At 42.6% G+C, this 60,948-nt stretch overlaps 4 protein-coding genes across 5 annotated transcripts in view; 3 read left to right on the plus strand and 1 right to left on the minus strand.

The window, feature by feature from the left end:
* LOC306782147 (sulfotransferase 2B1-like) overlaps positions 1–6,047 on the plus strand; it is an 8,860-nt gene extending 2,813 nt beyond the window's left edge. Inside the window, exons 2-6 of the mRNA XM_079275347.1 lie at positions 1,397–1,605; positions 2,178–2,304; positions 2,486–2,580; positions 3,218–3,398; positions 3,615–6,047. Coding sequence (XP_079131473.1) covers positions 1,397–1,605; positions 2,178–2,304; positions 2,486–2,580; positions 3,218–3,398; positions 3,615–3,730 — 728 coding nt within the window. The 3' untranslated portion in view covers positions 3,731–6,047. The remainder of the gene's footprint in view (positions 1–1,396; positions 1,606–2,177; positions 2,305–2,485; positions 2,581–3,217; positions 3,399–3,614) is intronic.
* An 18,492-nt stretch (positions 6,048–24,539) lies between these two features.
* ncam3 (neural cell adhesion molecule 3) lies at positions 24,540–30,423 on the plus strand (the record flags this gene model as incomplete). The annotated part of the gene is made up of 16 exons (XM_079276219.1): positions 24,540–24,603; positions 25,114–25,185; positions 25,334–25,531; positions 25,720–25,857; positions 26,091–26,231; positions 26,514–26,631; positions 26,892–27,046; positions 27,230–27,363; positions 27,679–27,814; positions 27,943–28,110; positions 28,243–28,362; positions 28,794–28,921; positions 29,023–29,191; positions 29,399–29,591; positions 29,685–29,819; positions 30,297–30,423. 16 exons carry the CDS (start codon positions 24,540–24,542, stop codon positions 30,298–30,300), a joined length of 2,073 nt encoding a protein of 690 aa, XP_079132345.1. The 3' UTR covers positions 30,301–30,423.
* A 2,610-nt stretch (positions 30,424–33,033) lies between these two features.
* Positions 33,034–54,441, plus strand: mroh1 (maestro heat-like repeat family member 1). Of its 2 annotated transcripts, XM_079274822.1 has the most exons (45): positions 33,034–33,162; positions 33,665–33,770; positions 33,984–34,129; positions 34,900–35,031; positions 35,134–35,296; positions 36,050–36,148; positions 36,793–36,944; positions 37,665–37,805; positions 38,040–38,132; positions 39,333–39,411; positions 39,697–39,810; positions 40,011–40,084; positions 40,231–40,353; positions 40,754–40,861; positions 41,003–41,147; positions 41,320–41,360; positions 41,752–41,893; positions 42,083–42,135; positions 42,375–42,482; positions 42,971–43,090; positions 43,230–43,352; positions 43,449–43,595; positions 44,809–44,835; positions 46,124–46,246; positions 46,337–46,416; positions 46,536–46,677; positions 46,828–46,923; positions 47,141–47,245; positions 47,524–47,659; positions 47,831–47,943; positions 48,210–48,362; positions 48,489–48,545; positions 48,777–48,874; positions 49,058–49,223; positions 49,344–49,513; positions 49,615–49,752; positions 50,097–50,211; positions 50,344–50,490; positions 50,581–50,647; positions 50,800–50,921; positions 51,148–51,297; positions 51,420–51,554; positions 51,877–51,979; positions 52,101–52,166; positions 52,277–54,441. In XM_079274822.1, the coding sequence occupies exons 2-45, from the start codon at positions 33,749–33,751 to the stop codon at positions 52,351–52,353; spliced, it is 4,911 nt and encodes a 1,636-aa protein (XP_079130948.1). In that variant the 5' UTR covers positions 33,034–33,162; positions 33,665–33,748; the 3' UTR covers positions 52,354–54,441. The 2 variants fall into 2 exon arrangements, with proteins under 2 accessions (XP_079130948.1, XP_079130949.1); XM_079274823.1 differs by lacking the exon at positions 44,809–44,835.
* Positions 54,442–56,667: 2,226 nt separating this feature from the next.
* LOC306782023 (cholecystokinin-like) lies at positions 56,668–60,446 on the minus strand. The gene is made up of 4 exons (XM_079275169.1): positions 60,381–60,446; positions 58,041–58,120; positions 57,502–57,691; positions 56,668–56,941 (listed from the first exon to the last, which is right to left on the minus strand). Exons 1-4 carry the CDS (start codon positions 60,394–60,396, stop codon positions 56,802–56,804), a joined length of 426 nt encoding a protein of 141 aa, XP_079131295.1. The 5' UTR covers positions 60,397–60,446; the 3' UTR covers positions 56,668–56,801.
* Positions 60,447–60,948: the final 502 nt, after the last annotated feature.

The raw sequence follows: 60,948 nt of genomic DNA on the forward strand, positions 1-60,948 counted from the left end.
ATACGACTTTCAATTCAGAGTTGCCTTTAATGATGCACAAGAAGAAAAGGGCCTTGCCAGCGAGACACTTGGGAGCAACGTGTAGGCTACCAGAGTCTCCTGCTGAATCTGCTTGAAGTCCTTGATCTGAGCAGTTTTATGTCCATCTGTACATCCGTTACTGCTGCATTGTCATGGTCTCTGGGGGCACTCCATGGAGAGCTTAGAGTATGCCCAAAATCTCTCTGTGGAAGACACCAGTGTTTGTTGTGACTTAACCCAAATCACAAACGTATACAGAAAATGATACAGATTCAATAGTCTGTCTCCCTCAAATGTACAATCTGTTTGCCTCATTGCATGTAATGATTCATTTTTATGTAAAGCAAAGTGTGTTATCTATTAAATTATAGGTTCATATTTTATCAAAGTTATTGCTTCACAGAGACATTAGCAGGACACCACTGCAGCCAAACTGTTGCACTTTCACAGGATTCTGGCTGACACAGCACATAAGAAATGGTCACACAGTGTCAACTCGGACCCTTCGTTCCAAACCAATCATTTCCCAGCATGTGTGAACGGTGGTGAGAGTGAATGAAGGCAGTCACTACACAACCAAATTGATTTAAGCTCCGCCATGTGGTTTTATTTAACCATAATATGTCTTGCTTGCACGTGAAAGTCATTGGTGAGCCATGCTGACATTGTTTCCTATTGGCTTGAAGATTTTTTTGAAGAATTTTAACCGTGGTTGAGATTGTGTGCTTGTTATTAGGGTAAGACATGCACATAGTTTAGTGTGCTTAGAAAGGAATGTGCTCTTTTGCTCATTCATTGATTTACTTGCCATACCTCCTTATTCCCATTCAGGCTCACAGGGACCAAGGCTTTAGGAGGAGGTCATCAATGTCCATCACGAATAAATATCCATAAATCTGTTTCGAAATCACAGTAAGAGTAAGGACACTCCTTGCGACCACAGAACTTTCTCCAGTATCAATGTAATTGATAGTTGTCTGTACATCCATGTATACAATAGTAACTGCTAATTGCTAATTCGGCATACTTTAAATTATTCCAATTTGCCAAAATTTCAACTACTATCTGCTAAAAAAAACAGGGCTCAAGTGGGAGGTGTCCTGATTTTTGACCATGTATTGTTGCTTTCATCAGCATATTGGTGTATTTCACTTCTAGTAGAAGTAAGTGTGGAACAAACTCTTGGGTCCTCGGAGCACAAGTACCATTCAAGATGGATTTCAGCTGCGCCTAATTAAGCCTCTTCCCGGCACCGTTCCCTGAACCACTCCCCCACTCTGTCCCCTCTGCAGCTGAGCCTGAACACGCCCCGCCACCACAAAGTACTTGCAGCATTCTTGTTATGTTTAATCTGCTGTTTAATTGTTTTTTCCAGGTACTGCCTGGATGCAGGAGATCCTCCCGCTGGTTCTGAATGGGGGGGACCTGACGCCGATCCAAACCGTTCCGAACTGGGACAGGGTCCCCTGGCTGGAGGAGAAAAGATTAGCATTGGTTGTGGATAAGTTGAAGTCTCCGCGGGGGCTGGTCACACATTTTCCTTACCACCTCATGCCCCCCTCCTTCCACTCCTCCAAATCCAAGGTAAGAGGGTGGAGGCTTTGTGTGACATTCCTGTGTGATCTCTTCGATGCAATCTGTGCATCGTTGTACCTGATGTTGGGGATTTACCCTCGGGCAAAAAGCCCACCGTATAATCTGACTCCAAAAGACTACACCTTCAGAAGGACCCCGCGCAGATCGTTTTGATTGGAATTACATTCGATGAACAGAAGACGGTAGACGATCTATAAGTATAAGGCAAGTTTATTTGTATAGCACATTTCAACAACAAGGTGATTCAAAGTGCTTCACATAAAACCATTAAAAGCATCAAAACATAAGGCAAAAGAAAAGGAGATTTAAAAACAATATAGTTTAAACCACCTGTGTGTCAGAGCGTCTTCTTTGTACGGGAAGCGAGTGAGTGCCTCACCCGGAGATTCAAACCTTTGCTCTATGACACACGCAACACTATTGCAAATGAGCACACACACATAATACGTACACGTTTAATGCCTGTAAATACCGTTAGCATATTTCTACACTGAGAAACAGGGTTAATACAAATAACACCTGTTGTGTTATTGAATTAGTCTCTCGTGTCTTTGCCGTAGGTGATCTATGTCATGAGGAACCCTAAGGACGTCGTGGTGTCTTCATACTACTTCCATAAGATGGCCGAATTCCTCGAACCTCCAGGAACATTTGATGAATTCATGGAGAAATTCCTGAAGGGCAAAGGTCAGAGGTCTCATAACACATAGAAGAGTTTAATTTGATAAATGTTTGAATTCCAGCAGAGTGGTTAAGCATTCTGGTGTATTACCACGTGGACAGATTTTAGCTGTTGAAAGTCCTCTTTGTCTGTCGTGTCCACTAAAGTAGAGCAGTGTGTTTACGCACTGTGCCCTATTGTCTGCAGTGATGTTTGGAAAATGGACGGACCACGTGAAGAGCTGGAGAGGCGCAGATCTGGGACACAGAATAATGTACATCACATATGAAGAAATGGTTCAGGTAAACTGAATATAATCAACATATAATAAAAAAAAACCTGTATGTTTATATTTAAGCTATATTGCAATTGCATTACAATTGTTACTCGTATTTTGACTGATGGAAGGCAGCCTCTTTTGCACAGTAACACACTACTGTTACACTGTTCACTGTTATAAGACACACATCGCATTGTTTCAGTGGCTTCATAGAAAGAAGTTCAACAAAATGTCGAGACACTGAGCAGTGAAAGGAGCACATCTGTAACACAGCTGCATCAGTCTGTGTCTACACAGGAGGCGTTCAGGCACAGCATATAGTGTAGGTCTCCCGCATTTTTATTTCTGTAGTTATGCACGGACAACAGAGGAAAATAAACTTCCGCGGCCGGTGTCGATAACAATATTGATTCAAATCTAAATGATTGTTGACGACTGGAAAAAAACCTGCTTAAAAGCCTCCCGTGTAGACGAAGCATAATTAAAGCTACAGCAATGAGATGCTTCTTAAATATGACCAGTCAAACTTCATCATCATCGGGGGCTTCACAACGAGCCCTCATTGTAGAGATCATGCAGAAGATTCTTCATTAGAGACTGTGCATTATAAGATGAAAGCAAACACCCGTTGCTTTTACATAAATGTGCCGCTCTTTTAGGACCTCCCTGCAGCTATCAGGCGTATTTCAGACTTCCTGGGCCGTAAACTGAGTGAAGAAGCCATTCAGAAGATAGCAGAACATTGCTCCTTCAGGAGCATGAAGAACAACAACATGTCCAACTTCAGCCTGGTCCCTAAGAAATACATGAACTCCGACATATCTCCATTCCTGAGAAAAGGTGAGGCTCAGATTGGATTATTAGGAGTAAGGAGTGAGATTAAATCGGATATGTTAGTGGATTTCCAGTCTCAGCAAAAACTGTCTGACTGCATTTTTTGTTGATTTTCTTTCACATCAGGGATTCACTGCGTTCACGTGACTGTCTTGGTCTGTGTGTGTGTGTGTGTGTGTGTGTGTGTGTGTGTGTGTGTGTGTGTGTGTGTGTTTGTATTAGGTGTTGCGGGAGACTGGAAAAACCATTTCAGCCCAGAGCAACTGGCCAGATTGACATCGGTCATTCGCAAAGAGCTGGAGGGCGAGAGCTTCTCTCTGCCGTGGATCCTGGATTGATCATCAGCCATAGCAGAGACAGAGAGGGAAAGAGCTGTAGAAATATTAATCAAGGCAAGTAGGACAATGGTGCTAACTACAACTAAATTTGGTTTTAATGTTACGCATATGACAAAAAGCCCTTTATTGATTTAAAAAACACTAAACATGATTAAGACTAGAAAAGTGAACTCATTAGAGTGCAGATCTATGTACACACCCACTGCTGTAGAGCTTGATTGAATGAATACAAACCACAATTGTCTTACTTGTTCACTGTGACATCTATAAAGAGAGACTTCGCAATTATAATTTGGAACTTAGAAATGCAAGGCAGTCATTCTTCTCTGACATCATAACCAAAAACAAGAACAATACACGCGCCTTATTTGCTTCCGTCGACAGGCTAACAAACCCTCCAGTGTCGGTAGCTGCTGAACTCCAATCCACCTGGGCATGCAATCAATTTGCCACCTTTTTTACTGACAATTCAGAAAATTAGACAAGCAGTCAGTGCCTCTACATAAACCACAGGATATGTGTTGTCCCGATCTGACATCCATTCAAATATCATGACACAATTTCATTCAATCAACCTTAGAAGCCTAGAAGACATCATACAACATCTGAAGTCATCCTCCTGCTGCTTGGATATTCTACCAACACACTTTTTCAAAAATATTTCAAACTGCATGAGCACTGATCTTTTACAAATTGTAAACACATCCCTTCTCTCAGGTGTCTTCCCACAAGCCCTAAAAACTGCAGTTATTAAACCACTCCTAAAGAAGGTTAGTTTAGACTCCGCAATGATGAAAAATTATAGGCCAATATCAAACCTCCCATTTTTAAGTAAAATAATTGAAAAAGCGGTTTTCCAACAGCTGACCGACTTCTTGGCCGTAAATAACTGCTTTGATGTTTTCCAGTCAGGCTTTCGACAGCACCACAGCACTGAAACTGCTCTTGTTAAGGTCTTCAACGACATCCACTTGAACATAGCCAATGGCAGAAGTTCAGTCTTAGTGTTACTAGATCTCAGTGCTGCATTCGACACGGTCGACCATGCCATACTCCTAGAAAGACTAAACATCTGGGTGGGACTCTCTGGCACAGCACTTAACTGGTTTGAATCCTACTTGAAGGGCCGAGAATACTTTGTGTCTGTAGCTGATTACACATCAGAGCTGACTAAAATGACATGTGGTGTTCCCCAAGGTTCAATACTGGGGCCTCTTCTGTTCAACATCTACATGCTTCCACTAGCTCAGATTATGGAAAACAACAAAGTGTGTTATCATAATTATGCAGACGACACACAAATCTACATCACTATGTCACCAGGGGACTATAATCCCATACAAGGGCTGGATAACTGCATTGAACAAATCAACAACTGGATGTGCCAGAATTTTCTTCAATTAAACAAAGATAAAACAGAAGTAATTGTTTTTCTTACCAAGGACGAACAATTGACAATCACCGCTCAGCTTCAGTCACTGATGTTAAAACCCACAAACCAAGCCAGAAATCTAGGTGTAGTTATGGATTCAGACCTCAACCTGAACAGCCATATCAAGACAATTACAAAATCAGCCTACTATCACCTGAAGAATATATCAAGGATTAGAGGACTTATGTCTCAACAGGATTTGGAAAAACTTGTCCACGCATTTATCTTCAGCAGACTGGACTACTGTAACGGTGTGTTTACAGGTCTCTGTAAAAAGTCCGTCAGAAAGCTGCAGCTGATTCAGAACGCTGCAGCTCGAGTCCTCACTAAGACCAGGAGGGTGGACCACATCACTCCAGTTCTGAGGTCTTTGCACTGGCTTCCTGTCCAACAAAGAATTGACTTTAAAATCCTGCTGTTGGTTTACAAAGCACTGAATGGTTTAGGGCCAAAATACATCTCTGATCTGCTACTACCTTATGAACCATCCCGACCCCTCAGGTCGTCTGGGACCGGTCTACTTTCTGTTCCCAGAGTCAGAACTAAACATGGAGAAGCAGCGTTCAGTTTTTCTGCTCCACATATCTGGAACAAAGTCCCAGAAAGCTGCAGGTCTACTGAGACCCTCAGCTCATTTAAATCAAGATTGAAGACCTTTCTGTTTGCTGCTGCCTTTAATTGAACCACGTTCAATTAATATATTAATCAATTTCCTGCATTTCTGCATTTTACGACTGCATTTTATTTCTTACACTGTTTTTTAATTGTTTTTGAAATCTCATTTTCTTTTGCCTTGTGTTTTGATGCTTTTAATGGTTTTATGTGAAGCACTTTGAATTACCTTGTTGTTGAAATGTGCTATACAAATAAACTTGCCTTGCCTTGCCTTGCCTTGCCTTGCCTTGCCTTGCCTTACTTCGGCATGCAAAACCGGAGAGGTAAAATTCCTAATGCTCAGCCGTTGGGGAATCTTGTGTCTTTTAGGGCCCAGCCCTTTGTTCTATTTTTGTTTTTAGAGGTTTGTTTTTTCTTAAAGATCTGGAGATATCTGATTAACAGTGGCTCAAGCCTGATCCCTCTAAAAGCCCATTTAATATGTGGTGAAATTGTATGATACTGCTATAATGTGCCTTCCTGATAGTAAGTGTTGTTTCTATATGAACTGTGCTCCACCCCTTTTTCTGTGTTGTGCCAGTGTAGCTTCCATCTGTATTCAGGTTTCAGGGTTTAAGGCCTTAGGGATTGGGCCAAAGGCTGCAGTTCCCAGGTGGTGGAGCTTCTACCACCAGGGAGTTGCACAAGTGTGTTGCATACAATGATTGGAATGGGATTGGTTGTTTTTCCTGCCTGTCCAGTTGAATCCTGCATGCTCTAATGTAGGTCTGTTAGACCGAAAGCTCAAATGCATTCTACACATAGATCTGAATATGACATGTCCTTCATCAGTTTGGACTTTGTGATACTACGAGCACCTTACTACTAACAGACTGGTGGAGCGGTGGCCATCCAGTTAAACTTACACTAGAAACTACAGAACTAACTTTACTGAACCTCATTAATCACGCACCCAACATCACTCCTATGTAATAATATTCTTTAATAGATACTATGTTCATATACTATCTATTTTATTATATTTTATATAAATTCTATGTTATTTCTATATTTTAACTTTTGCATCATTTAATGTTTAGATTATTGTAGATTTTCATTTGAACGTGTATTGTATGAGAATTGTTCTACCCAATGGATGTGCAAAAGACTTTTAAGTAATAATCATAAGCCTGCTGGGAAAAGCAAGTCTTACTAAAATCTCTGAAAATGCAGCTTTAATTACAGGAACGATTTCCAATGTCTTCTTGCTCACAGTATCTCAAATTACATTTGGTTTGGTTCTTTTTTAGTCTACAAACTTTTATTTTCTTGTATATTTTATCATCAATTTGATATCTATATATGAAGAAAGTAAAAAATAAGTTTATTTCACGCCAGGAGATCATGTCTAAAATCTAAAATCACTATTACCGATATATAAAATCGAACAGAGCAAGCCATTTGTCTTTTAAAATAACTTCATGTGGGGTTCACCTTAATATGTCTTGGCCATGATCCCGCTAACTGTCAACAAGTCTTCACTTTTGCAATAAAATCATTTTCAAATCAATATTTTGTGTGAAATATTCCACCAGACGCATTGCATCATTCAGAAACGGCCAAGAAGTGTCTCTGCTAGAAACGGCCGGAAACGTACTAGCCATGTGCCAGTACATGCTATTAGCCGCATACTGCTCTCATTACCCTGCATAACAAAGTCCGTATCGCCACGCTCTAGTCAAGATTATACATTACAAAGTCCTTTTACATTCAGTGAAAGATAAAAGCATCAGACGAGCCTTGTTATCATAGTATCAGGCTTGTGTTTGTGTGTGTTTATCTTGAAGCTCTTTCATGTTCATCAATACTACAATTATGACCATTCATAATGTAAAAACTGTACGATTGGTTCAGGGTTTCTGTCTTGTCTTTTGCAAAAAAAAAGAAAAATACCTGAAGATCGATGTTCAAACGTGTCTCCACGTGAGACATTGTTTTTCAGACTTCCACATGGATATAAGACACAGAAACACCCACACATTTGGAAAGTTGGCAGGATTGATAAAAAGTAATTATGAAATGTGAAATATAAAAAAATAGGGTAATAATTCCACTGACGGTAAAGTCAAACAAATGTTGCAGCAGATCACTTAGTTACTTTTAAACAGATCGGATTCAACCAATAGATGGCAGCCACACATCACTGTTTCTGTTCACTTGTGGTAGAAAATCCCTCACAAAATACAAATACATTCACTCATGACCAAATCGGGACAAAGACGTGGGCTGACAGATTCATAGACACACACACACAAGTCATAATGACAGTAAAACTTTATTGATAGAGTCTGTGTTCATTCTCAGGAATCTGATATTCTGTTTAGTGGTGCTGCTGTTAGAAACTTAGGCTGTTGATGTTTTTATTGACACATTTCAATTTTAAACTGTCTTGTTGGAGATCTGAAACCCTTCAAGAAGACAATATTAAAGGATCAGCTAAACAGCCTTCCAGGTATTCCTTACGCTGTGGAATTATTATGAGGCCGGACACTGGCAAATTTGTAAATGATTGCATCTCCCAATCTTGATAGTTGTGCTCCTTGTAACCTGCATTAAGTAGATGTCAAATTTGTCATTGACATTGACAATAAATTGATATTACAATGTTTGAATACTGATAAAAACTTTTACTCAGTTTGACCACCCTAATTCATTTCTGAACTTCTAATTCCTGCTGACTTAAATACTTTGCGTGATTTTATCTACTTATACCTTCAGCTCTATCCAGTTATTTTATTTAAAAACCGGTCCAGTAAAATTCTCTAAAATACATTTACTCAATTTAACAAATTTCTCTATAAGATATATGAATTTATACACACTGCAACTCTCACATTTGTTACAAATTCCATGTCCATGCGTCGTCAGAAAACATTTGTTTTCACATCTCATCAATCGCAATCAGGAGCTCTACTGCCGACACTACTGCCCCAGTGATGTAGTATATCATTAATTACATGAACTTAATGCATGCTACTCAGTCATTGTGTTTGTCCCTAATTTTAGCACCGAATTGGTTAATACTGTAGAATCGCTCTGAGTGTGTGTTTGTGTGTCCCTCCCATCTATCCATCTCTCCCTCCCCTGAGTTCTGACACTACCTCAATTACATGGTGGCCTTTTGTGCCTTGGGCAGGGTGTGTGTGTGTGTTTCAGTGTATCTGTTGAGGCAGACGGTGTGGTGCCTGCTCCAGGACACCCACCTCGCCGCCGCCTTGTGCCCACTGGTCCTGCCCTGGGCTGCCCACAGGATGCTGGCCTGCTTTGAAGCCCTCTTGTCATCAACGCACTGTAGACATACACACTCGCACAAGAAAGCCAATAACTCCTCAGAAGATCCTGTAATCTTTGTAAAGTCTGTAACACTCAGTCAGCCAAGTCTTCTTAAATGCTCACATTTATCCGATGAAGCCTCAGTCAAGGACGGACAAACATTTTTGATCAGTTGCATTGTTTGGAATAGGCTGCTTAGGTCCAACGGTTATGAAATTCACTCTGCGGTCTTCTGCCACATGGAGAGGGATCCAAGCAATGTACCTGTAACCTTTTTTTTATTATCAATCAGCCTAACCATTGAATTTAAAAAAAAGGACATGCAAGTGAACAAAGGAGGTTGCCAGTTCCAATAACCAAACCAGCTGCGTGAAAGTCAGCTCCAAACTGGCAGGACTCCTTGGTTAGTCAATTGTCCAGGGTTAAGTGCTTGAAACATCATCTGTTTTTGTATGTTCTTCCCCTCGGTAAAAGGACTACTTTGACGTTTTGGGGAAAATGCTTATTAACGTTGAGCAGAGAGTTCAATGAGATGGTTGTCTGTGCAGCAAATACGAAGCTAAAGCCAGCAGCTGCTTAGCTAGCTTAGATTATTTTAGCACAAAGACTCAGGACTGGAACTGGAATCAGTTTGCCTGGCCTGGCTTTGTCCAAAAGTAACAACATCTTTATCATCTCAAAATTTAGTATGACATCTTGCATAATCTATACAGAAAGTGCAATGGTACAGGTATGTTCTGGAGTATTTCTTGGCCAGGAGCAGTATAACTTCCAGATTCTCCGCTAGTTGCCCCGCAACTGCTCCCAGCCAGTTGTTCGACACATTTATCCTTCCTAAAATGGGGAATTCCCTTTAACACCTTTGTACGGACGAAACAGACAAGATATAACGTGTTTAGTAGTGTCAGTGACAGAGCAAGGCTAGCAGTTTCCCCGTATCCCCGTCTTTGCATAGCTAAATCTCCCATGCTTGATGTACTTGTCATATATATATACAGCCCTCAGCCCTCCCCAGGGTCCTATAGCCTGATGTAGACATCTGCAGATGGGACCAGTGACAACATACAGCGACACATCTAAACATCCTCCTCCTTTTTGTATGATACAAGAAAGTCATTAAGAACACTGATGCACCATCACCCTTGTATGCTTTCTTGTTGTATAAAGTACATCTGTGTTTCTTCATAATAATTCAACTATTTAGATATCCCGACACACAGTGTTGAAGGACTTATATTATGCAGAAGTGCTCTCCTTATTTTTTGTGATTATTGACAAATGAATGCTCCAGAACATTCACTTTTACTACAATATGAATGTTGTTTTAATAATAATAATAATTTTGCTTTACTATTGCTTTGTCCTTAATTCAATTTGTTTATGAAATATCTTGTACGTCTGTGTGACATCAGTCCAGATAATGTGTCTCTCTGTCCTTTAGATCGAACACACAAGTTTTTCTCTGGTGAACCACTGGTTCTCCCTGTTTGCACTCACGTCAACTGACTCAGAGCTATTTAGCTGTTTTAGACACAGACAAGATTTAGTTTTTATTTTTATTTGATTCAACCTTTATTTTTCCAGGAATATTTCCCATTGAGATTCAAAATTTCGTTTTTGAGGGACTCCTTGCCAAGATGGCAGTCTAAAAAGTTTCATATAAAAGAACAAACAGTGGGCTTAAAACAGCAAAAAAAAAAAGGAAGAAGAAATTTCACATAAACAAAAACAAACAACAGACTTATCCTGTTTTTACAATCTTCCATACATACTGTCTGGCTCCATACCATCCCTCCCTCCGCTGTCTACATACCCATCATCCTCTCTTCCGTTCACTATGAATGCACCAAGGATACTGACACAACACATATGTTTCCCCCGGACAGGGGACGTATACTGGGATAATTTCAGCCATGTAAGCAGGTAGGTAACATTTGCATGATATGTGAAAAACTTCCCACACAGACACACGCACACTCTTCAGTCACGCCCCACCCAGGGTGTCTGCAGTTCCGGGCCGTGGGGCAATTAGCAGTAATGGCAGGAAACTAGTTAGTGTTATCTGCTGCCATGGCGGCCTCCACTGGCACTGATAGACTCTGAGCCGGTCACGTAGAGACACAGACAGTCAGGCAGAGAGACTGGGAGGGAGGAGGAGTGGGACGGGTCAAAGAGCCAAAGGGTCAAAGAGCCAAAGCCCCCCAAGACAAATGTCTTGAGAGGACATCCATATTATTCATCTTAAATAAAATAAACAAGAGACTTTAGGGAACCAGGAAATATGGTGTTTAGTCCCATATTGTCTGTTGTGAGTATAAAACTTAAAGGTTTCTTTTTTTTTGTTTCTTTCTTTCTGTTGTCATTTATTGATCAGAGATTCTCAAAAAACAAATACAAAACTATAACATACACACTTATAATAAATCAATCAGCAATATATAAACCAGCAAAAATGATTCCTTGCATTAACATGTCTTTTATATATTTTGAGTAACAAGATGACATAAGGTCTTGTCTATGTGCCACTGCCTCGTCTGGGCTGCGGCTCCTGGCTGCAGCTACAATGTCTCTATTGTTTCAGCAGCCCGTCTCTCTTCCTGTATGCATGACACTATACACACATGCATTGGGTGTCTGGGTGGGTGTATTTTTGAGAGGGGGCAACGGGGATTCCGATATGAGTAGCACTGCAGAGCGTAAGAGGATGTGATCAGGGAGGCCCAAACTAAATAAACAGCAGAAATCCCTGAATGACGCTCAGACACAACAACAGTCACGTAGGTTTGACCAGCTTCAGGTCACATCGGCAGACTGGAAGGCGCACGTGGCTTTTATGGTCCGCTGTGATTGTATTTACGCAGCATTTATATCAACATCCGGCAGGATTGTTGTTACACAGCAAGTCGAGTATTTCAAAGACTGATTAAAAAATAGTCATACTATGGGATTGTCTTGGAGCTCAGAATGGAGCTGATGCTAAATGACTTTATATGTCAAACTGGTTATTAATGTATTTTCAATGTGCCTGTGAGCGAACACTGAAATGCCTAAATGTCAAAGTGGAGCTTCTAGTCGTGCGACGATGCAGTTGAAAACAGATGCAGTTGAAAATAATACCTACAGCCTTAGTTTTACAAGCTAACACCTGCATTGTCCGTAAAAAAGCTCAATATGTGGCTTCAACAGGTTCAGTTACTCAAATAAAGTGGGTATATTTCTTTTTAGTATAAAATGTTCTCTTTTATCTTGAATATATCGCTCTACAAGGGAACACAAAAACAGACAGGCAATTTTGTATTTAAAAGGTAATAAGATTGGAAGATGCCTACTTGATTTTTATAACTCAGACTGTTGAAGCCTCATATTAAAGGTGTTAAATACAAGATTGGGAGCATTTAGTTTGACCCTCAATGGCTCTCAAGATGGCGACGCTGAAGCCAGTGGCTCACAGCTAACGGTGGTAACAGTACAAACTACAGCAAACGTGCTGGCAGAGCTAACAGTGTGTACCTGAGTGGGAAGCTGAGGGTGAGTGCTAGGCTCCAACGATGATGACACATTCTGTTTTGGTCAAATAGAGCTGAGCTGTTTGATTTCGTGCGATACGGTAGCCTCAGTTTGTATGCCACTCCTCACACCAACCACGACCTACTGAACCGCTACGAAAGTATTTTATTGTGAGTTTGTGTGTGTGTGTGTGTGTGTGTGTGTGTGTGTGTGTGTGAGTGTGTGTGTGTGAGAGAGAATGTACTGTATGTGTTTATGTATGAAACATTCCCTTTTCCCTTCATCAACTCTCCAAGGCAACAGCGCAACAAAAGAAAAGGTCTCAGTCAACACTAGAAGCTTAGATAAGGCCCGCTAACAAATAACTTGCACTAATGTAGCATGGACAGGCTACGTGCCAGTATACCCAACACCGTGTCACTGAACCGTCACCCCGTCCACTTCTTAAATATAAATGTACAAATATCTGTTGTTGTTCTTTACGTTGCGTCGACTTAAATGCTTCCACTTTCCAACCAAAAATCCTGAACGCACCAGTTCCCTACTCGATAAAAGTTCATTCATAAAATGTATTTTGTTCCCTCATTCTCTCAACATCATCAGGCAACTGACTGAAAAGCACAGCAGGCCGTCGTAATGATGTCTGCTAAATGAGACGCTGCATGTGTTTGGAAGAAAACATCCTTAACGGAAACTCTAGTAAAATATCAGCTGCTGGCAAACCGCTCGCAGCCGGCTGCGGTGTTTGACATGAATTCATTCAGCATGGATGGCATGCAAAATAAATTCGATTCGAATAAACAGGGCTCCAGTCTAGTAAATATTGGTTGTATTACCGTACTTAGCTGGGATAGGGTCAACAGCTTCCCCTTCAGTTCAAAATGTCAATGGAAACGTTCCCCATTGTATAAGATGTATGTCATTTATGTAATCCTTTCGTAACTTACTGATTATAAATGGAAAACAAATCTAATTCGGGTCGAATTTCATCTGAGCAGCAAGTAAGAAGAGAATGTTCGGGCCAAACCAGAAACTCATTTGACATGTCGCTTTGTTTGTCTACAAAAAAGACATTTGATTATTCGAAGCACATTTTAAGATGCTTGGTTTCCAGACAAGCTGACTGCACACCAGCCTACCATCTGTCTTCCTTCTATTGTTGTTGCTGATTGTATTTTGAATTGTAGTGACTTACAGTAACAATGACAGAGGCTGACTTCAGATGACAGATTGATGATGGATTGAATGTGTGTGAGTGAGTACTTCATCATTGCTTCACTAAATTTAGCACATTTTCCTTCAACTTGTCAACAGATCTAAATTGCCGTCACACATTACACGATTAAATAATGACTTGAACTTAGTGGAAAACAGCTTTAGATTTAAGCACCAAACATTTATGTCGAACCCAGATTCTCAAACTTTGTCCCGTATCCTATTGCTGTGTGTCCATAAATGCCTCAGTACCATTTCGATCAGTTGTTCCTCTTGATGTAAAATGAAGTAATTCCTATCGTGCGCTCTGTAGTGCTCAGATCTCACACTCTGATTGTTGTTGCGAGGCTATAATTTAATCGGAGCGATGGAACATCTGCAGCTGGATCCGCCAGAGATGTTCAGATGAAAGATCTGATGGCGACATCAGGATTGTTTAGACTGCCCAACTGTTTGACGAGGGACATGGCTGAAAAATCCCTTTTTTGCCACTCTCGCCTCCTCATATCCTCCTCTTCTTTCTGTGGGCATATGGGTGCTGTGCCCCTGACTTTTGGCTTGCACAGCCATAGTTTATCTTATTGAAGTTCATCCTGCCTGTGCACTGCGGTTGGGCCCTGACAAAAAATTCCCAGATGCTAACCGAGCAGACGAACAGATGTTAGAGGCATATGTCTATCACCTGCCTGTGGCCTCTGCTGATGCACGATGAGTTTCCTGTATGGCACAAGAGGCCAGGAAGAGAGGAGCACAGAGCAGGAAGTAGACCGGGTAACTCCCATTATTAGCTGAAGACGGTGCAGAGGTCTGGCTAAACGCTGGACCGGTCCGGTCCAGAATAGACCCAACACAGTAAAAACACACTATGCACGCACACACGGTGTACAGGAGGAGAACACACCGTGTTTGTTTGTTAGTTATTTATGTGACAACAATGGTTGGCGTAAACAGAGGTTTAGATGACCTCAGGGGGTCTCTTTCACTGTCTTCTCTGTGTATAAATATACGCTGGATAAATATAGCCAGACGCTGCACTGCTGTCACGTTCGCATGGTAACAATGGAGAATCGAGAGGAGAAGTGAAGTTTTTCTTTTGTTTAGAGTCGTCCGGTCTGACGCTATTTTAGTAACTGATTATGTTACAGACGTGAGCACAAACCATGGCTCTACGTGCGAGGAATAAGCAGTACTTGGATTAGTGTGATGTTAATTACAACTGCACTGTTGCAGGATTGTTTTTGCAAACTAAAATATTACATGTTCGTCCTCTTAAGTAAATGCTTCATAATTGTTTTATACATAGTAAAGGTAAGATGATATGTGCTAACCAGTTGTCATATAATGACTAAATACTCAGTATATGTTAACAGAGCAGAGTGATAAATAGAGGGCTGCAACAAAGTGGGACTAAAGTAATCATGAAAATGATTCTGACTCCTTAAACGTTTATTGAAATCAGTGTAAAGTTATGTGTCCATTCATTTATCTTGAAACAGAGACACGATGAATACAAACGCAGTTATATGAGTTACTGTAAAGGGAAATGTGAGACCTAATATCATTTTGAGTTTGTCCAAAACAACTGCCCAACGAACGTGAGAGTGGAAAGAAGATTTTCACAGTCGAGTCAATCTAATGTTTTGAGTTTCACCTTATTGAGTTTGACTTTTAACTGATCAAATCAGTATTTTTTTAATTTTTACAGCTTTACAGATGATCATGACTTGACCTTGGAGATTGCTCTAATCTTCTCCAATAATCGCCCTGAACAAGCTTTCAAAGGCAACACTGCAGCATAGAGCAACTTTGAAAGTTGCTGCTCACTTTTAATGAGTCCGATTGAACCTTTTAATTCGAAAGTTACGAACGTAACTACGGTTCTATGAATCCTGGATGACCGCCAGAGGCAGTGCTTAACACTGGATATCTTCCGTCGCGCGCATGCGCAGGTCGAATATTTATATCAACAAAGTCACGTGTGACCTCGGATGACCACCGTCGTCTATAAGTTCCGGTGTCATCCTGAGCTCAGTCCTATGGAATCTTCTCGCGAGTTCACGGGATTCCGAGTGACCAAGAACTCTGGCGGTCATCCAGGATTCATAGAACCGTAGTTACGTTCGTAACTTTCGTTCTATTTCATCCTTACTGACCGCCAGAGGCAGTGCTTAACACTGGATGACTTATACCAAAAGAGTCACGAGGAAGCACAGTAACTACCCCTTATAGCTCCGGCAGAGAAAATTGGCCAAGAACCCTCCCCAGTGGGTGAGGGTCGGCAACGTTAACTCTGTAGTGTTTGGTGAATGTGCTCGGTGATGCCCCTGAGGCCGCCGCACATATATCCCCCACAGGCACACCACTCAGGCTTGCCCTCGGTGTGGAGACACTCTTGGTAGTGACCCTTCACCCCGGATGGCCGAGCGCAGCCGCTCGCCTTGTATGTATCGGCAATGGCCTCCACTATCCAGTGGGACAGGTGCTGTTTTTCCTTTTTTTTCAAAAAGGAGCACAGCCCCTCTTAGGCTCACCATAACTGACTATGCAGGCGGTGGCTTCCATATAAGCTCTGAGGGCCCACACTGGGCACAGCAGCCTTGACCTCTCCTCTCCCGATGGGGGAGGGGGGGGTCAACTTTGACAGCTGGATAGGCCGGTTTATATGTGAACGTATCCACCCCCTTGGGAGAAACACCATTGAGCTGAATTGACAGCAAGGAGAAACCCGTCTTGCTGATAGCCATCTAGGCTCCGCCTGTGCCAGGGGTTCAAAAGGACAAGCATAAGCTGTCCAGTACCACGGGTAGGTCCCCTGCAGGGGAGACCGGCCCTTATCCAGGAGGGACTGTAGACACTCAGTACAGCAGGCACGGGGCGCTGTACTGGGACCTTGTTCTGAGCCGCACACTAGTCGGAGAACAGCTTCCACCTGTTTCTTGTACTGCAGGCAGGTAGACCGCGTACTGGCATTCAGAATAGTCCGTCAGACTGGTTCTATGCAGCCACTCAGCATCCGGTCGGGCCCTCCCGTGACCCCTAATTGAAGGCGGCAGGGATTGGAATGCCAAATCTGACCCTCTAGTTGCGACAGGAGATCCCTCCTGTCGGGGAAGAACTCTGACAAGCCTATAGCCAAAGCAGAGGGACTGGTGGAAAGGCATAAAGAAGATCCTCTGGCCACGTGTGAGCCAGGGCATCTTGACCCAGAAGGCTGGTCCTCTCCGTCAGGGAAACCCAGTGGGGGCAGTGGGTCGACACGTCTGGATGCAGCCGCCACTCTCCCGGTGGAGGCTTGTAACGGAACAGGAAAACCACAACCTTGTTCCATTCTCCTGGTGGGTACATTGCCCACAGGCTGGTCAGGCGAGGGGCCTCCCAAGTCAGAAGGCCACGGTGATCCCCGTAGCAACTTCTGCAGATCTGGTGCCCCATCGATAGTTCATGGGAAATCACAGCAGAGGTGCTGTCCACCGGACAAGCGCCTGCTTTCCCTTCAAACATGGAAGGAAGTGCTCGAGCGCTAGCTCTAGAACCTGGACCTGCGGTCTTTCAGCAGACAACTGCCCCCAGGCTGTCCTGTTCTGTCACCCTGCACCCCGCCTTGAGAGGCAGGTATCTGTTGTGACAATCTCCTGGTGGAATGGAACCGAGCCCCTGGGGCTCGGTTCCTGGGGCGCTGTTCGCCAGATATGCACTCCCTCCATGGGGATAGTGAATAGATGAATAGACACTGTTTCGATAATATTATTGCCCTGTATCTGTGCCACTTGGCATCCAAGTGAAGGCTGTTCAGCCATCCGCACTGGGGCGACAGACAGGCCCTCATAGGGCCACACTAATGAAGGTTATGCTCTGAGAAGGGCTCAGGTAGCTCCTCTCCATGTTCACCTTGAGGCCCACCGGGCCACGTGAGAGAAGGCGAGCAGTGTCCTGTGGCGCCTGAAGCCGGGACGGCGCCTAGGTCAGCCAGTCTAAGTACGGCAGTATGTTCACGCCCTGCGATTGCAGGGGGAAAGGACAGCAGTAACACACTGTGGACACCCATGGGGAGATGGGAGAGTCCGAATGGAAGCACCCAGGACTGAAAGTTGTGGTGATGCACCATGGGAACAGGCGTCGATAGACGTGAACCACCCTCCCTTGGAAATCCACTGATGGGAGAAAGAACCCCGACAGCCGGCCTGGAGACATCTCCTGGCACCCCTGCCGGGGGGGACGGGGACGTAAGTAGGGTTGTATAGGTAGCGGTCCGGCCTCTCAGCAGGACGCCGAGGCCTGTTGTGGCTACTAGGGTAAGCTGGAGGCTGAGAAAACGGCCTTGTGGGCCAAAAATGGGACCCCTAGGTCTGGGGGTGCAGGCATGTCCCTGCAAAGACCAGAGAACTGCTGCCTGGTCTGGCTAGCTCTAACAGTCCGCTGAAGCGCCTGTACAGCAGCTGACTCGAACAGCTCACCAGGCTCCACTGGGACAGTATGGAGGGTCCTCCTACATGTCTCAGATAGGGGTGACTGCGCCAGCCAAACCTGGCGGCGAGTCTGAAACAGGGTGGACATCATACATCCACGTTCCCTCGATATGAGCGCAAACGCCTGCCATGAAGCATCACTGAGCAGAAGCGTCGAAGTAGCCCGCTGCAGAGAATCTGCGAGGGAAAGCATGAGGTGGGAGAGGGAGTTGCCGATACGGTGCACAGCGCTGCTGTGTCCTAAGCCCTGGATAGCAGGTCATCTTTGACCCGACATTGGGTGGAGGGCACCTGGCATCGGGCCTCAGAGTCTCCTCAGGGGAAACTGATGGACGCCATAGTCGTCTAACTGGCTGGCATACGTGCAAGGCCAGATTTGCCACCTCCTGCATGGTCTGATGTAAGGCGCCCTGGTGTCTCCACCATGCACGTAACTCCCTCAGATATTCCTCGGAGGGAGGAACAGAAAAGGTGGTGAGGGCGGGAAGGTGCCTGAAGACGGCGCTCACAGGTGGATGTTCCAGCTGCTGTGTATGCCCGGCGTGCAAGCGCCATACAAATGACCAGGGTAGGTTGGTCTGGATTCAGCTGCCCTGACAGGGGGAGGTAGACCTCCCGCATCAGGTGTTCCACTTCGGCCAGCCTAGCAGACCTTACTGCTCAAGGCGTGATGCCGCAGGTCCTGCCTGGGTTCTCCCTGCTAGGGCAAGAGGTCAGGGAGAGTTTAACATGGCCGCGATTCTGGTGGAACCCTTGTCCCACTAGTTTATGCGGAATTCCCAATCAGTCCGAGCGGGAGCGCTCTGCTGAATGTTGAGAGAACAGGCAGGGGGCAGTCAGTGGCGAGTGATCCTTCGGACACTCTTCCCTTGGCCAGCCGCTGCGGATATTGGTGACCCACCAGTTAGCCTGAGCGAGAGCACTCTGCAACTGTGGAAACAGGTCAGGCAAAGTCCTTATAGTGAGAGGGGCGAGGACACTCTCTAAGCTCACTCTCTTCACTAAGATAGTTGCTGCAGATATTAGTGTCCCCCCAGTTAGCTTGAGCGAGAGCACTCTGCTACCGTAAAAAACGGACAAAACAGAACACAGTCCGTACAGTGAGAGGGGAGCGAGGACACTCTTCACTAAGATAGTTGCTGCCGATATTGGTGTCCCACCAGTTAGCTTGAGCGAGAGCACTCTGCCACTGTGGAAACAGGTCAGGCAAAGTCCTTATAGTGAGAGGGGCGAGGACACTCTTCACTAAACTAGTTGCTGCAGATATTGGTGTCCCACCAGTTAGCTTGAGCGAGAGCACTCTGCCATTGTGGAAACAGGCCAGGCAAGTCCTTATAGTGAGAGGGGAGCGAGGACACTCTTCACTAAGCTAGTTGCTGCAGATATTGGTGTCCCACCAGTTAGCTCGAGCGAGAGCACTCTGCTACTGTGAAAAACGGACAAAAAGAACACAGTCCTTACAGTGAGAGGGGAGCGAGGACACTCTCTTCACTAAGACAGCCTCTTCACTTGGACAGGTGCTGTAACTCTTGGTGTGCTACCAGTTAGCCTGAGCGAGGGCACTCTGCTAACTGATATCCGCTACCGATATGTCCATAATGTTTACAACAATCAATGGACACAATCCGAGTATTAGCTTAGTCTAGTTAGCCGGAGCGAACTCGACAGCCGTAATGCGTAAAAACCATCAATGGGCACAACCTCAATGTTGATTTAGTATAACTAGCATTCACCGAGTTAGCCTGAGCGAGCACATTCCGCTAACTGTGATCGTTGTAATGCTACAAAGTTGATGGCCACAGCCCCAGTACCAGCTTTGTTTAGCTAGTTTCCCACTGAGTTAACCTGAGCGAGGACGCTCTGTTAACTGTGACAGCTCTGTTAACTGTGACAGCCATAAGGATACAAAGTTGATGGACGCAGTCCCAGTATCAGCTTTGTTTAGCTAGTTTCCCACTGAGTTAACCTGAGCGGGGACGCTCTGTTAACTGTGACAGCCGTAAGGATACAAAGTTGATGGCTACAGCCCCAGTATCAGCTTTGTTTAGCTAGTTTCCCACTGAGTTAACCTGAGCGAGGACGCTCTGTTAACTGTGACAGCTCTGTTAACTGTGACAGCCGTAAGGATACAAAGTTGATGGACGCAGTCCCAGTATCAGCTTTGTTTAGCTAGTTTCCCACTGAGTTAACCTGAGCGGGGACGCTCTGTTAACTGTGACAGCCGTAAGGATACAAAGTTGATGGCTACAGCCCCAGTATCAGCTTTGTTTAGCTAGTTTCCCACTGAGTTAACCTGAGCGGGGACGCTCTGTTAACTGTGACAGCCGTAAGGTTTACAAAGTTGATGGACGCAGTCCCAGCTAGCATCCAAGTTAGCCTGAGTGAAGACACTGCTAACTGCGAATTACGTCAGATGTAAAGATTAAATCTCCATGTACACAACGCCAATGCGGATCTAGTGTCTCACAAAGTTTGCCTGAGCAGGAACACTCTGCCAACTGTGATAGCCGTAACACTGTGAAGGCGGGCCGACAGCGTAATTCTACGCTCTCGTTAGCGCGCCACTCGATTACTAGAGCGGAAGAGCTCTGCCAACCGTGGAACAAACAACTGTTATAGAAAACAATGTTAATCGATCTTACCGATTGCTGTCATCACGACTTAGCTGGCCCTTATCAGACTGGTGACGACCGATGATAGGGGCGTCCACCAGTCCGGGGCTCGATGTCCGAACGGTGAACACACCGTTCCCTCCGAAGAGGGACAGCTCGTCGCAGCCTTTGGAGGGCGAGAGAACCGCAACTCCGACCGGTAGTCACAAGGCTACAGCGACGAGCTCTAATATGTCTTGATCGTAGACACATCCTTGTTTATGCTACCATGGTAGCTAACCTGCGACGCGAGAAGAAAAAAGGACTGAGCTCAGGATGACACCGGAACTTATAGACGACGGTGGTCATCCGAGGTCACACGTGACTTTGTTGATATAAATATTCGACCTGCGCATGCGCGCGACGGAAGATATCCAGTGTTAAGCACTGCCTCTGGCGGTCAGTAAGGATGAAATAGAACCAAATCCACATCCAGCCTTTTTAATGATTAATGATCATCGAACTGTTCAGAGCTCATTTCAGTGAGCTAACCTTGTGAAGAGAGCACACACACACACGGTGATGGTGCTGCTCTTTAGTTTACGTCAAACATACTTTCCGCGGGGTGGAGAGGACGTGTCTGGCAGTGGCATTACGCACAAACCATTCTGGTGTCACGCGTGCAAGCTAAGCACTGATCATTATCTTTTTGAGTTCTTCCTGCATCTTGATGTTACAGTAATACTATAGAGTGACGACATTGTTGCACTGTATTGGGAACGATGGTATGATTGCTCCTAATTTTGATTTGTTTTCTACATTATTAATACTTCAGTTTTTAACTTTGACGGGAAATATCCTGTCAGCCGTAGGAATTTGATTCAATTTTAGTATTTAAGTTGTTATAAAGTGGAGACATGGAAGCTCTAGCAATTTTGATTAGTTGAGATATACCTTCTGCAGAAGGGTTTGCACAAGTGAAGGTTAATCCTTGTTTCCAGACTCATATTTTCTTCTTAGTCTAGTACTGGGACTGTGAATCTGCATACGTCCATTTGTCAAGCACAATATTGCAAACACCTCTGATCAGAGCTCAGTCAAACTCAAAGGAACAATGCGTCTGTGTTCAGTACAAGAATATCCTGATATCCTAACATGATATCCAAAAGGGGACAAACAATTATGTGTGTAATGTTTTGCCTTTGACAACACAGTTTAGTGAGGTTAAAGTTACATAAACCAATATGCCAAGCTTATATCATAGCCAGGATACTTGAAGACATGCACACACACACATACACACACACACACACACACACACACACACACACACACACGCAGGTCTGTTTTATCCAGAGAGTGAGGGTGTGTTTTCTCCAGTCACGAGAGTCTGTCTCTCTTCCTGCCTGTCTCGTCCTCGTGTCTTCAGCTGTCACATCATTGTCTGTGTTACATGCAGCTGTTTGTGTATACATTATTGTGTCTGTATCAATTATATATATATAAAGACTGTATAAAGACCTATATTACATAGCAACATAAAAGTTTTTATGATCTCTGTCAAAACGCATACGCAAGCACCTAAACAGATCCAGTTTAGGTGTTCACGAAGGACTGTAACTGTAACGAGCTGCTTTCACTGTGTGGGTGGAGAAGACAAGGTACTCTGTCTGTCCACACTGGTTCCGTTTAAAAGCTTATTTTAAAAGTTTTAAATTGAATGTGTAGATGACGTATATGTTGACCAAAACACTTTTTTTGCGTTGAATTGAAGAATAAGATGGAGCAGGCCAGAATGATGCTCATAATGACTTCAACATGTCCTCAAAACATATCGTCTCTGTGTCAACTCTCTGAGTGACCACATCATGTTTGAGTATCGATTTGTTGTTGTTGTTGTTGTTGTTGAGCCTTGGGCCTGCAGTAACACAATGTGGACAGCAGAATCAATTAAAACATTTACGATCGTCAACATGAAGTGCTCAAAAGAACGTGATGTAGGGCAGCTGTGTGTGTGCCCACCCTCGTTAATGGCCCTCGTTAACAGCCCTCATCATGAGCACACTCCGACCTAATGAGCCATAATAGCGCTTCCTGATAATCAACCTGATAGGTGGCCCCTTCGGACTCTCTGCCTGTTTCATTGGCTGGTCGGACGGCGGCGTAGAGACACTGATAGGCTATCACAAGGGAGGTGGGAGGGGCTGGCTGGCTGTTGGCCAATAGAAGTGATAGGACCCAGAGGAACGCAACTTGACTGGCAACAGGCACTAACGCCACACGATGAAAGAGTCGTGACGTGCAGTAAACTGTGGGATTGGGTGTTTCAGTTTAGGATACTTGTTTTGCTGACCCCTTAATCCCTTTCACGTAAAGCACGAAGCATCACCCTTTGGCAAATGACCAAAATGAACCCAATGCATGATCCCCCCCCCCCCCCCCCCCACTGACTTGTCGCAGTAGAAAAGCACATAGGTGTAAAGAATGATGGCTGAACTTCATTTGGCTGCTTCCGTTTTCAGGCTCCTGGTATTGGTCACGCTGGCTCACAGTCACACTGTCATGGCTTACTGGGAAACTTGAATAGAGCGGAGCCATTGTTGTTGTTATAAGTAAGACTAGTGTTTTTCCTATGTCAAAATGTCTGCTCTTTAAAATAAATTAGATTCAAAGTTATAAAGCCAAATGATGCTAACTCAAAAAGCCACCGTCAACACACCACTGACTTTAATCAAAATGTTACTTTTAAGTCTACTTTGATGTGACTTTGGCTTGACGACATGAATGAGATGATTAAATGTTCTAGGCCATAGTTCACGATCAACACCCTCAAAGACAGTTTATTTTGCAATCACCGGGTATGAGCTGTTAAGTTAAGTTAAGAAAATGTTTTCTTTGCAGTAGAATGGGTGTCATTGAGGTCGTTGATTTCAGCATCCTAAAGGACGTACGTTTTCAGGAAATGTGAACGGTGGCAGTGTTCGGCACACTGGGTGAGCAGTTTGTTCCGTGTGCTTGAGAAGCATGTGCCCCTTTTTTGAACGATGGAATGATAAAAAATATCTTTTCCCCATCTCTTCTTCCCCTGAGGGGGCTTTCATCCGGTGGCCTGGAGGAAGAGAGAGGGAACAGGGTGGAGTGAGAGAAGGCGAGAGACAGAGAGAGAGGAGAGGTTAAAAAAACTAGAAAAAAGGGACAAAGGACAGGTAGGGACAATTGTTAGCCAAGGAAAAGAGAGAAAAAGATTGGAATGAGAGGGGCACGGACATCATTCAGCCATCTCCTCCCATTTCTCCAACAGTAACTTGGTTGGGGTTAAAGGAGGACAAGAGAGCAATGCTTTCTCTCTCTCTCTCTCTCTCTCTCTCCCACCCCCATCTCGTTTCCTCTCATCTCCTCTGCTCTTGTGCTCCTATATAACCTCTGACACGGACCCTCTCCCTACCATGCTCATGTTAGGTGGTTAGGAAATAACAGGTGTCTGCTTGTCAGTGTGATATCGAGTCACATATACTTAAGGTGTGAGGTTCATTTTTTTTTTTTACTTTATCAGACAAGTATTTGGGCATTCTGTCCAGCTGTGCTGACTGGAAAACCTTCAGACTCAACAGACAAACTGCAGAGTTTTGATCTCAAGTCATACAGGACTGGCAATCAGCAGCTGGGTGAACATGACGAAGCAATCAGCTGTCATCCTAAAGATGGCCTTGATGCTGCTGCTGCTGCACGGCACAGGTAAGATCTGTTGACTTTATCACGATTTCTACAAGAAAGACAGAGTCATAATGATATGTTTTAATACACACAGCATGGCTAGAATATGGAGACTTTGAGCAAAAGTAGGTTTGTGTTGGTGATTTAAAGTGTAAGCAGGAATAACAGTTAGATGTCCTGATGTCCTTAGTTCAGATGATCTTCATGTCAGGTGCTTCAAACCACATCTGTCTTTTTTGCACCATGACCTACTTTGTTATATCAACAGACATTGTCATAATGTCAACATCGCTACATGTGTTATTTCAGCCCATGTTTTATGTTTAAAAAGGACAAATAATTATATTTACTGACAGTGAATTTGTATTTTTGTTGTCAATTTATTTCTGCCAAAGCAAGTTTAGTAATCACAAGAATTTAAAATGTGGACGTTAAATCAAACTGTTTGGTCATCAGCTCAATGTTTGATTTTTTGGAAAAAGCAGAAACAGGTCCAAAAGAAAAACAAAACTCTTCTCCCTCCTCCTCTAGATGCAAAGATGGACATCATTACCGCTAAGCAAGACATTGAGGTGGGAGAAGAGATCTTAATGTTGTGTAAAGGTGAGTCATTCCAATTTCATTTGATGACTAATGAAGCTCGTCCATGTGAATGGAATTTTTCAATTTGAAAAGCTCTTCTAGATGTTTCAAAGTAAGCATTTATTTTCACTCTGTCTCTTCCTACTTCGCTGCTCCTCTCCTGTCCCAGCTGGGGGAGAGGGAGATATAACGTGGAAGAAGGACGGGAATGAGATGGGCGTGGAAGACGGGGTGTCAAAGTCGGATGAGTCTTCTTCTAAATTGGTCATTAAGAAGGCCACGATGCAGGATGCGGGCAGATATACCTGTCTGTGTGAGTTCGAAAACGAAGACAAAGATGACGTTTTCACACAGCTGTATGTTTATGGTACGTAACAGGTGGCAGTTGTTGCTGAACCTGTCTACTGTAACTAATCTTCTATTTAGTTAGGAAATAGAAATTGGTAATATTCAGCATATTGTTTAACGAACCAACCCACATGATGATGATACCCTTCATTTTCTTGCTGTGTTGCATAGAAAGTAAGCATCTTAAGCATTCTCTTCTTTTGTCAGAGAGTCCATCATTTGGGAGCACCAACACCTACCATGAGTTTCTGAACGGCATAGATGGATTGGTGCCATGTCTGGTGACCGGCCAGCCAGCCGTAGATGTTCACTGGCTCAGAAACAGAGAAGAAATCTCCTCTGATGGTAGGACCAGCACCCTGGGCGTGAGGTCTCCTGATGTTTGAAGGGTTATATTTCATAGTTTACAAAAAAGCTTTGCACATTTTGTAAACTTGACATGACTGAATATTGGACTCTCATGCAGCAACATAACTTTCTTTTCTGTCTTTTTTGCCTCTTTCTTTTCCAATTTTTCGAATCTTTCCATCACTCTGTCTGTCTCTGCATTGCTGTCCTGCCATCTCTGACTCCAGCAGGACGGCGTGTGCGTCGGCTGTCTGATAACTCACTCCTCATTGAAAATGTGAAGCGAGAGGATGCTGGGACGTACGTGTGTGAGGCTCAGATCAGAGGAAGGTCCATCAAACGGCAACTCTCCGTCTCCGTTGTTGTCAATGGTCGGTTTCTTTTACACATGAATATTAAATAATAATAATAATACATTTTTTTTGTAGAGCGCTTTTCAGAATAGTGATCGTGAAGAAACACCTGATAGTGGTCACGGGGTGACAGATAGTCAGAGTTTATGACACAAAGATCCTTTCTGGCTCTGATGTGGGTAACATAATTGTGTTAATGAGTGTTATGGTCAGGGATGGCTTCATTTTGCTTTGAGTTATAATGATGCCATAATAAAACAATGCATGATTCGGAATAAAAAATGTGATTACCTCCTGCAGCTCCTCCTTCTGTGCATCTGAGAGAAGAGGTGAAAACAGTGATTGCCGGACCAGAAACCAACGTTTCCCTGGTGTGTTCGGTGGACGGCCAACCACAACCCAACATCACCTGGATCATGTAAGTCCTGACTTTGGGAGAGGTGTGTGTGTGTGTGTGTGTGTGTGTGTGTGTGTGTGTGTGTGTGTGTGTGTGTGTGTGTGTGTGTGTGTGTGTGTGTGTGTGTGTGTGTGTGTGTGCGTGTGTGTGTGGTCTCTGGCAATATCAAATATCTGCATGACATGCCCCAGTGTTTAAAATCCATATGAATAACAAATCCCTGTAGCATTACTCAATGTGTGCTCATGCGTGTTGTTCTCCTCTGCTTGTCCTCCTCCCAGGCCGGCGACGTTCGACTCTTCACATCGTCAGTTCAACTCAGACCGCAGCGAGTTGACCATCAGGTCTGTTACCAGGGCCGACTACGGAGAGTACATCTGCACCGCCACCAACAAGATAGCTGAGAGCAGCGCCACCGTTATGCTTCATGTTTATGGTAAGTTCAATTTCATATGATATTTTTCCACCCGTCTGATAACTTCATTCGATCACCAAAACACAACAAACAACAACGACATGCAATAAAAATGAACTTATAATCACTACATGAACCTGCTATTGGGGACATGTTTACTGTATCCTGTTGTGCTATGATGACACATGAGATGTTTCATTTCAGAGGCCCCAGAGGTGTTTGTGTCAGCAGAGCAGCAGAGTGTATCAGTGGGCGAGAGAGTGTCTGTGTCCTGTAACGTCTCTGGCCATCCTCAGCCTGAGCTACACTGGCTCAACAAGCACAACGGACGCACACTGGTAAGAGTTTATGGCACACACACACACACACACACACACACACACACACACACACACACACACACACACACACACACACACACACACACACACACACATACACAACATCAGCTGCAAGTCTCAATCAATCTGACATTTGTTGCCAGTATTGTTCAGCCCCTACAGCTCTGACAGTCCAGTCTAGTTAACTCCATGTTACTGTTGCTGCGTGTTGACTATCAACACTGTTCAGCTACTCCAACAACGTTATATTTGAGCATTTACAGACTTAAGATTGGTCCAATATATGATTGGACATTTCCTTCCCTCTGTCAGGGCTCTACCTCTGGACTTGTCCGTGTTGTTGATGGTGCGTTGGTGATTAATGAGGTTGTGCCCTCTGATGGTGGAATATATTCCTGCATGGCTGTCAGCACCTCTGGAAACGCATCGAGAGACGTTGCAATACACAGTAAGAGTTTATGTCTGTCTTTGCCTTTGAGACAAAAGTTGAGTGGAGGAAAAGTAGAGTTAATCTTTACTTATAACCATGACACTTACACGTTTCTATCTTTCTCTGACCTGCCTCCTTACACACAGCCCAGCCTGGTCCGCCTCACTACCTCTCAGTCTCACCTGGACTAACCTCAGTCCTCTTCTCCCTCAAAACCCTACCCATCAGTGGAGGAACACCGATCACAAGCTTCGTCCTGCAGTGGAGGCAAATTGCAGCAGAGCAGTGGAAGGAGATCACAGTCCCAGCTTCAGGTAAAACATCTGTTTTTCAAAGGGGCTTTCATAGTTGTGTATCATGACTCTCAGGAGAAAATCAGATCAGTGAGTGAATCATTTATACTTTAAACTGCTGATACCATCACCTCACATTTATTCATGCTGTAGATCCCCTAGCCATCCCCTCCCTCACGCCGTACACGTTGTACACAGTGCGTTTGGCTGCCTTGAATGCAGTGGGAGTGGGACAGTTCTCAGACAAAAACACCGTCCGCACCCAGGGATTACGTAAGTGGTACACACACTACATTAGCAACAATCACTGTCAACACACACCACATCCATATATCATATGTGTGGAGCATTGTATATATGTTTATATGGTGTACAATGTATGTTTTGAGTAGCTGCAAGGATTCCTGCATGCCAGTGTTTATATGTCTTGCAAGCAAGGCTTTTCCTCCTCATCTGCCATCACTCATTTTTCTTATTCATCTTTCATGCAACCGTCATCTGCTGCCTGACGTTCATTCATGCTGCTGATGACACCATTTAATCCCCTGTGATCCATCCTCAGGAGGTAAAGTACCCACAGTGATCCACTAAACAATGAAAACATAAACTGACATGCCCAGTCAACCTGTATATATTTGTCTGTATCATGGAAGCTCATCAGTTGGTCATACATTCTTTCTTTTCTCTTTGCCTCCTGTCCGTAGGTGAACCAGACAGCCCTGTTTTGTTGTCCAATGAGATGAAAGTAGAGGGCAACTCCTTCTCTGTCCCCCTTAAACAGACTGATGATGGTGGAACTCCTCTGCTGCAATTTGACGTACGATACCGACAGGTAAGAGACCCCGTGATCCTGTCTCGGCCTTTCTCAATGAATCTCTCCTTTAGTTTGTGTTGTTTCCTTACTTTCATCCTGCGGTTCCTGTGCTCTCTCAGGATAAAGAGGGAACTGAGTGGAAAGAGATGCAGCTGCCGTCCAATGCTGACTCTGTCTCCCTTCAAGATCTGTCCTACGGCTCAGACTATCAACTGCAAGTTTTATCCGTCAACCCTAATGGTTCCTCTATCCCTGCCATGTTCAACTTCTCCATTGCAGATCAGCCTGGTATGTGGCCTTTTACTCCTTATATCATACACTTAAACTGGCTTAAACTATGAACTGGGAGCGGTGACACAAATAGAGATGAACTGCACCTCGTCATTGTGGCGTGAGTCACAGATCCACTCACACAAAACGTGTTGCTTGCCACAATGGAGGTGTTTGCCATACTTTCAGTTCGGTCACCTTGACTCTTTCATCTCCCTCATTCAGTCAAAGTGAGCAGCATGACCAAAGGCCACGTGGTTGTCATCGTGATGGTGATCTTCCTGGTGGTATTCCTGGTGGTAGACGCCACCTGCTGCTACAGAAATCGCTGCGGCCTGCTCATGTCCATCGCTGTGAAAGTCTTTGGACAGAAAGTCCCAGGCCTCCAAATGCTTGTAGAAGGAGAAGGAACCAACGGGTAGGTGTTGGATAAGTATTCATGTATATTTTCACCATTTTTGTCCGTCATTAAGTTGTCATCATCATATTTCAAACCTTTTTTTGACGGCAGAGAAGTGAAGCTGAAGGGTATATCCACTCCGAGAGGCAGCGTGCAACATTCGGAGGCGGGGGTGCAGACACTCACTAAGGACGGGGGGCAGCTCACAGAGATCACCTGCGACAAAGCCCCGCTTACCAAACACGAGTATGTTCATTCATTCCCATATACAGCAAACCTAAGTTTAAACACCCGCTGGAAGCTGTTTCCTTTCTCTCTGATAACAAAGCGTTCTCCATCCTTGAGCTGTAAAGCCAATTATATCCTTACATAAATGTGTTTTTAAAGTCAGTGTCCCTGCCCACCATGCAGAGATGTTGGCTAAATTATTAAAAAGTAAAACATGTGTAATGGAACAGAAATAGGTTGTTGAAGACTTTGATGTTGAAATCAAAGACTACATGTAGTTATGAAGAAAATCTCCTTGAAAATCTCCTCGATCTGTCTGCACAGTGTTACTCTGGCAACAACAGTGTTTGACTCGAGGATATTATAAAACTCTGTCTTCTGGCTATTTCTGTTCATTTAGACTATAGCGCACGGAGATCAAATCTCTACCACAGAGTAAATGATTGATCTACATTTATATGTTTTCATACCAATGTCTTATTTTCTTTCACGCAGGTAAAAGCAGGCGAGCAGAGACGTGCACACCGCCAACGCTTGAGGCCAGAAACCTGAGAAACAAGAAAGAAGAAGTGTGAGAAAGCAAGGATGATGTACAGACAACAAGAGAAGATATCAAACAACCACTCAGTGTGAATGACTGAGTCAGAACCGTCGGCGATCTCTACATTCATTACGACTGCGATGGGAAAGACGTCTGTGCTGTTGGAGTGAGAAGATGGCGTGTTTGAAATCTCACAGCTTCCAGTTCACATGGAGACTGACACAGGCTGCAGGCAGGAGGTGATGTCATTTTGTGTTTTTTGTGTTGTTCTGTGCACTCTGATTTAGATTGGCTCAAATGACAAAGTCTCATTTTACAGGGTAATCGTGTTGTCTGTGTTTTACAGGGTAAATTTGTTGGTGTTATAAATAATTGTTTTATTTGCTATATTTACTAAAAGTCACAAAAAATTGTTTACCTTCTGCATTTTGAATGTTGTACACAGACACATGGTCTTGTTTTATTTTTACTATTCATTATTGTATCATGATATCCTGTGTAATGCATTGGAAATATTGCTCTGTTAATATTTTTCATATATATCTTTTAATTGTTTTTCACTTTTTATCGACATGCATTGTGGCTGCTCTTCTGATGATTATGTAAGACATGTAGACATGTAGACATAATCTTTTTTAAATTAAATTGATTTTAAATCAAATAACAGTGTATTCAGCATTAACCTATCTAACCTTAATATAATTATCATGCACAGAGTCTGAAATAAAGTCTATCTATCTATCTATCTATCTATCTATCTATCTATCTATCTATCTATCTATCTATCTATCTATCTATCTATCTATCTATCTATCTATCTATTGTTTTCAAACCATAAATGAGAGCTTTTTTTATTATTATACATCATGAGAGGCTTTGAACTTGAAGCCATATTTGACTTTGTAACCAACTTAACTGTTGAGCACTTTTTTGTGGATGAACTTCATAAACGGTCGGCAAATGACACTGGCCACTGAGGAAACCTGTAATTAAAATCTGTTTTTATTACGAGAACCTTCCTTAAAGTACCTGTAATAATATGTGATCTGTAAAACATATACAAACCTAACAAAATGTATTAATGCTGTAAGTCATTTTGTTTTTATAGTCACTATATTTCCAGTAATCAAATATGTTCAAGTGAAAATGTTTTAAGTCAAATATTTAACTTGCAGCTTTTTTGATTTGAGATACTTTGACATAATTATGTCATGTTTGCAAATTGCCTGACCATGTTAATTAAGTGTTTTGATATTGATGTAATATTGCATTAAACACTGTACACTGTACATACACATGTCATTACATCTTTGTGTTTGATAAAAACATGGACTGTAGAATAGCTTTATGTCTTTTGTGCTCACCAAAATCTCCATCACAAACAGGGTGGAATAGGAGGGCCGGTGGGTGGGCGTATGATGCTCACCAAATGAATGTTTTAGCCTCTTCATCTCATACAGCAGAATAATAATTTACAGTTCAGGTTTTTAAGGGCTGTCAAAAATGTTCAAATTTGAATTGAGAGGTTTGGAATATTTAGCAAAGCTGTCCAAAGCTACGGCTATCAGTGTATTTTCCCCTGAAAATAAAATTCCCTGATTGACTCACATTTAAACAGTAAGGTAAACGGCTATTGATAACAGTGGACTTGGAATGTTTTAACTTTTAAATAATTGTATTTGGATAAGTCACACCAGATTTTCCCATTGAACTCTAAATTTCCAGAATTCCTGCCATGCCGTCTCCTCCACCAGATGTCACACAAAAACCTTTGCATCGTCTGGGTTTTGGGACTCTGTTGTGAAACACTTTCACACTATGACAGCCGTGTGTCACTCATCAGGGGGGGATGAAACTATTAGAGCTCTGATGTTGGTCTTGCACAGACATGAGTACAGGGAGGAAGTGGAGGGTTAGCAGAGATGCCTGAGTCAAAGCTGAGTCAGACCGTCATTAAAGAGCGAGTGATAAAAGATGTGGCAATCAAGACTCTGAAGGTGCTGAGGGGTGCGTGACACATATAATTTAACACTGATATTTTCAAATGAGACTGAACTGCACATTGACAAGCATGACAAAGTGCAATTTTGAGGCACTTGTAGGCCTACTTGACTGGAGTATTTCTATTTTAAGCACCTTTAACTTTTTTTACTCTTCATCTGACAGCTGTAGTTTCTATTACTGTGTTTATTCTAATCTTTATACAATCAGATTATAAAATATGGATTGTTACAATTCAAACAACCCAGCACAATATTAAGTATCTAATGTGAGTTATACTTACCTACCTATGATGAAAAGATATTCTCAGAGTGACTGTTTTTAATTAAATAGGGCTTTATTTAATATGATTAACTCAGTAACATCTTTTTAAATCTGTGATGGAGTATTTTTATATTCTGGCACAAAGTATCTCAACATTTATTTCTCCACTGTTTCATTATGCAGAGTTAAACCTGGATGAAACAGTGATGGTCGATACACAGAGACCTGCAAATATGAGACACACTTAAAAAATGTTTGAACATAAAGTTGAGTCCTGCATAACAGTCGTCTCCATAATATAAAGCAGTCTCATGCAAAGCTATAGCAGACAGTATTGATGTTGAGTAGCAGCTCTATCTGCCTCAGTGCTGTGATACTGACGCGTTGGCCACGCCCCCTGCCTGACGAGAAGCACATGACCAGGCGTGTTTACACCTGCACTGACAGAAAGACACGCAGCGCCCACTCTGACAGGACAGCCTTTCGTTTAACCCGAGATAAGAAGCACTTTTTGTCGTGAGGGGTAATTGTTTAGCGGACGCTCACAGGGACTCGGTAAGTATTAGCAAGGCTGTTGTTTTCCTCCAGTCTGTGACGTGAGGACGCTGTCGGCTCTTCCGTAGCAGCAGCTGCTAGCTTAGCATGCTAACGTGTGTCAGACGGTTAGCTTGCTGCTGCTGCAGCATCACCACCCGAGCAGCTCTAAGCCAGATATGATATTATAACACCAACTAAAGAAAGGGCATGACGCTTAGAGTTTACTCGGCTAACACTGCTCGTTGTGTTAGGATCAATGTCATCTTTATAGAGCTTCATAATCTTATGAAGTTAAGTTACTGCACCAGTTCGCTGTCAGTTACTTGGTATTTGTTTTAGGGGTAGTGTGAGTAGCTGAAGAAGTGTGTTGAACAGGTAAGGTCAGCTAAAGCGTAGACAGCTGAAGAGACATTCAGCTACATTGTATTCAGATAGCTTTTGGTTGATGTCAAAGTTGTTTTTCTTTATCGAAGCTGTGATCTCTCAGCTGTAACTCTCCTTTATCCGGTTTGTCTGGCAGGCAGCCTGTGCCCACCTGTACCCCAGGAGGGAAGCTACATCCTCGGCCACAGGCTCCAGGTAGCCAGCCCTCTTGCTGTCTATCATGGAAGTGACAGATGTTGAACGTGAGCTTCTTCTCTTTACTGCTCTTGACTTCTCCTTTCTTCTCTCCTCTTCTCTGTCCGCCTCCATTCAGCTACAGTAATGAATGGGCTCTGTTAGACACATTGGTTTCAAACATTGTTTTGCCATTTGTGTTTCTTCCATCTCTGTCTTCTTTCTACATTTCACTTTTCCTGCTCAGACTTGTCTCCGTTCTGTCATGTGTTTCCCTCTAGAGGTGACCCTGGCTCTGCTAGATGCGGCCACTGATAAAGACTCTGAGGTCCAGGATCAGGTCAGAAAGTCTATGTTGACTCTGGGGAAACAGCAGCCAGACAGAGTGTTAGCCATGTGTCAGGACTACCTTCTGAAACACCCAAAGGTAAAACCCCATAAAACACCTCTGTTACACTGTATGTCAACCAACTCTCAGAGTGTCAGCCTCAGACCTGCTCTAATAAATCATACCAGAGTAACCTGGAACTAATTCAGTGCACGCTCTTGTAGCTCTGGTGAAAAGGCCAGATAAGCATGCCTGCTATACATGAGCACTGCTTAAACACTACCATTTAACTCCTCTAGCCTGTAGTGCTTGTGTTACTATTGATGTCATGTGGTATCCCACTGTGCACACACAGAGTGGAAGCTGCAGTGGAAGTCCCCCATGTTGAACAAAAAGCTATGATACTGTTGTACTCTGATCAGATATATATGTGTGTGTGTGTGTATGTATGTATGTATGTATGTATGTATGTATGTATATATATATATATATATATATATATACACATACATACATACATACATACATACATACATACATGCATGCATATACACTATGTTAAAGTGAAAACATCCCTCAACTTCACTTCTTTGCCTGTTCTTTTACTTGCAACACATTTGCTCCTCAGAAATGTCCCCACAGAGCTGTGAATCAGCTTGTGTCTGTGTGATGCTGCAACATCTTATCATTCTGTATCTCCGCCTCTGACTGATTATCAGAATATTGGGAAACATCAACAACATACTGTAGTACAAATGATGTCCCTTTATATTAAATGTGCTGTGTCATATTTTAATGTGTTTTTAGATGAGCTCTTAACCGTTATTCTGTGTCCCTTTTCTTCCTCTTCCTTCCTCGTCCTCCTCTAGCTGGTTGTGAGCCACAGAGTTGTGATTCTTCAAACTATTGAGCTGGTTGTTGGCTGCAGGATAGAGGAGATCAGTTCCCCCAGAATAAAAAGTATCATCTCGCTGGCTTCAGATGAGATGACACGATCAAAAGTAAAACCCCAGATTTGAATCATTCATTTTTTGTTCATTTCGGGAGGCTGATGATAAATGATGTTCCTAACTTTGTTCTCTACGTCTTCCTGGTTCACTCAGGAGATCATCCCTGATTGGCAGCAGGCGGCCAGTAATATTTTGGTTGCTGTGGGTAACAAGCACATCAATGACATCATGGAGGAAATACTAAGGAAGTTTCAGCCAGGGCTCCTACCTCACTTCTTTGTGGTCCAGACACTGGCCAACCTTTCTGATTCCAACGGTAAGAGAATATTTACACCCACAGAGACAAAGAATGTGTGCGCGCACACACACACACACACACACACACACACACACACACACACACACACACACACACACACACAGAGGTATTCAGAGGTTGTTGAGAAAGACATAAACCTGTTAAACCTGTCCAAAAACAGGTATGTTTTGGAAACATTGGATATTTAAAGCCTGATTTATTTCTAATCCTATGTATGTTGCACTCATTTAAAACTCTCTACCCTACTACTAAAGGATTAGGACGTAATGAACTGCAGGGGATGACATGAACAAATACGTGGTTTCAATTAATGATAACCACTCTGACCCTGCAGCGAGAACAGAATTGCTCCGTTGCAGCCACATTTTGTACAGCATTCAGGACTCAATATGAGCGAATAGTTAATGAGTAAATGATATTAAATGACTCTGATATAGATCAGGGGCTAAGCAGCATCCTGGTCATTGTGTGTCTGATAACAGTAGCTGTCATTTGTGTTTTAATAACTGAATCATTGACCAGTACAGAGATGCATTGAAAATATATTTACCGTATTTTGATGCATAATGTGTTTTTAACAAAAGATGGATTACACCTGTGCCTACGAAAGTCTTCCTCCGTGCTTTTCTTTTAATGCTTGTACGTTATCTCTTACTCAGTACAGTGTTACAGTGTATGTCTCCCTGCTTTACAGAGGAAGTGATAAAACAATAACGTCCCATTGATGCAGTATTGTTCCTTGTTCTCTAGTCTATGGCATGGTACCCTTCCTGAATGCTATTCTGGGCACCTTGTTGCCAATGTTGAGCATGGCCAAACAGGACAACATGAAGTGGGTCTTCGCCTCTGGTAAGAACCTCTCTACAGGCTTTTTAAAATTGTCATCACTGTTATATATGATAACAAGTATATTAACCCCACTCCAAAACTCCTTAAACACTATCGCCAGGTACTCTCCTTCAAAAACATTAGCCTCCTTCCATTCACATATTCATGTGTTTATTGTGTGAGAAAAGCTGAATGCAAAATTCAATAAAACTTCCTGAATTGTGAAAACAAGTTTTTAAGTTCACTTTAGGTAGTTTTTGCATTTGTCCAAAAACAGTTGATGCTTTACCGTGAAGTGGATTATGGAAATGCCTTAGCCGAATTAATTCTGATGTTGCGAACGTTTAATTAGCATGAGTGATCAGCTGTTGCCGTCTTCTCGTATGTACCCATATTGTGATGCTTGTCTTTGTCACCAGACTGTATGAGACATTTATTGACAGATTACAGCCTTTCATAGCCTACAGAGCAAACTTAGGACCAAACCACAGTGTAGCTGAGTTTATTCGCTCAAAACCAGTTGATGGAAATGCAGCTTTTTCACGTATATTTTTTTCCAACATTTTAAAAGTTAAAATGTGCTTAACAATTGAATGGAAACATGGCCATTGTTTTCTTTTCTCCTTAATTTCCCTTTCCCCTCTGTTTTGCTTGTCTTCCTCCAGCTCTGTGTCATTTCAGCGACAGTATCTTGGAGTACCTCGCCAACCTGGACAAGGCTCCAGATCCCACAGTGAGAAAGGACACATTTTCCACTGAAATCTTTGCTGCTTTTGACATCCTCTTCAATAACTGGTTACAAAGCAGGGAGTCGAAGGTAAGCTCACTGCAGGTCCATGTTGGGGGTTCAGCAAGATGGTTTGATATACAGTGGACTATGTACCTTACAAAGTCATGTTCAAAAAGAAGTAGTTGAGCTGAGGTACGCCATCTAACGCTGAGTACCAGCATCTTTTTGTCGTATGCGGCCGCCGGGAGAAAAAGGCAGCCACATCTTTGCACTACAGCCATTACACCAACAAATGTGATTAAGCTTTCCAGGCCATGACAACTACCAGAAAATCTTTTCCACCTGACCACACACTCACTCACCCACGAGCCTCAGGCATTGCATCACCATACCGGTCAGGCCTTCATATTGTTGGCACACGGAGGTCACAAAGGCAGACTTTTTCATTTAATTGTTTCCCAATTAAATTGTTCACATCTCATCCATAATTATGAAGCTGTATTAAGTCCTAGTTTAACAATGTAACCACTGTACCCTCATTGTTCTGTTGTCTATTCTTCCACTTGAAAGATACATTAAGAATAGAGTACAGTCGTACAGTATAGAACTGTGATGAGATGGCCACGAACAACAATGACAAGGAATGACTACACGTTGTATTGTCTTTTGACCAACATGATTATTTATTTATTTTTATTATTTTATATGACGTGTGTTCCCTTTTTATCCCTTCTCTATTTACACTCGTCTATTTGTTACAAGTATGAATCTATGTAATCTAATGTCTTTCTGTCTCTCTGTGTTCAGCTGAGGATAACAGTGGCCGAGGCAGTGGGCTCTATGTGCCATCTGATGGCCAGCGATAAACTGGAGGAGCAGATTCCTAAACTCATTCCGGCCATCTTGTCCCTGTACAAGAAAAACAATGAGCACTATCTCATCAGCAAGGTGTGTGTGTGTGTGTGTGTGTGTTGGATTTCATTCCATGGATAATTTGTGTTAACAAACTGGAGACCATCACTCTCCCTCTGAACTGCCTCCTGGCTCTTAATGAATGATCTCTTGTTTAACGTGCCTCAGCAGTGCTTGTGGTCACACACAGGTTCCCAGTCACAGTGTGTGTAAAATGCTGAATTGTATGAGATTTATCAGAGGTTCATTTTCTGTCTTTTCTCCTCTCAGAGTCTGTGCCTAGTGCTCGATGCTTCTGTCAGCATGGGCAGCAGGTTGCTGGAGACGCAACTGGACGGTCTACTCTTGGCACTGCATCAACAGGTACATGCATACATACATAAATACATACATGCATATTCAATTCAAAAACACTGCAGCTGATGAGGCATGACAAGGATGTTCCAAAAATTTCCCAGACATTTCCCAGACATTGTAAAATTTCGATACTATATCTGTGAGTTTCTCAAGAGCCAAACTTGATGTTTAGTTTATTGAACCAGTGGCCAAGAGAAGGGCAGCCAACACTCCACCATCACAGAGCCATTGAGTGTCTGCTCGTAGTAGATGTAGGTCAGGAGCGGTTTTGCTCTCACTTTCTGGTTTGTTTTCATGTCAGAATGGTGAGGGGGAAAAAAAGAGCAGTAGGGGTGCCCAGTATCAGTGCTTGAGAGCAATGCATGCATAAAAGACTTACCAACACTACGACATCACATTAGCTTCAGCTGGATCTGTCTGATCTGACTGCTGTCAGTTGCTGGTTCCCAACAGCACTTTCTATCACAAGACTAGGTTCCTGTCATACCGACAGTAACGCATGGTCATGGTGACTTAGTTATTCCTGCTCAGTGACAGACCGGTCCCCCCCCCCCCTTTGAAACCACAAATCTGTGGGCAGACTGGATTACTCCTTTCGCTTCTTATATTCACTGCTATCTTTAAGACGTGTCACATGGCTGTCAGAGAGTCGCTGTAATTCGATGTTTTCATAACGCTGTGACTCAGCTGACACTTGGCCCCATGCCTTGACTGTTGCAACATTTCCCCACAATGACTCTGCCAGCGGTATGTGTGCATGATCTGGATTGTCTGGTGGAGAGTGTTTCACCACAATGATAAAGCAGCAGTATCTGACAGCTACAGTTATCATTCCCATTGCAATTATCTTACACAACATCTCATAGCTTTGTTTAACACTAAACTGTTGATAGCAGTTTGGCAGGTCCAAATTACGGTAGCTGCTTGCGAACGCAAGTTCTTACAATTTAAAAAGGTTGGCTTTTAAACCGGTGTTCCTTAAAAAATATCGAATTTCTTATATCCAGTTTTTCATAAACTGAGCCCAAGTAAGAGATTATGGTTGTATCAAACTTCTCACGTCTTACTTTCTTCCTACAGTATAAAAAGAACATGTTCATTCAGCCGCTCCCTTGACGAACAAATAATAGTCACTGCAAACTTACGTTACAATTTAAAACATGGCTGTCACAGAGAACAGTGTAACCTTTCCCCCCTCTCCCCTAGGTGTCTGCCCCTGTTGATTACAGTAACCCTCCTACCATCAAGAACCACAACGAGGTCCTGCGCTGCTTCAGCTTACTAGGTACAGCAGCTCTTCAGTTGGTGTTGGTGTTTATGTTAAATGTGCTCTGTGTTGCCAATACATTAAATCCTGATCGTTGATTAAGAAAGTCTGTGGCGACCAAGTTCAGTGTGGGATAGTAGCTGAAAGTTGTCCAGAAGCTGTGACAGATGGTCTACTTCTCACCAATTCTCTCTTGTCTTGCTTCTCTTTCCTGCGTTTTGCCCTCGTTCTTGTGTTTCTGTGACAATTTAAGCATTTTACATTTTTTTTATTTCTTTCTCCTCTCCACTCCTTTCCCTCTAGCTAACTCCTTCCCTGACCGACTGGTCATGTTTGTCCTTCAGAAGTTAGAGAACAGTAATGAGGGAAACAGGATGGGCTCCCTGGCGGTCCTGCGTCACCTCATCAACTCTACCAGTGAGACAATACACAAACACATGCATCCCCAACTCATCCCAAACACGCATATCTGTTACTCCACAAGCATCAGTGATTGATTTATCATAGGTTCATAAGTTATTAAATGTGCCCTGAATTATAGCGGAGTCATATAAACTACACAATCCTCCGTTATTTATCTGCTAATCTTCTCTGTGTGTCTTAATGTCTTTTTTCAGCGTCTACAATGGAGAGTAAGAAGCTGCTGATTCTGGCCAGCATCAGACAACCAATGGCTGACCACAGCAACAAGGTGACCCGCTTGTAGACACCCACGTGACTATTCCGCTTAATCACCAAAAAAAAAAAATATATATATATATATATATATATATATTTTCTCTTAAAATGTTGTTCGGATAGTCATGACGTTGTGATGTCTCACACTCTGTGTCCCAGGTCAAGAAGCGTGTGGTCCAGGTGATCAGTGCGATGGCTCATCACGGATACCTGGAGCTGGAGGGAGGGGAGCTGCTGGTTCGATTCATCGTTCAACACTGTGCCTTACCTGACACGTATCGGGTACAACTTTTAAAAGTTTAAAAAGTGGATTTGTGTGGAAGTTATGTCTCAAAACCATTTTATTCATGCATGTATGCTCGTGTATATGTGGGTTGTGTGATTGTGGTAGCTTGAGTGGTAGTTTTAGTTACTTTATGTAACTTCCTGAAAAATAATTACTGCTAAAGTAATTTAAACAATTTTCCTTCTCATGTTTAACAAAGCTAATCAACGACACAAAGTTTAAGAAAGCAATTAAGCCATCAAACACATGTGCATGAGGTCAATGGACGATATATAAGATACGCCACAACCAATGCGCTGCAAGCTGGGGCTTGCAAATAAAGTTGTTTTGCATGACAGCAGAACATCTGAGGGGATGGAATACGAAACATTTATTGTTGTGTCTGTGTGTCTCCAGCGAGGCCACAGGCCCACAGATCCAGAGGAGGTGACTAACGAGGCACTGAGGACGATGTGTGACAACACTCTTCACCTCCTGACCACCACTGTTGGACGACTAGCAGATGTACGTAGACTATTCTACGGTCCGATCTGTTGATGACTGAGCATATTTATCAAGCTTTAGCTTCACAACTAATTAGTTGGGATTAGAGTGAATTGTTTGTGTGTTTAGAAACCTAACGTGTGTATGCTTCGTTGTGTGCAGGTACTATGGCCAAAGCTGCTATACTATCTGACCCCTTCACAGTTCAGCATTGCCACCACTCCTCTGTGTAAGAGTCTGATAGTGTTGGGCAACAAGAAGAAGAATAACCAGGAGCCCAGCTTCAACATAGACTTCACACAGGAAGGTAGGAGGAATATTTACTGACCAGGTGCATCTATGTGAAAGTTATCTGCCGTGTGTGTTCCATGTTGGATGCAAGTCACAAAATATCACAAATGAATTATTAACCATTTTAAAAGTTCTTATTGTTCTGTGTGATCCATTCCAAGCTAAACGTTTTCTTGTATCTCCTCCAGTCAATCTGCCCTCTCCTCAAATACTGATGCTCAGACTGCTGGTAAGTGAATCCAAGTCTATAACTCACTTTTCAAACTCTTTCCTTTTGTGTCCAGAGTTTAAAACAAAGGTTCACTGAACTGGCTGGAGAAACAGATTGTTATTGATGAATTGTAGTGTCAATTGTTCGTCTTGCTAAATAATCCTGCTAAGTCTGATTTGCCCTTTAATGCTTCAGCAACAATCTGGTACTTTATAATAATTATCTTGACTTTTCGAGCTACTCTTACTGTTTATTCAACATAGATGAAGCATGAATGGAGCTACACAGTAATCCCACTAAAGTGGTGCAGTTTACTTGCTTAAATAAGTCAAATGTATTCATAATTGATAACATCCTGACTGGTTTGTCTGCATGCATTTATGCCCTGGTTTTCCTCGGTGTGTCCCAGGTGAATGCAGCGTTCCCGTTCAGTAGCAGAGGTCAAGGAGCTCCGTCCCTCTCTCTCCTTCAAATCCTCAGCATCAACATCCACCCCAATACACAGATACTGTGGGATCAAGACATACCTCCTCTGCTTTCCATGCTAGAGGGTATGGAAATACAGTGGACAAATAAACAACAACAAATAAAGTAATCGTTTTGGAGGAAGCTCTGATTCCCTGTAGTGACACCAGAGGCAACACTTAAGTCTGCACGACTTCCTTTTCCTTCCTCATGTACTGTAGTTTTCCTCCTCTATAGTATAGTGTAGAGGTCTGACTGCGTGTTGTTGTTTCCAGAGTCAACGACAGAGAGCCTGGATAAGAAAGACTGGGATGAAAAGTTGCTGAAGGTGTGTTTGTCTTCTGTTTATGGGAATATTATCTCATTCCAACATAATGTGTCAAGTGTTTTGCATTTGAATAAAACCAAAATGTGAGGATAATGGACAGAAAGATTACTTCTTTTGAGCTCATATTAGATTTCAGATATTATATAATTCCCATTTATTGTGCATTAATGGTTTAATTGTCCCGTGTTGATGTTGGAAATATTGAATTGTCATTCTAAACAAGATGAAATTGTCTCCAGCTCTTGTCTAAAACCCTGGCTATTATTGAGGATGACAAGTGGGTGGGTCAGTTGGCAGCTGAGGCAACAAGATACCTCTCCACGTATAACAACGCCTTAGAAGAGAAAGTAAGTGCTTTCAACAGCTTTTCCACCCACAAATCAGGAGCGAACCGATTGCTTTGTTGTAGTTACCAACGTTAGTCCAGTGAGGAAGTGACTCCGGTTCGTCGAGTTGCTAAGCCCACGCAGAAAGCCTAATTTAGAGCTTCAGGTTGGTCATAATTTGTGTTTAAAAGAGGTCATCAGCCGTTGAGGCACATGACCTGCTTAAACAGAGCCATGCCTCCTCATTACTCCGTGTATTGTACACAGAGAGGTGAACAGTTCAACTCACCCCCATCAAAGGGGGAAGTGTAGATATGTTACGCTTTTTATTTAACAATAGGATGTCAACATCTTGACAAAAGTTCAGAAGTGGTTGTAAATTTGGAAAGTCAAGTTGTTATATTCGTGACACCCTGACATGATCTTATAACTATTGAAAGGGAAACTGTACTTAGTACAGTTGAGTACATATGGTGAATAATTTAATGAGCCTCTTTCACTCTCTCTAGAGTTTCCTGTATCGATGTATAGGAGTGACTCTACAACAGTGTTTCAACAAGGAGCTGGTTAAAAAACAGCTGCAGGAAATCCTCCTCGCGGCGCGACACAATGATGCTGTCGAAAGAGAGGTAACGATAGATGTCATGTGATAATTTCTCTGGTTTTCAAAACAAAACGGACAGCATCTTCTCAATGATTGGCTGGATTGTTTCACACCTGGACAAGTTAACGATCTCACTTGTGGTGTCTGTCGCCTGTATCGATCAGGGAGTTGCACTTGGTGTTGGTCTGTGTGCCAACAGCCACCTGGAGGGAACTCTGGCCAAGCTGGAAGAGTTCGGCAAGTCAGACGCCTTCAAGAAGTCACCAAGCATCTTCAACCTTCTCAAGGTACTTGGAACTTTTATCATGTTTGGCAAATGAAAATGATTTTGGGTTACTATTGATGGTAAAGAAACGTACGTGACCTCGCCTTCCTCTCCTCAGGAACGTAATGACGTTGAGGTAGAGAAGGTGAAAAGCACTCTAATCTTGTGTTATGGTCAAGTGGCTTTGAACGCACCTCCAGAGAAGATACTGACCCGCATTGATCAAGACATCCTTCGCTGCATCAGTAAACACTTCAACACCAAGGTAATGTAAATAATAGGGTCACATGGCTTTGTACGATGACAAACAACTGTAGCAGGTTGTACTAAAAGAGATGTTTATTAAGAGGAGCAGGGCTGATTGTCATGAAAACATGTTGGAGTTACAATAGTTTTCTATATTCCAACTGGATCTGTTGTATTGCACCATGTATGATTTCAGCCCACTCAGTGCTCATCTATGGTTGCTAGTAGGCAAATCTATACAATCAACACAGATTTCTTGCTACATCTGCGTTTCCCAACGCTGCAGTGAAATGGACCCTCTGACGTTTGTGTGAAACGTGGCCACATTGAAGCCGGCACTGACCCTTGTACTTTGTGTGTGTTTGTGACATGGATTAAGAGTAAATGGTGGAAAAGTTGTGGTAAACATGTTGTGTCACACCTATTGGGATTTGTCCTTCTTGGCTGAGCCAGCATCATATTAACCTTAAGTCCTGTTCTTGTGGCAGTGCAATGTCCCGCAAATGTAGGAAGAGAGGCACAAACAGGTGGGAGGTTCTTAACAGACGTCTCAGAACCGCGTCTGTTTCTAGTGTGGGGATTTTAACAGAGCAAACGGAGAGTAACTACAACAAAATAATGCTTAAAATGTGAATAAAATACTTTAATTAGACACACTACAACCAGTAGATGTCTTTAAAGTTGCAATAAAAAAAATGGCATTAAATGTGGTTGACATGAACGCTGGAAAAGCAGTCTGCATTTATCTACACATTTAAATAGCGGTTTGCTTTCCACAGCTGCTTTATGCTGAAGACAAATCTGTTCTTCAAGTCAATAAATCCCTGCAGCCGTCTGAAGGCAGCTGGTCACACGTGTGAGTCAATCTGCAGATTTGAGAAATACTATTACACACAGCCGTCTACTGTGCTCACCTTAATTAGATTAGATAGACACAAAATATCCACACGCACCTCGACACACACACATCAGACTGGTCAGTTATAACTCAATGTTGACGTAAAGCGTTGGATTACAGCGGCTCACATCCTGGTCATGTTTATACTTTAAATGCATTTTGATTCAAATGCTGCGCACATTTTAAGATATGATCCAAAATAGCATGTGTGCTTCAACACCTATTGCTCTGTGTTTGTCGTTGCGCTTGTGTGGGAACAGTGCCTAGAAACTTGCAGGTAAGGCTGCTGTATTTGTATGTGCACTCATGACGATGTCACCTCTATTTCATGCAGGTTCTGGGGATTAAAGTAGAGACAAAGGTATTGTCACAGGAATACAGGGGCCGTCTCTCTCAGTTTTCTTGGTTTTACTTTGCTCGTGAACTTTTCCTCCCTTTCATCTTGCCCTTCCTGCTTACTCTTCTGCACACATTGTGGTGATACTGTCACAAAAACCTTTACTGAAACTCTTCAAGCCAAGAAAACAAAGCTTCATACAATAACCGTACAGTAACTATCATTAACATACCAACAAGGCCAACTGGGGTCATAGTTAGTGCTGTTGTGCAGAAAATGATCAGTTTGGAGCAATATTGAAAACACAGACCAACACTAATGCTGCAAGTTGACTATCGCTGTCCTCATTGTACGTAGTGAAAATGCTTTACCTCTGTGAAATGTAGCTGTACACCAGTTTCTGTGGTCAGCTTGAATTGAGTTCTTTACAAAGGATTCCAGCCAATCTTCACCAAGTATCAAAACATCTTTCACAGTCACTTTTATAGTGTTTGATGTTGGATTATCACTCTACTGCAGGAATGTAAAAGCAGTAACATGGTTACTAGATGGGGTTTCCAACCTTGAATCTAAAGTGCTTTTTGTTTTTGATAGCAGCCATGATTCCACAAAAGCCTCGTGTTTTCTTCTGGCCATGGCTGAACCCAAAATATAATGCAAATCATCCTTTTTAACTGACATGCATTACTAGCAATTTATCATCCCTTTAACATCCGTCTTCATACGATCTAACCACGATGTGGCCTCCTTCATTCTTTCTTCTCACCGTTGCTTAATGGTGGATTGTTCTTTTGAATTCTCACAAATGACTCTCGCTGAGTGTAAAAGGGCTTCTGTAATTTCTTGCTAACTCTTTTAACAGCTCTCCTGTCACTCCTTAGAGCAGAGCCTGCAGGTGGTGTGCTGTTCAACCGATCTCTAATCGCACAACTCTGATTTTAGACTTCTCTCCATCCAATAGGCATGGAGGATCAATCTGCAATCTCGCTATTTGATTGATTCTATTGATTGATTGATTGATGGACTGAGTGGATTGATTGCTTCATTGTGTTATCGCTGGAATGATTTTGGTTTGTGTTTGCTTCCACTTCGTCGCTTGTAGAGTTGCATCTGCTGAGCCGGTGCTGCAGTTGGCCTTCCTGACAATTTGGAAAATGCAATTATCGAATTGTCATATTTAGAGCCTACTTTTCCTCCTGACCTGAATCTCATGATCTGTGTATGTCCTCTCATTTATCCTGTTTGTCCATCTTGTGTTGTGTGTGTGTGTGTGTGCGCGTGTGTGTGTGTGTGTGTCTTCCCCTCGTTTCAGGACCTGACTATGAAACTCAGTTTGATCCAGAGCATTGGGCTCATAGCCAGAGCCATCAGTGAGTGTGTGAAGAAACAAGGCTACGTCTTCTCTCGCAAACAGGAGCTCGTTACCATTATGCTGGTCAGTAGTCATAAATGTTTAATTGCCGTTAAAACAACAATGTTTTTATTTTCTGTTCTGTCTTCCTGCTCTTTTGTCTACACTGGTCAGGATTTTATCAAGGCGGAGCCAGCTGATTCGTTGAGGACGCCAGTGCGCCATCTTGTGATGACCACCTTTGCCGACCTAATGTATCCTTCAGCTTCAGTGGCGACGTTCATCACAGACAGCTGTGGTATCCCTGCATTCTTGCACTGGCGGTTCTGTCATTTCCGAGTGTTATTTTTTTCTTTGACCTTTAGTGCTTCAGGCCTCTGCACCCTGCGCTGAGTGAGAATGACAACTTTGACTTGCTAAAGGTTTGTGTGAACAGTGTGTTCTCTCTGCCACCCGAGACACACACGCCAGAGAAAACGAAAGAAGACGAGACGCTGGACCCCAAGCAGAGAAAGGTGACGTAAATCAGACTGAGATGTGTTCACAGTATACTTCACCAATGTGCTTTATATTTGTCTCGTGCCATTTTAACGCTCTCAGCCGTTGTAACATTTGTCAAAGGCTGTCATGTTGTCAAACTAACGTGTCCTGCTAAATATGTACAGGCGTTGTACAAAGACACGTTGGCTGCACTGCAGGAGCTGCTGAAAAGTGTTCTGGCCAAGGATCCCACTCCTGATGGCCTGCAGAGTGTCTTCAAGGTGAAGCTTGGTGTTTCAGATGAATCAGCTCTTTGGCTTCAATGTGTTATTATCACCACCTTATTCTGTTTTCTAATTGTGCATTTGAAAAATTTGTCTCATTGAAAAATAACAACTGGCTTCGATGAACTGCCGTGCATCGAGAAGGCGCTGTGTTACGCTGCAACACTGTGCAGTCTGACGCAATGTATGTTGTTATTATTATTATTATGTGCAGCACATTGAATCGTGGTTGAGCTCCGGACAGGACCACGAGAGAGAGAGAGCTGTCACAGCTACTGCTCACATGCTGGCTTTCTACCTGGATAACCTGACTGTCAAGGTACATACACACACACACACACACACACACACACACACACTCAAACGTATATCTGCATGTCTTGTTTGTTTAATTTCTGACAACTTAACTATCCCGGACACACCCCAGATCTTAGTTTTGATAACGGGTGAATTGTAACTCATTCAAATCTAAATGCTCCAAAGTATGACGCGTATTCAGCCATTGAAGTTCACTAAAGTACCCCGTCAGTGCGGATGTTATTTTGTCTTCACTTGATGTTAAAACCGACATTTTGTGCCGTTCCTTTCTTCCTGTAGAACATGGTGTCTTTCCACAACCTTGGAGCTCTGCTGGGTCGACTGTCTCCACGATGTTCCGACCCTCACCCCGCCGTACGCACGGCTGCCGTGGACTGTATCTACTCTCTGCTTTACATTCAGCTGCGCTATGAAGGTGCAGAGACGCGGCGCCCTGACCTTTCACCTTTGTCATTTTATTTGCAATCCCTTAATAATTGTTAAAACAGTGGTTAATATATTTCTCACTCGACCCAAATAGTCCAGCTTTGACCTAAAATGTTGAAGCTTTTTTGTAAAGCTTGCTGTTTTGACTCTTTGTGTGTAGGTTTCTCCCTAGATTGTAAGGATGACGGTGTGGACAGTCTGTTGCCCCTTAAAGACCGGTTGGATAACCCTGACCATTCAGTTCTATACAAGACCTGCTCCGACCTCACCAAGGTACACCTTGTACCACTCAGCAAGTCTGTCTTCAAAAATCTATTACCTGTACTGCTTCCTTTCTGTTTCCTTGCCCAGATAGATTATTGTGCCCTCAATGACAAACCGTTCAGTTGTTTTGCTTTCATTCTGCTTAACTCGGTCCACCTTAATATAGTCCTACAAACATTGTTACCTCTTTTCTTTATGTTCGTGTCAAATTAGTATGAGCACTCGCAACCCATACAGTGAAACCGTTCTATTGCTTCTATTCCTGCGTGTGTCAGGTGATGAGTAAGCGTCTGCCTCAGGAGCAGCTGACGACGTTGGTGTTCATGTTGTTTGAAGGGCTGGTCGACAGTCAGGCAAACTGCTGCAGAGCCTCATCTGTCATCCTAAATACTCTGCTGAAGAACAGAGGAGGAGGACTACAAGGGCTGGTAGCAAACGCACACACATGCACTCTCACACAGCCCTTTGATTGCATCTGCTGATTAATTCAGTTATTTGACACACACACACACACACATCTGGAATTGCAAACACAATGCTTGTTTGTATGTTAGGTCCCAGAGATGCTGGAGGTGCTACATGTGCGTCTGCAGAACATCACAGAGGAGCAGGTATGAACACACATCAGTGTGACAATATTCAGCAAAGATATTCATTTTTTTTTATCGTTTTTTTTGTTATTTAATACTGTTTTGAATAACCGACTCACCCTTGTGTGGGGGTATTTTGCAATAATGATCTGCTCATTGTGTAATTATATCTTAACCATCTATGAGCTATACCCGCTTAACATGTCATTGAGTTGCTCTGTAAGACCTGTTTGTTACTGTACCTGTGTTTAGGTGAGAGTGGCGGTGGGACAGACCGTACTAATCCTGGCTTCTCAGCATCTACAGGCTGTTATCAATGCACTAGTTAACCAACCACTCCCTTATGACAGGTATAGTCACAAAGCCTATCATTATATTTACTACCTAACACATTAAACTCAGTCACCTTGTTCTTCAGATTGTGAGTTGCTCATTTTGTGTCTCTCGCAGGACAAAGAATTCCACTTGGAGTCAAGTGTTTGTGTTTTCAATGAAAGACTCTTGAGTTTTTGACTTTCTGTCTCTCTGGCCAGCTGGACCAGTGAGATGTGGATGGCCCTGGGAGCAGACCCCATTGTAGCCAATCAGATTATTGAGATGGTGATTGAGAAGCTTCTCATCATGGTGCCCTACGTAGACCAGAGGGAGTCAATGATGAGAGGAGGGACCAAAAAGGTGGCCACCAGTCAGCCGCTGGCTGTAAGTCACAGACATGTCGCTAAATACATCATACATGCGTTAAGTTCTAGATAAAGATTATGATATTCATGCATGAGTACTTTCATTTCAACTCACACAATTCTGTTTTTCTGATTGCAGATGACATGTGGTCTCAAAGAGCTGTTGATGAACGGCCACAGTCAGGAGCCGGCAGTCGGCCTGTTTCCTCAGCTCTTCTCCTGTCTCACTGTCAGACTGGGAGTGAGTGTCGGGGTTTCTGCACCGAAGGACAACAACACCAAACAAACTGCCTCTTTCCATGTAGCAGGGTGGGCATCTTCTTGATCTAGTAACTATTAAAATCTAGTTCTAAAGTCGGTTAGTTTCAGGTGTAGCTAACATTTTGGTGTCCTCCTTTTGCGTGATTCAGGGTCGCAGCTGATGCTCTGCAGATCTTGTTAGCACGGGCCCAGTTAGATGAGGTGATTAAAAGACTGGATGAAGATAACGCTTGGGACGCGATGAAGGAACCAAATACGCACGTTGCTGGAGTTACACTACTGGCAAGGTACGTACACACTCGCTAAGCAGGATGGGTCCAGTTTGAGATCTCAATCAGAAACTCACTACAGATAAATGCTGGATCAACGGATTTCTGCCAAGCTGCTCATCAATACTGTTGTGATAAAAGTGACTTGGACACTAAATGTGTGACGCTCAATGCATTTATCCATTTGATAAAAGATTATGTTAGGGACATGAGGACATGCCTGTACATTTCCTCTACTGCATTCCGCTCTTGTTTCTCTTTCTCTCATCAAGAAAATATGTCTAAATAATGAATTCCCCCCCCCCCCCCCCACGTTTTATATAAAGCCTGTTTAAATGTTAGTATGTTTGTCTTGTGTGTAGGGCAATGGCTAAGCATGCTGGTCCCAGGTTGCCCTCCATCGTGGAGTGTCTGTGTCCCTCCTTGAACAACATCTACGAGTGCCAGAGAATCACCGTCACTGCTTTCTTCTCTGAGGTGATGCACCATGAAGTATTGCGTCATACTTATCAATCGACACTTATTTAAGATGACAATATCAAATCGGCTTTCATTGACCAACCGATGAAGAAGACGAATAACCCGTCGTCTCTCATTTACTGACTCCAGCTCTTAAACCATCACGTGGTGACGGAGTTGATGTTGATGGATGTGTTGATGAACAACATGATGGAGAGGATATCGGATCCCTGTTGCACTGTCCGCATGCTGGCTGTTCGGGGGCTGGGCAATATCGCCGGGGGATCACCTGAGAAGGTACAAGAGCACATGCTCCGCTGTTGGATCAGGGTTAGATGAGTTTTCCGTGCGTCCTCTTTTCCTACTCTCACTTCCTTCTCCCACCAGGTGAACAAATATGCCAAGGAGCTGCTGGCAGCCATGAGTTCAGGCATGGAGGAGAAAGACGATCCAGGTCAGTAGATTGATTGATTGCAGTGATTCCTAAAGCTTACAGTCTAGTGATTTGGGTTTCACTTCCATCATGTTTATCGTACTACATGTTTCAGCCTCTCGTCCTGGATTGGTTGTTTTTTGTATAAATGCTCTTTTTTTTGTTTCCTGCAGGTAAGCTGATTACCCTCGAAGCCATGTCGGGTCTTTCCAAAGTTCTCCTCTATCTGGAGAAGAAGAACGTCCACTTATTGGTGGTCTATATCTTCATGAAGATCAAACCATTCCTGGAAAGTGTAAGTTTCCTTTTAAATCTTTCAACATGTTTTGTGATGTTATATATTGTGACTTATTTTCAGAGGAATCAAAAGTATCTAAAGTTGTGTGTTTTTAGATTTTGTGTCTTTAATTATTCAGAGCTGAGGTTTGTTAGTCCGTTGAGGCTAGAAGGTGAAGTTGTTTCCCCACACACAGAGACGCATGTAACGCTAACGGTACTGTTCTGGCTCTGTGCTCATCCAGGAGAACGACGAGATCCGCTGTGCTTCCATCCATCTCATGGGGAACCTGTCCAAGTTTGGCTCAGGAGAGCCAGTGTTCAAAGACCAGATCCACAATGTCCTGGTCAGCCTGCTGTTACACCTGGTTGACCCAAACCCACAGGTGGTCAAGGTAAGTAGGACATGTGCATTCATGTCAGGGTTATTATCATTAATAGAACTGGGACAAAAGTAAGTGATATAACTACTGTATTGTTTCGTACTAATGTGGATCTTGTTTTTGTATCTGTCCAGGCGTGTAAGTATTCAATGCGAGTGTGCGCTCCGGTCGTGGGATCAGAGCAGATCACAACCATGTTTCAGAACCACCTTCACGATGAGAAGAGTTTGCACTATGGAGAGTTTATCAATGACCTCACCAAGTACCTGGTGAGACACACACACACACACACACACACAGTCAAACATAAGCATGGCTGAATAAGATGAACTCTGTAACGTCTTAAAAAGTATGAAATGTATTCAAAAGATTCTTTGTGAAATTACTTTTTTCATGAAGGTTGAGAAACAATGTTACAGAAACCTGAGCAAAAATATCTAAAGTAGTTGTACATTTACTGTCTTTAACACAAAGTGAATTTAAGGCTCAACCTCACAGATTATTTGCAATGTCCGAATAGATGATAGTGTTGAATTACATTAGAAGTGCTTATTCGTGTTTGACGTTCAGTGCATGTTTTGTGGTTCATAGATTCAGGACTTTCCAGGCATGCTGAACTTTTATCACATATCGGTCATGCAGTTCTTCAAGAGCAACTGGGCTGAGGTCAGAGCAGCAGCGGCCATGTTTATAGGTATGACTGCAAAATTAACATTTCTGTCTAAAACCAGTGAACCTGAGTGGATGTATGTGTCAGAAACGGTGTGTTCTTGTTGTATATGATGTGACCTGATCATAAGGTTTGTGTGTTTCAGGGTTTCTGCTGGGGAATCTTCAAGAGGAGCATTTCTCCCACCTCAACATGGGCACCATCACTAAAGGTGGGTCACTGCACAACCTTCTCTTTCTTCAGACATGTAAACTCATTCTGTTGTATTGACTGTGTGTGTGTGTGTGTGTGTGTGTGTGTGTGTGTGTGTGTTCATACCAGGTCTGGTGATGCTTCTCCAAGATCCAGATCCTGTGGTGAGAATGAAGGCTGCTGAGGCCATGGGACGTTTCCACTGACACACACACACAGACAAAGAGCTGCAAACAAATCTTAGTCACCACTACGTAAGAAAAAAAAATACAATGAATATTTAGGATTTGGCCCACTATTAAATGTACAGATACTATAATGTATTCAAATATCGCAACTGCAACCTTCATTCAAACCAAAAACGGGGACCAAAGCGGGAAGAAATGCGGAGCCAGAAGCCAAACTGTCAGATTTACCGATGTAACGAAATGAACACTGGTACTTATTCATACGCACACATGCACATATGTTTAGCAGTTAGCAGCTTTGCTAAGCTTCTTTTGACACTTTACTATGGTACTTGAAAGGAAGTGTTGATTCTTGTGATACTTCAGTGACCAAAGACTGTTGCTCCGTACAGATCGACGTGTGTGTGTGTGTGAAGGATGTAATTGAAAGAAAACGGGATGGTTACGATCTCATCGCAGTGTCCAGTAGTCCAGATCATCTAGCTGACTTTGTTAAATCAGCCAGCAATAAACAGGACTTGTGCTCATTTATGCTTGCAAGTGTCGACACGGCCAAAGTGACGTCACACCATCAGACACAGCCCATTGTGACCTGTGCGGCAGGACAAAATTTAACATTTTGAGGTGCTTTAAAAATGTTTGTTAGCCTCGAGGAGAAACCCGCACAGAGTTTTAAAGATCCAAATGTTTCCTTTCCGTGCGACCGTCCTTGTGAAAAGAACAACCCAGGCTTAAGAGTCCTGTTTTTGGAGCAGGACAGTAGCTAACATGTGAACTGGCTTGTTCAGAACAGAGTTAAGACAGTGAAGCAAACTACTCTTTTGAGCCCCATTAACATGTTAGTGCCAAACTCTCCTCCCGTTTCTAAGCCGTGATGATGCTGTTTATGAATCACAACCAGCACTACAACTAAACGTCCACACTGGACACTTCCTGGTGTAACGATGATTCCTTTGGTCCACCTCAGGCGGCTGCTTTGTGTTCAGCCATGTTGTGCAGGAACGTTAATTACCACCAGAACCTTTCCAGACATCTTGTGGCAGCCATCATAAATACACACACCAGCCAAATCACAGATCAGGATCATTTTAAAGTGGGGAGTATTTCTGTGAGACCTAACTGAGAAGTCTGAACCAGCCAGTAAAACCATGACTCACCAGTGTTGTTAGGTAGAGCAGACCAGTGTAGCCATGCTGAAAACAATTTGTGCCAAATGTTCATTGATAACATGTATTATAATAGCACCATAGAGATGCTGTAAATGATTTCCTCTCGCTCTCACTTTGAATGCTCTTAATGTCGTTATCGCATTACATGTTTGAGTTTGTACAGTTTTAGACTGCAGTTGTAGGTTTGCAGACCTCTTACTGTCGTGTGAATGTGTATCATGTCTGTGCACATAACTTTAACTTTTATGTCTCCAAATTAATTCACTCAAATGCCAACAAAGGATGCAAAATCTTCCATTGTGCATCTTCATTTAAATACATTTGGTGACAGATCATGTACAGAGTCAGGTGAAAGCAATACATTGTTTGTTCCTAGAATAAATGAATATATGTATGTTTGCCTTAAATATTTCTGTCATGTAGTCCCTGATTTAAGAACCAAAAGGCAAACAAGTAGCTGAACCTGTTTATTCTTTTTATCTTCATCTTTCATCACCAGACTCTAACGTTTCTTAGTTTTTGCCCTTAGATAACTGACAAAGATGCTTTATATCGGGTTATTTCGGTTATTTCGAGTGGAACAGAAGAGTAAATGTTCCCCATAATGAGTTATTCGTGGGTAGGAAAAACTATTCACCCCATTCATACTGTAGATTTATGAATCAAATGTAAAAGGCTGCTATTGGATGTTCTACAAACAGGGACTCGCGGCTTCTAACACTATGGTTTGGTTTAAGGTGAATGGCAAATAGTAATTATTAATGTTGAGTTTTTAAAAACGGTTATTAACTTCATTCTACTGATATGATTTTTTTTCCCATGTCATCTACTTGTTTTTCTTTTGTGTTTTTATTATGTGTATTGCTGTCACTTCTCATGTGTCGCTGGACCAGAAGACGGAGTGGATGATTGCAATCAATGTATTTTAAATAAAGAAATAAAAACATCCATTAAAAGTATTGATGCTTTCTTTGGTTTTTCTAAAATTGCATATGTCTGACGTGAGTGTACTTCTCTCTGTGTCCATATGAGCGCAGTAAAGAGCAACTTTATTATTCTACCCCACTACATCTCAGACACATTTTAAAATGTGTTACTTACTTTTTAGATTACAAGTTAGATTACCAATTTTGGTGAATTTGAATGTTTCTGAGAGACTGATCAGGTTTTTGTTTATGTGCTGAGAAAACTCTTCTACTCTTAAATAAACAAGTTTTTTTTAATGTTTTTTTTTTACTTTATCTGAATACATCTCCCATCTTTTACTTCTTGTGTATGTATTTAGTAATATAGTCTCTTTGTTTGATGGAGCTTGAGAGCACAGTTAATCTCCTGTCTGTGAACCGGTCTGATGACGCACTCAGTGGGTGAAGAGAAAGTGTAATGTGTGTTTTCTGTGGGGACATTATGCAGCGGAACGAGTGAAGGCAGTTGAGTTTTATTCACAAGTCAATATAGTATTTTATTCATTCCAAGCCAGAGTAATTGATGAATCAAGACCCGTCTTTGCTGCACTTTGAACACATGAAACCCTATTTTTCATCAACAAATTATATACACATACACTTATATTGCTTCATGTCCGTACAAACAGATTTACATTAGATATATGACCATCTATTTTCTGTTGTGTTTGCAAACTAAAAGCTTTATTTTATTGTTATTACAACAGGGTGCATTCAGGTTTCCTGTGTGTTCAGTGATGCAGAGAATCCCTCAAATGCTTGGGATCAGCCCACCAACTGTGCCCTCGAAACATAACATCATAATCCCAAACAAAGGCATTTTCATTTCTTGCTGACATCAGAGGGAAATGGAGCTTTATTTTGAGTTTTGTTGAATCTGAAAGTTGGTTAAAAGATATAATGTATCACAGAGACTTTAACCTTAAGAGTACATACATACACGATCTTTCAAAAAAAGAACAGCAACACTCCTCAGTACTTTCTGCCTCCGAGGTCTATAATGCAATGACAGGGCGACTTCCAAGCATCTCATATACAGCAGACAACACCTTGTGCTTTCTCGGACGTGTCTTGTGCTTTTCACACTGCACATTGTGAGCCCAGGGTTACCGTCAGCAGGCAGGGTAGGGGGTGAAAAGTTGGGGCTGTTTAAAGCAACTTTTGTTCCAATTCTTCCTGACTCCATTCTGGTACTGTGATGTAATGATGTATCACACTGTTTTTCGTGAGAGACGGTATGATATGAATAGACTCGGTCCAATGTAAAGGCCTTCGATACATTCCTAATCGTCAGTAGAATGAGACCCTTTAACAGCTTTGAGTGATATGGATTCGTAAGAGAGTGACAATAGGGCTGGAATTTATATTCAAAGGAAAATGTTCTGCTTGATAGTCCGTTTTTTTGTCTCTTCCAAGTAAATTGAGATTATATTCATTCAAAATATATAACAAAAACCATATTGCTCAATGCTCAAGACCTAAGAGATGTCTGCTGAGCTGTTAACACAACCTTGTGTTTGTTCATGTTGGTTTAAAGCAAAGGTTTGGTCAAAATCTGTATTTTACTTATTGTCAGAAAATCCCATGAATGCAACAATTCCAACAATGAATTGAAACCAATGTAACAAATATTACATGTGCAGCCAAAGCCTCAATTATCCTCTGGAACATAGACCTCCATTGTTGCCGAAAACCTATAGAAACCTGTCAATGAGTCGTACTGTTGCACCGTGTGACGTGCCCTTCCATTACAATGATCACTCCCACTTTATTTAGACAGAGATGCTCAGCTCCTCCTGTTTAAGTGATGTCTTCTAAAACTACCGCCCCTCTCTTTCTACATTACTGAGTCTTTGTAAGAACAAAACCATTTATTTGAGAGCTGTTTTTCATGATTTATGTTCAATTGGAACAAAAGGGCCGCACAGCCTCATATAAGGTAGACAAGTCAGAAAATATTGGGAGATGAACTAACGCACTGTTGGTTTTTATTTCATTTTTCAAAGGATTTCCTGACAATAACAACAAAGTAGAATATTGTCAGAATTATCTAACATTTGAATACAACTCTGACGTAGTGTGAGTAGTGGTTTGGCAAGTGCTCTTTACTTCAGCATGGAGAATGAGAGTCCACAGATTGCAGGATATGCCCCCCCCCCCCCCCCCCCCCCCCCCCTCCCATTTATATATTATGACGCTAAACTCACTCTGGGGTCCAGTCAAGTCAGCCCTTGGTTACAGTAAGTGCAGTGTGAAAAGGGCTCATTTTTTTTTTGTGGGCTTTTTTTGATAAGGGTTGTAACTCAGGTTTCAGCGAAAGCAAGCCATGCCTTTAGGAGGCGTATTCATACTCCTCTGCACTGCGTCTACCAAAGTCCATCCAGCCTTCGTAGTCTCTGTCCTTTATCCTGTGGCCAGGGGCCAGACCGCTGGCTCTGCTGGTGAGGGAGGATCTGGTCTCGTAGGGGGAGCCTTGAGGAGACAGAGACACACCCGTCACTCTTCCTGAAACTGATGATGTGGGCACATTTTACAACCTATACTGACTGAGCGCTATCATGAAATATAGAACTCTGAATGAGGGGGTTGAAGTAACTCATGCCGACTTGTTTTGTCTTTGTGTGTTTCAGTGAGACCAGTGAGCTCAGCAGGTCTCCCAGTCACACCGTGTTGACTTGAAAGAGACACAGAGATGCACAGTGACAGAGAGAGAGAGAGGGAGGACAGGAGGCAGGGAGGCGGGTGGAGGAGGAGGTACGGAAAGATGGCGGGAGGAGAGAGAGAGCTAGAGGGAGGACAGAATGCAGGGAGACGGGTGGAGGAGGAGGTACGGAAAGATGGAGGGAGGAGAGAGAGCTAGAGGGAGGCGGTAAAATGCCAGATGGTGGGACTACAGGACTCAGCATGGGTGATGGATGTTGGGACGATAGAAATAACAAGACCGGGAGCGAAATGTTGTGCGTGTAATGAGGTGAGATGACAAGAGGAAAAGACTTTCGCTCTAATTCCACTTTCAGTTTCCGCCCGCCCACCTTTCCTGGAGATGATTCTGGCCAGTAGCTGTCTCAGGCTGTTGCGAGCGTTTGCTTCCTCCTTGAGTTGGTTGTAGTTGACTAGGGGCCCTGAGGGGAGCTCCGGGGCCAAGCGGGCCTGGCGGGTGTGGAGGGACGAGGGGGGAGGCAGGTCGTCCGACACGAAAGCCTCACCCTCGGCTATCTGTGACTTTAGAGGACGAGAAAAACAAAGAGAAGAGAGATGAGGAAAAGGTCTAAAACCAAACCTGACATATATCGTGTATCTACCTCAACCCATTAAGAATAAGGACACTTGTGTGTTTCCCAAAAACACATCCTCATGCTAAATACTTAATGAATTTGTGTAGGATTAAAACATATGCCACTTTCTGTTGTACCTACTGTTTAGGAAGAGACTGTATAATGCACGTGGTGCTGTCTTTAGAATAATTCAGGTTTAACATTATTTAGCAAATCCATGCAGACCGATTTCAGGACAGTTCTAGCTATGTGTGTGTGTGTGTGTGTGTATGTGTGTGTGTGTGTGTATGTCTTACCATGGACCGTGAGGGCAGACTCAGCGAACTGCTGGACAAAGCCGCCAGGAGAACACACACACAGATACCTATATTCATGACTGGAGAGAGAGAGAGAGAGAGAGAGAGACAAAATGCAGTTAAAATAAATCCTCTACATCTTTGTGGCCATTTTCTTATTAGGCCACTCGTTGCTGTCTCTCCACTGCCTGCTGGTCTCTTTTATTGTCTCCCTTCAGCTCGTTCAGTGTGTGAGTCTGAGGGGGAAAAACCACAGGCAATGTAGGTTTTGCAGAAAGCAGCAATAAATCTATTTTACAGTCGTTAAAACACAGCAGTGGGGGGAGAGATGAACCTTTGCTGGTTCCACTGGAACCTAAGGCAAACATAATTGTTGTCTTTCAGAACAAATCAGTATTGAACACACACCCACAGAGTTGGTGTGTGGCGTAGTTGTGATGAATGCACACTGTCAGCATTGACAGAATCACAAAGGAAACACAAATTATCTCTAAATCTTCATTTGGCTCTCCATGCCTTTTTTTTTGTTTTTTTTCCGCACTGTTCACATAAGAGTCAATGTTAACGTGACAGCACTGACACAATGAATGCCATGATTTGTTTTTTTACCATTTTATTTATTCTTTTGCGCGTATAAAAAGGTCAAAACATAAATGTCTTGGAAGAAAAACATAATGAGGGAGAGAAATAAAAATCAGTTTTGCAGCCCTCAAAATCGACTGTCGTATATCTGCTTAGATCATCAACAGCGAACGTAGTGTTGACGTTATATTTTCTGTGAAAGAGCAGATGTGTGAAAAAGGAAAAACTAGATAAACGATGGCACGATATTACATTTGTCAGACTGATTAGCCAGGTTTCTAACACAATATTTATTCTGGAGCCCAAAGCAGCATATTAGTTCTGATGAACGATGCTTTGTGCCAGAACATGCAGAGCAAATCATCCAATGAGATCAAATCAACAACACCAGTCGCTCTGAGGTTTTCAATCTCCAACAGTTCAAAACCCCACTCTCTCCGACTGTCTCTGTGCTTCTATTGTTATTTGTTTGTTATTTTCCAACTCAATTTCTTCACAATTCAAAGAATGGTCCTTTTGCGTAGTAAGGCACACACACACACACACACACACACACACACACACACACACACACACACACACACACACACACACACACACACACACACACACACACACACACACACACACACACAGGTGGGTGAAACGGTGAGCTCAGCCGGGAGAAGTCCCATATTAACTCGTTAAAAAAAAATTTCAGTGAATATTTCAACAGACACAGACAAAACTCTTAATAATGTGTCCTTCAAGTAATGTGTGTTCATCCCTCAGCAGCTTGGATGATAACAGTTCTTCACCTCTAACGCTGGACATGATGATTATCAGCTCTCTTCATCAACCTGAACATGCAGCATTGAAATGAAACCTTGGAACTCCTTTAAACCAAAACGATATCGAATTGAAATGATATCAGTGTCATTTTTTGTAACTCGATGCAACGTCCATTTGAATAACTGTGTTTAAATTGACACAGCGGTGGTGTAAACAGTCATTCTCTTGATGCTAATATAATTCCTGTTAGCAGCTGGTCATTGTCTCTAATTCATTATTCAGTGAGCTGGTAATGATGCAGTAATGTACTACTCTCCCCTTCTCAGAAAATATAAAAATTTAAAAATTCAAAGGGAATTCCTTTTTTAAAATTGATTAAAACTCGTCGATGTTCACTTATTGCTCAGAGATGACATTTCTTTAACTTGCATTTTTTCCCTACTTTTATTAATGAGCACAATCTTGCCTGTGATATTTGCTGCAATAATAACCTAACATGAAAATATGATAAATATTATATACACACACAAGATTTAGTCTTGGAACTTAAGAGAAGACACACAATTCCAATGTCATGATCTGATTATTTGCACACTTAGATAGTCAGAGGACTTTAAACAGTCAGATTATTCTAACCGTTGTAAATTGGCCACCTGTCATTATGCACTTATTCGTTATTACATATTTTAAATGTACTGTCCTTAACAAACTTCAACACGTGTCAGTGGTTTCCAATATATTCACATTACATGTTCTAGATTATATTTTCCCTTTAAGCTACAACTCAGTTTACTAAAGAAACTGTGAGAAAAATAATAATACATTTATTGTGAAAAGATTTTAAAAAATGAATTAAACGAAATATGATGAACAAATTTTAAAACCTCTTTCTTTGAACTTTTCAGATTAAATGCACAATTTCTGTATCCGTCCAAGAAAAAAATTAAATGATTAAAAAAGAAAACTCTTTTTTTTTTAAATTCTTACCTGCAGTTGTTGCCATGGACCAAGAGATGCTGAGTCTGAAGATGCTGATCTTTGCTCCTCCAGTGTTCAGACTGAGAGTGAGTGAGCAAGAGAGGAGATCATCTTTTATACTGACACACAGGAAGGGGGAGGGGTCCGGACACATGGGAGGAGCCTGCTGCTGGCGCAGAAACTTAAGGCACTGACGCATTGTCGGACGCAAAGTGCACACATGTTGCACACACACACACACACACACACACACACACACACACACACACACACACACACACACACACACCACACACACACACACACACAATGATCACAATGATCATTGCTGGACTTCTGACAAAATGAGCCAGAAATGGGTCAGCATGTTTATTGGGCATTTATTGTGTGTGATGTACGTGCACCAACTGACATGTGACAAGAAAAATGTTGCTGAGTTTAAGGGAAACAAATTATTGCTTTTCAGTCTGACAGATCTGAACACACAATTGTCTGTTTCTACAAAAAAATACAGTTATAGTCAAATACATGATGCGATTATACATGATCTGAATATTACCATAAACATCAGAAACAT

The sequence above is a fragment of the Melanostigma gelatinosum genome (genome assembly GCF_949748355.1).
Source record: "Melanostigma gelatinosum genome assembly, chromosome: 9".
NCBI classification, from domain to species: Eukaryota; Metazoa; Chordata; class Actinopteri; order Perciformes; family Zoarcidae; genus Melanostigma; species Melanostigma gelatinosum.

What these genes read in the sequence shown, in the direction of transcription:
- mroh1 (XM_079274822.1), top strand. Translation starts at nt 33,749, where the DNA reads ATGGAAGTGACAGATGTTGAAC. An exon ending in ATGAGATGACACGATCAAAA is followed by an intron (nt 35,032 to 35,133) that starts GTAAAACCCCAG and finishes TGGTTCACTCAG; the next exon opens with GAGATCATCCCTGATTGGCA. An exon ending in ATGATGCTGTCGAAAGAGAG is followed by an intron (nt 43,091 to 43,229) that starts GTAACGATAGAT and finishes TGTATCGATCAG; the next exon opens with GGAGTTGCACTTGGTGTTGG.
- LOC306782023 (XM_079275169.1), bottom strand. An exon ending in GTCTGCCCTCACGGTCCATG is followed by an intron (nt 57,692 to 58,040) that starts GTAAGACATACA and finishes CGTCCTCTAAAG; the next exon opens with TCACAGATAGCCGAGGGTGA. An exon ending in CAGAATCATCTCCAGGAAAG is followed by an intron (nt 56,942 to 57,501) that starts GTGGGCGGGCGG and finishes TGTCTCCTCAAG; the next exon opens with GCTCCCCCTACGAGACCAGA.